At 45.4% G+C, this 72089-nt stretch overlaps 3 protein-coding genes, 1 long non-coding RNA gene and 1 pseudogene across 4 annotated transcripts; 1 reads left to right on the forward strand and 4 right to left on the reverse strand.

Annotated features, from left to right (window-relative positions):
- The first annotated feature begins 18776 nt into the window (after nucleotides 1-18776).
- LOC147982261 (uncharacterized) lies at nucleotides 18777-19484 on the forward strand. The gene is made up of 2 exons (XM_087517303.1): nucleotides 18777-19027; nucleotides 19143-19484. Exons 1-2 carry the CDS (start codon nucleotides 18848-18850, stop codon nucleotides 19482-19484), a joined length of 522 nt encoding a protein of 173 aa, XP_087373429.1. The 5' UTR covers nucleotides 18777-18847.
- Nucleotides 19485-22743: 3259 nt separating this feature from the next.
- Nucleotides 22744-24815, reverse strand: LOC147982262 (uncharacterized; annotated as a pseudogene).
- Nucleotides 24816-25685: 870 nt separating this feature from the next.
- On the reverse strand, nucleotides 25686-26566 carry LOC147982263 (uncharacterized). Its single transcript, XR_015600019.1, has 3 exons — nucleotides 26161-26566; nucleotides 26005-26073; nucleotides 25686-25919 (listed from the first exon to the last, which is right to left on the reverse strand). It is a non-coding gene; the product is annotated as an uncharacterized LOC147982263 (long non-coding RNA).
- Nucleotides 26567-30101: 3535 nt separating this feature from the next.
- Nucleotides 30102-33440, reverse strand: LOC125546227 (uncharacterized). Its single transcript, XM_087514269.1, has 10 exons — nucleotides 32844-33440; nucleotides 32377-32541; nucleotides 31461-31568; nucleotides 31333-31368; nucleotides 31133-31228; nucleotides 30956-31045; nucleotides 30737-30850; nucleotides 30593-30625; nucleotides 30440-30490; nucleotides 30102-30354 (listed from the first exon to the last, which is right to left on the reverse strand). The coding sequence occupies exons 1-10, from the start codon at nucleotides 33423-33425 to the stop codon at nucleotides 30259-30261; spliced, it is 1371 nt and encodes a 456-aa protein (XP_087370395.1). The 5' UTR covers nucleotides 33426-33440; the 3' UTR covers nucleotides 30102-30258.
- Nucleotides 33441-46484: 13044 nt separating this feature from the next.
- LOC125549431 (uncharacterized) lies at nucleotides 46485-49433 on the reverse strand. Its single transcript, XM_048712846.2, has 10 exons — nucleotides 49218-49433; nucleotides 48918-49094; nucleotides 47889-47996; nucleotides 47764-47799; nucleotides 47562-47657; nucleotides 47388-47474; nucleotides 47167-47280; nucleotides 47026-47058; nucleotides 46876-46926; nucleotides 46485-46790 (listed from the first exon to the last, which is right to left on the reverse strand). Exons 4-10 carry the CDS (start codon nucleotides 47767-47769, stop codon nucleotides 46695-46697), a joined length of 483 nt encoding a protein of 160 aa, XP_048568803.2. The 5' UTR covers nucleotides 47770-47799; nucleotides 47889-47996; nucleotides 48918-49094; nucleotides 49218-49433; the 3' UTR covers nucleotides 46485-46694.
- Nucleotides 49434-72089: the final 22656 nt, after the last annotated feature.

Raw genomic sequence — 72089 nt, forward strand, 5'->3', positions numbered from 1 at the left:
TTCCAAAAGTTACCAATTTTATTCTAAGAACGACTAATGTGTGTAATACTCGTTCTGCGGAGACTCGTCGGATGTTTGACCTTGTTCACCATCGAAGAGTAACACGATCTTCAGTTTTATTCTAAGAACGACTAACACGTGTAATACTCGTTTTGTGGACACTCGACTAGTGTGTGCGATGGTGATTCTAAAAAAAATAGTTTGTGTGATGGTTGATGTTGAATGTGTGGAGGCAATGGCTTGCTGTGAAAGTTGTGTCTCAGACTGTGAAAGTCTGTGTCTCAGGCAGGATCTACAGGCATATGGGTGCTGCACTGATCCCTTCAGACTATTCGGGCGTCGCTAGGAGCATCAAGGATGACACACGTGGAGGCAAACGATGCTACGGGAAGAAACTGTAGCTTTCTGCCACGAGCATCGTGATGAGTCAAACATGTTTTTTCAGGTAAAACTTGTATTACTCACATCACAAGAGGATTACAATCGATATAGTTAAGCTCAACGGCTCCTGGAGGACTCGACCCAAGCTAGGCCATGGTTCTACCGTCTAAATGAGCAAGGTTTTCACCCGAAAAAAAAAAGAGCAAAGTTTGCCAAAGAGTTACTAATTTTATTCTAAGAATGACCAGCGTGCGTACTACTCGTTCTATGAAGACTCATCGGGTGTCTAATCTCTTCACCAATGAAGAGTAAAAGCGATCTTTCAGTGTCGCAAGCTTGAATCATCTTCACTGCCACTAGAGAGTCCATCTCGATCACTATCAACGCGTCCTTACACATTAAGGGTAAAGATAGACCTTCCATGCATGCTCCAAGTTCAGCTTACAGAGCTTCCCCACAAGAAAAGGTTGTCTGCACGCGGAGAAGAAAATTGATCCATGTTCATCATGCGGGACCACACCCAAACCACCTTTACCATCCAGAGAACCATCACAGTTCATTTTCACCCAGCACAGCGTGTACTAGATAGTAAGTGCGGCTTGCCGCACCCCACCCGCTCCAGCCATATCCAACCTGGTATGAAAAAATTTGTATTTCGTACGATTTTACGATGAAAGCAATAGTGCACAAGTTCAGTATGTTACAGAAAAAGTGAAAGACATAGTTTCTATACAAACCACATGCATAGTGTATAAGAACATATGTTACACAGAATTTTTATTGCCCAACACTTTTGCAGTTGCACAGGCCACATGTTACAGATAGATAAGGTGCCCACTGATAAAACAAAAAATTACGAATAGGAACACAAGCCTTTGTTTTCTCCCTAACAGATTGACTTGGAGCATGTAAATGCTCAACTTGCGATGATAGCATGCAGGTCTTCATGTGTTTGCTGATGGTGTAACTTGCACAAGTAACTCCATTATTAGTCTGACAAAATGATGACAGGTTCCATGTCTCCATGGAGCTGCCAGATCAGAGAAACAAAAAAAATGAGAACAGGAGTAAACCGGAGATGTCATGAATATAAATTTGTCAAAGGTGCAGAGATCAATGCACGGTATTTATCAAACCGAAACATGCTAATTGCTTTGGGGTATAACATTCACTTGATTTTATGTGGAAAAAAAGGGGGTGTCTACTTGATTGATGGTGGATGTAAGTGTGAAGGAGGCAATGTAACTACAATCACCCATGACGATGCCTTCACAACAATAAAACTGTTAGGAATAAGCAACTTATCTTTCCATGAGGCCATAGGCCGATATATATATATACATGTACAGGTGTGGAACATATGCAGGAAACCCCTTATACAACGGGATAAATACAAAGGGGTACATGACTTATATTATAACTCTAACACCCCCCCTCAAACTCATGGTGGATGAACAACACTGAGTTTGGAGAGATAAAAGCCATGTTGTGCTCTAGTCTGAGCCTTCGTCAGGAAATCCGCCAACTGTAACTCGGAAGGCACATACTGAAGAGCAATAACCTGATCCTGCACACCAGCGCGCACATAGAAAGCATCAACACCAATATGCTTGGTGAGCTCATGCTTCACAGGATCGCGTGCAATGCTGATAGCACCTGTACTGTCAGATAAAAGCAGAGTCGGTGTAGTGACAGAAACACCAAAATCCTGAAGTAACCACCGTAACCAAGTCACCTCTGCCGTCAAAAGAGCCATTGCTCGCAACTCAGCCTCGGCACTCGAACGGGAAACTGCAAGCTGTTTCTTCGTCTTCCAGGCAATGAGAGAACCACCAAGAAAAACACAGTAAGCAGAAAGTGAACGGCGATCGGAAGGATCACTAGCCCACGTAGCATCCGAATAGGCCTGGAGCTGTAAAGAACTGGAGCGAGAAAAGAATAGACGGTGAGAGATCGTGCCTCGAAGATATCGAAGAACACGAAGGAGATGACTATAGTGAACCGAGGTGGGGGCAGAGACAAACTGACTCAGAATATGAACCGGATAAGAGATGTCCGGACGAGTGACAGCTAGATAGACAAGACTGCCAACAAGATGACGATAACGCGTCGGGTCAGGGAGAGGATCACCATCAGTAGCACGGAGGTGAACATTGAGCTCCATAGGAGTCTCAACAACGCGCTCGTCAGTAAGAGCAGCACGAGCAAGAAGATCCTGGATATACTTTTCCTGGGATATAAAAAGGCCATCAGAGGTAGAAGAGACTTCAATCCCAAGAAAGTAGCGAAGAGGTCCAAGATCAGACATAAGAAACTGCTCACTAAGACGGGCCTTTACAAAGGCAATATACTCGGGGTCATCCCCCGTGATGATCATGTCATCAACATAAAGAAGAAGAAGAGTCCGACCACGAGGAGAAAGGTGAATAAACAATGCTGGATCATGAGCACTTGCTAAAAAACCAGCAGCAGTGATCACAGAGGCAAAGCGCTCAAACCAGGCGCGGGGGGCTTGCTTAAGGCCATAGAGAGAGCGACGAAGACGACATACCATGCCATCAGGAACAGAATGTTGGAGAACGTAGCAGAAATTCAAAATTTTCCTACGTGTCACCAAGATCTATCTATGGAGAAACCAGCAACGAGGGGAAGGAGAGTGCATCTACATACCCTTGTAGATCGCTAAGCGGAAGCGTTCAAGTGAACGGGGTTGATGGAGTCGTACTCGTCGTGATCCAAATCACCGATAATCAAGTGCCGAACGCACGGCACCTCCGCGTTCAACACACGTACAGCCCGGTGACGTCTCCCACGCCTTGATCCAGCAAGGAGAGAGGGAGAGGTTAAGGAAGACTCCATCCAGCAGCAGCACAACGGCGTGGTGGTGATGGATGAGCGTGGCAATCCTGCAGGGCTTCGCCAAGCACCACGGGAGAGGAGAAGAACTTGGGAGAGAGGGAGGAGCTGCACCAAAGGCAAAGGTGTGTCTCAAGAGGCCCTCCTACCCCCACTATATATAGGGAGCCCAAGGGGGGGGGTGCGCCAGCCCTAGGAGATCCAATCTCCTAGGGGGCGGCGGCCAGGGGAGGAGTCCTTCCCCCCCAAGGCACCTAAGAGGTGCCTTCCCCTTCTGGGACTCTTCCTTTAGGGTTTCCCCAGGTGCATGGGCCTCTTGGGGCTGGTGCCCTTGGCCCATGTAGGCCAAGGCGCACCCCCTACAGCCCATGTGGCCCCCGGGGCAGGTGGCCCCACCCGGTGAGCCCCCGGGACCCTTCCGGTGGTCCCGGTACAGTACCGATGACCCCGAAACTTGTTCCGATGGCCGAAACAAGACTTCCTATATATAAATCTTTACCTCCGGACCATTCCGGAACTCCTCGTGACGTCCGGGATCTCATCCGGGACTCCTAACAACATTCGGTAACCACATACAAACTTCCTTTACAACCCTAGCGTCATCGAACCTTAAGTGTGTAGACCCTATGGGTTCGGGAGACATGCAGACATGACCGAGACGTTCTCCGGTCAATAACCAACAGCGGGATCTGGATACCCATGTTGGCTCCCACATGTTCCATGATGATCTCATCGGATGAACCACGATGTCAAGGACTTAATCAATCCCGTATACAATTCCCTTTGTCTAGCGGTACGATACTTGCCCGAGATTCGATCGTCGGTATCCCGATACCTTGTTCAATCTCGTTACCGGCAAGTCTCTTTACTCGTTCCGTAACACATCATCCCGTGATCAACTCCTTGATCACATTGTGCACATTATGATGATGTCCTACCGAGTGGGCCCAGAGATACCTCTCCGTTTACACGGAGTGACAAATCCCAGTCTCGATTCGTGCCAACCCAACAGACACTTTCGGAGATACCCGTAGTGCACCTTTATAGTCACCCAGTTACGTTGTGACGTTTGGTACACCCAAAGCATTCCTACGGTATCCGGGAGTTGCACAATCTCATGGTCTAAGGAAATGATACTTGACATTAGAAAAGCTTTAGCATACGAACTACACGATCTTTGTGCTAGGCTTAGGATTGGGTCTTGTCCATCACATCATTCTCCTAATGATGTGATCCCGTTATCAACGACATCCAATGTCCATGGTCAGGAAACGGTAACCATCTATTGATCAACGAGCTAGTCAACTAGAGGCTTACTAGGGACATGGTGTTGTCTATGTATCCACACATGTATCTGAGTTTCCTATCAATACAATTATAGCATGGATAATAAACGATTATCATGAACAAGGAAATATAATAATAACTAATTTATTATTGCCTCTAGGGCATATTTCCAACACAGAATACCCAGGTGGTGGCTGCATGTACACCTCCTCACGCAGCTCACCATTAAGAAAGGTATTCTTAACATCAAGCTGAGATATAGACCAGTGGCGTGCAGAGGCAACGGCAAGAAGTGTACGAACAGTGGTCATATGAGCCACAGGAGCAAAAGTCTCGTCATAATCACGACCATGCTCCTGCTGAAAACCACGAGCCACAAGACGAGCTTTGTGACGCTCAAGAGAACCATCGGAGCGAGTCTTAACCTTGTAGACCCACTTACAAGTGATCGGACGGACTCCGGGAGGAAGAGAAACAAGATCCCAGGTACCAGTGCGTTCAAGAGCAGCAATCTCCTCTGCCATCGCAAACTGCCATTCAGGATGAACAACAGCCTGACGGTAAGAAGTCGGCTCAAGAACAGCAGCACCAGCGGTGGGAAATCCAAAGCGATCAACAGGCGGACGAGGACGAGAGCGCAAGCCATAAGTAGGCTGAGAGGAAGATGACGACCCATCCATAGAGGCATCGACTGGTCGTGGACGACGAGTGTAATGCTGAGGAAAAGATGGAATAATAGAAGGAGGAATCGGCAAGGTAGAATCAGGGGGTGGCGACGAAGAAGTCACCGGAGATGAAGGTGTAGAATTCGGTGACAGGCTGGGAGAGGAGACCGGGGAGGAAGTCACCGGAGATGAAGGTGGAGAACCCGGTGACATGCTAGGCGAGGAGACCGGGGAGGATGGTGGCTGCAAATCAACTAGATGTGGAGAGGGAGAGGAAGTGGAACGGAGAGGTACAGTCTCGGCGGGGGTGATAGGTGAGTCAGGAAAAGTGAGGAAAGAGATATCCTGCACTGAAAAAGTCGAGGAAGATGGGCGTGGGTAGAAGGGACGAGACTCTTCAAAAGTCACAACTCGAGAGATACGCATCCGACGACCAATAGGATCCCAACAACGATAGCCCTTATGCTCATCACTGTAGCCTAAGAAGACACACTCAACAGACTGAGCGGTCAGTTTGGTGCATGCGCGAAGGGCAAGAAGAACATAGCAAACACAACCAAACGAGCGAAGCATCGAATAATCGGGAGAACGATCAAAAGGTCGCTCGAAAGGAACACCACCCTGTAGAGCAACGGAAGGCTGTATATTGATAAGATAGGTGAATGTGGAGACGGCCTCAGCCCAAAAATGAGGCGGGAGAGAGGCAGCAATCATCAATGCACGAGCCGTCTCAAGAAGATGTCGATGCTTTCGCTCAGCCACACCATTCTGAGCATGAGCACCAGGACAAGAGAATTGAGAGAGAGTCCCATGCTCAGCAAGAACACCACGCAACATCTTAGAGATATACTCGCCAGCGGAGTCAGCACGAAAAACACGAATGGGTGAAGAGAACTGAGTATGAACCATGGCAGCAAAACGCTTATAAATAGACAACACCTCAGAACGAGAAGTCATGAAATAAAGCCATGTGTAACGAGAGAAATCATCTATGAAAATAATATAGTATTTATGACCACCTTTCGAAGCGAAAGGGGCCGGACCCCATACATCAGAATGGACTAAATCGAAAGGACGCTTAGACACTGACTCACTATGTGAATATGGTAACTGAATCTGCTTGCCAAGACGACAACCCTGACACTCTAAAGAGACATCTCCTGAGACAGACCCCAGAAGACCTCGACGAACTAAAGAAGACAACCGAGAACCACACAGATGACTAAGTCGATGATGCCACTGCTGGAAGGAACCAGTGACGGAGGCAACAGAAGCGGAAGAACTGGCGATGGTGGTGGCAGCAGAAGGAACATGAAGCCAGTCCAACTCCCAAAGACCCTGAGAATCACGGTGGCGAGGGCCAGCCCCAACCAGAGTGTGCATGTGACGGTCCTGGACAGAACAAGAGTCAACGTCAAGGATGACGCGACAACCAGAATCCATAAGTTGACCAGCAGAAAACAAATTCATGATAAGTCGAGGAACATGAGCAACATCAGGAACAGAATAAGGAGTAGTAAGATTGCCTCTACTAGCAACAGAAAGTGGAGTACCATCAGCAGTGAAGACATGAATAGGAGAATCCAGTGATCGAAGAGAGGACAAAGTGGAAGAATGAGAAGACATATGAAAAGAAGCTCCAGAGTCCAGAACCCATGGGGATGTACCTGACTGTGTAGAGGGTGATTGCTCAGTGCGAGAAGCATCAGTCACAGAACCGGCAGTACCCATCGAGGAAGAACCTGAAGCCGCGAGCAGACGCTTAAGTCTCAGAATATCCTGCTCAGTCAAAGCAATGGCTGAAGCTGTCGAGGTAGATGAAGAAGTCCCTGAAGATGATGATCGAGCCTTGCGCAGGTGTTTCTTCTTCGTGTAGCACTGAGACTCAAGATGACCATCATTGTTGCAATAGGCGCAATGTGGATGGGGGCGACCTGAGCCTCCAGAAGGAGTGGGCAAGAGCGGCGGAGCACTCGAGCGAGAAGGGGTCGGTGTTGGAAATATGCCCTAGAGGCAATAATAAATTGGTTATTATTATATTTCCTTGTTCATGATAATCGTTTATTATCCATGCTATAATTGTATTGATAGGAAACTCAGATACATGTGTGGATACATAGACAACATCATGTCCCTAGTAAGCCTCTAGTTGACTAGCTCGTTGATCAATAGATGGTTACGGTTTCCTAACCATGGACATTGAAAGTCGTTGATAACGGGATCACATCATTAGGAGAATGATGTGATGGACAAGACCTAATCCTAAGCATAGCACTAGATCGTGTAGTTCATATGCTATAGCTTTTCTAATGTCAAGTATCATTTCCTTAGACCATGAGATTGTGCAACTCCCGGATACCGTAGGAATGCTTTGGGTGTATCAAACTTCACAACGTAACTGGGTGACTATAAAGGTGCATTACAGGTATCTCCGAAAGTGTCGGTTGGGTTGGCACGAATCGAGACTGGGATTTGTCACTCCGTGTAAGCGGAGAGGTATCTCTGGGCCCACTCGGTAGGACATCATCATATGCGCAATGTGACCAAAGAGTTGATCACGGGATGATGTGTTACGGAACGAGTAAAGAGACTTGCCGGTAACGAGATTGAACTAGGTATTGGATACCGACGATCGAATCTCGGGCAAGTAACATACCGATAGACAAAGGGAATTGTATACGGGATTGATTAAGTCCTTGACATCGTGGTTCATCCGATGAGATCATCGTGGAACATGTGGGAGCCATCATGGGTATCCAGATCCCGCTGTTGGTTATTGACCGGAGAACGTCTCGGTCATGTCTGCATGTCTCCCGAACCCGTAGGGTCTACACACTTAAGGTTCGGTGACGCTAGGGTTGTAGAGATATTAGTATGCGGTAACCCGAATGTTGTTCGGAGTCCCGGATGAGATCCCGGACGTCACGAGGAGTTCCGGAATGGTCCGGAGGTAAAGAATTATATATAGGAAGTCCTGTTTCGGCCATCGGGACAAGTTTTGGGGTCATCGGTATTGTACCGGGACCACCGGAAGGGTCCCGGGGGTCCACCGGGTGGGGCCACCTGCCCCGGGGGGCCACATGGGCTGTAGGGGGTGTGCCTTGGCCTATATGGGCCAAGGGCACCAGCCCCAAGAGGCCCATGCGCCAAGAGAGAGGAAAAAGGGGAGAGTCCTAAAGGGGGAAGGCACCTCCGAGGTGCCTTAGGGAGGATGGACTCCTCCCCACCCTTGGCCGCACCCTTCCTTGGAGGAAGGGGCAAGGGCTGCGCCTTCCCCTCTCCCTTGGCCCTATATATAGTGGGGAAAAAGGAGGAGCAAACTAATCTAAGGCTTGGCGCCTCCCTCTCCCTCCCGTGACACATCTCCCTCCTCCCGCAGCGCTTAGCGAAGCCCTGTTGGAATCCCGCTACTTCCACCATGCCGTCGTGCTGCTGGATCTCCATCAACCTCTCCCTCCTCCTTGCTGGATCAAGGCATGGGAGACGTCTCCGTTCCGTACGTGTGTTGAACGCGGAGGTGCCGTCCGTTCGGCACTAGGATCATCGGTGATTTGAATCACGACGAGTACGACTCCATCAACCCCGTTCACTTGAACGCTTCCGCTTAGCGATCTACAAGGGTATGTAGATGCACTCTCCTTCCCCTCGTTGCTGGTCTCTCCATAGATGGATCTTGGTGACACGTAGGAAAATTTTGAATTTCTGCTACGTTACCCAACAGTGGCATCATGAGCTAGGTCTATTGCGTAGATTCTATGCACGAGTAGAACACAAAGAAGTTGTGGGCGTTGATTTTGTTCAATATGCTTGCCGTTACTAGTCTTATCTTGATTCGGTGGCATCGTGGGATGAAGCGGCCCGGACCAACCTTACACGTACTCTTACGTGAGACAGGTTCCACCGACTGACATGCACTAGTTGCATAAGGTGGCTAGCGGGTGTCTGTCTCTCCTACTTTAGTCGGATCGGATTCGATGAAAAGGGTCCTTATGAAGGGTAAATAGCAATTGGCATATCACGTTGTGGTCTTTGCGTAGGTAAGAACCGTTCTTGCTAGAAACCCATAGCAGCCACGTAAAACATGCAAACAACAATTAGAGGACGTCTAACTTGTTTTTGCAGGGTATGCTATGTGATGTGATATGGCCAAAAGGATGTGATAAATGATATATGTAATGTATGAGATTGATCATGTTCTTGTAATAGATGATCATGGAGCCCCAAGATGGAGATCAAAGGAGCTATATGATATTGGCCATATCATGTCACTATTATTTGATTGCATATGATGTTTATCATGTTTATACATCTTATTTGCTTAGAACGACGGTAGTAAATAAGATGATCCCTTACAACAATTTCAAGAAGTGTTCTCCCCTAACTATGCACCGTTGCTACAGTTCGTCGCTTCGAAGCATCACGTGTTAATCGGGTGTGATAGATCCTTTCGTTCACATACAACGGGTGTAAGCAAGATTTACACATGCAAAAACACTTAGGGTTAACTTGACGAGCCTAGCATGTGAAGACATGGCCTCGGAACACAGAGACCGAAAGGTCGAACACGAGTCGTATGGAAGATACGATCAACATGGAGATGTTCACCGACGATGACTAGTCCGTCTCACGTGTTAATCGGACACGGCTTAGTCGACTTGGATCATGTAATCACTTAGATGACTAGAGGGATGTCTATCTAAGTGGGAGTTCATAAGATGAACTTAATTATCCTGAACATAGTCAAAAGGTCTTCGCAAATTATGTCGTAGCTCACGCTATAGTTCTACTGTTTAGATATGTTCCTAGAGAAAAAATAGTTGAAAGTTGATAGTAGCAATTATGCGGACTAGGTCCGTGAACTGAGGATTGTCCTCATTGCTTCATAGAAGGCTTATGTCCTTAATGCACCGCTCGGTGTGTTGAACCTCGAACGTCGTCTGTGGATGTTGCGAACATCTGACATACACGTTTTGATAACTACATGATAGTTCAGTTAAACGGTTTAGAGTTGAGGCACCAAAGACGTTTTTGAAACGTCACGAAACATATGAGATGTTTTGAGGGCTGAAATTGGAATTTCAGGCTCGTGCCCACGTCAAAAGGTATAAGACCTCCGACGATTTCTTAGCCTACATACTAAGGGAGAAAAGCTCAATTGTTGAGCTTGTGCTCAGATTGTCTGAGTACAACAATCGCTTGAATCAAGTGGGAGTTGATCTTCCAGATGAGATAGTAATGTTTCTCCGAAGTCATTACCACCAAGCTGCTAGAGCTTCGTGATGAACTATAATATATCAGGGACATATATGATGATCCGTGAGATATTCGCGATGTTAGACACCACAAAGGTAGAAATCAAGAAGGAGCATCAATTGTTGATGGTTTGTGAAACCTCTAGTTTCAAGAAGGGCAAGGGCAAGAAGGGATACTTCGTGAAACGGCAATTCAGCTGCTGCTCTAGTGAAGAAACCCAAGGTTGAACCCAAACCCGAGACTAAGTGCTTCTGTAATAAGGGGAACAACCACTGGAGCAGAATTACCCTAGATACTTGGTAGATTAGAAGGCTGGCAAGGTCGATAGAAGTATATTGGATATACATTGTGTTGATGTGTACTTTACTAGTACTCCTAGTAGCACCAGGGTATTAGATACCGGTTCGGTTGCTAAGTGTTAGTAACTCGAAATAAAAGCTACGGAATGAACGGAGACTAGCTAAAGGTGAGCTGATGATATGTGTTGGAAGTGTTTCCAATGTTGATATAATCAAATATCGTACGCTCCTTCTACCATCGAGATTGGTGTTTGCGTTGAGCATAGACATGATTGGATTATGTCTATCGCAATACGGTTATTCATTTAAGGAGAATAATGGTTACTCTGTTTATTTGAATAATACCTTCAATGGTCTTACACCTAAAATGAATGGTTTATTGAATCTCGATCGTAGTGATACACATGTTCATGCCAAAAGATAGTAATGATAGTACCACCTACTTGTGGCACAGCCACGTAAGTCATATCGGTATAAAATGCATGAAGAAGCTCCATGTTGATGGATCTTTGGACTCACTCATTTTTGAAAAGTTTGAGACATGTGAACCATGTCTATTGGTGTGTATGCATGAAGAAACTCCATGCAAATGGACCGTTTTGTACTCGCTTGATTTTGAATCACTTGAGACATGCAAATCATACCACATGGGCAAGATGACTGAAAGCCTCGTTTTCAGTAAAATGGAACTAGCAAGCAACTTGTTGGAAGTAATACATTTTGATGTGTGCAGTCCAATGAGTGCTGAGGCGTGTAGTGGATATCGTTATTTTCTTACTTCACAGATGATTTGAGTAGATGTTGAGTATATTTACTTGATAAATCACGAGTCTGAATTATTGAAAGGTTCAAGTAATTTCAGGGTGAAGTTGAAAGATCGTCGTGACAAGAGGATAAAAGATCTATGATATGATCATAGAGATGAATATCTGAATTACGAGTTTGGCACATAATTAAGACATTGTGGAAATTGTTTCACAATTAATACAGCCTAGAACACCATAGTGTGATGGTGTGTCCGAACATCATAACTGCACCCTATTGGATATGATGCATACCATGATGTCTCTTATCGAATTACCACGGTAGTTTATGGGTTAGGAATTAAAGACAACCACATTCACTTTAAATAGGGCACCACGTAATTCCGATGATATGACAAACTATGGTTTAGAGAAACCTAAGCTGTCTTTTCTTAAAACTTTGGGGCTACGACGCTTATGTGAAAAAGTTTCAGGCTGATAAGCTCGAACCCAAAGCGGATAAATGCATCTTCATAGGACACCCAAAATAGTTGGGTATACCTCCTGTCTCAGATCCGAAAGCAATTGTTTCTGGAATCGGGTCCTTTCTCGAGGAAAAGTTTCTCTCGAAAGAATTGAGTGGGAGGATGGTGGAGACTTGATGAGGTTATTGAACCGTCTCTTCAACTAGTGTGTGGCAGGGCACAGGAAGTTGTTCCTGTGGCACCTACACCAATTGAAGTGGAAGCTTATGATATTGATCATGAGACTTCAGATCAAGTCAATACCAAACATCGTAGGATGACAAGGATGCGTACTACTTCAGAGTGGTACGTAATCCTGTCTTGGAAGTCATGTTGCTAGGCAACAATGAACCTACGAGCTATGGAGAAGCGATAGTGGGCCCAGATTCCGATAAATGGCTCGAGGCCATATAATCCGAGAGAGCATCCATATATGAAAACAAAGTGTAGACTTTGGAAGAACTACTTGATGGTTGTAAGGCTGTTGAGTGTAGATGGATTTTAAAAGGAAGACGGACAATGATGGTAAATGTCACCGTTAAGAAAGCTCGACTTGTCGTTAAGATGTTTTCCGACAAGTTCAAGGAGTTGACTACGGTGAGACTTTCTCACTCGTAGCGATGCTAAGAGTCTGTTGGAATTATATTAGCGATTACTGCATTATTTATGAAATCTTGCAGATAGGATGTCAAAAACATTGTTTCCTCGACGATTTTCTTGAGGAAAGGTTGTATGTGATACAACCGGAAGGTTTTGTCAATCCTGAAAGATGCTAATAAGTATGCAAAGCTCCAGCAATCCTTCTGAGGACTGGAGTAAGCATCTCGGAGCTGGAATGTATGCTTTGATGAGATGATCAAAGATTTTGGGTGTATACAAAGTTTATGAGAAACTGGTATTTCCAAAGAAGTGAGTGGGAGCACTATAGAATTTCTGATGAATATGTGTTGTTGACATGTTGTTAATCAGGAATGACGTAGAATTTCTGGAAAGCATATAGGGTTATATGGAAAGGGTTTTTCAATGGAAAGCCTGGATTAAGCTACTTGAACATTGAGCATCAAGATCTATAAGGATAGATCAAAACGCTTAATGGTACTTTCAAATGAGCACATGCCTTGACGTGATCTTGAAGGTGTTCAAGATGGATCAGTCAAAGAAGGAGTTCTTGCCTGAGTTGTAAGGTATGAAGTTAAGACTTAAAGCTCGACCACGGCAGAATAGAGAGAAAAGACGAAGGTCGTCTCCTATGCTTAAGATGTAGGCTCTACAGTATGCTATGCTGTGTACCGCACCTGAAGTGTGCCTTGCCATGAGTCAGTCAAGGGGTACAAGAGTGATCCATGAATGGATCACAGGACGGCGGTCAAAGTTATCCTTAGTAACTAGTGGACTAAGGAAGTTTCTCGGTTATGGAGGTGGTAAAAAGAGTTCGTCGTAAAGGGTTACGTCGATGCAAGCTTAACACCTATCCGGATAGCTCTGAGTAGAGATACCGGATGCATATAATGGAGCAACAATTTAGAATAGCTCCAAGTAGAACAGTTATTTGGAATAGCTCCAAATAGAGCGTGGTAGCTACATCTAGGAGATGACATAGAGATTTGTAAAGCACACACGGATCTGAAAGGTTCGGACCCGTTGACTAAAACCTCTCTCACAAGCAACATGATCAAACCTAAAACTCATTGAGTGTTAATCACATAGTGATGTGAACTAGACTACTGACTCTAGTAAACTCTTGGGTGTTAGTCACATGGCGATGTGACCTGTGAGTGTTAATCACATGGCGATGTGAACTAGATTATTGACTCTAGTGCAAGTGGGAGACTGTTGGAAATATGCCCTAGAGGCAATAATAAATTGGTTATTATTATATTTCCTTGTTCATGATAATCGTTTATTATCCATGCTATAATTGTATTGATAGGAAACTCAGATACATGTGTGGATACATAGACAACATCATGTCCCTAGTAAGACTCTAGTTGACTAGCTCGTTGATCAATAGATGGTTACGGTTTCCTAACCATGGACATTGAAAGTCGTTGATAACGGGATCACATCATTAGGAGAATGATGTGATGGACAAGACCTAATCCTAAGCATAGCACTAGATCGTGTAGTTCATATGCTATAGCTTTTCTAATGTCAAGTATCATTTCCTTAGACCATGAGATTGTGCAACTCCCGGATACCGTAGGAATGCTTTGGGTGTATCAAACGTCACAACGTAACTGGGTGACTATAAAGGTGCATTACAGGTATCTCCGAAAGTGTCTGTTGGGTTGGCACGAATCGAGACTGGGATTTGTCACTCCGTGTAAGCGGAGAGGTATCTCTGGGCCCACTCGGTAGGACATCATCATATGCGCAATGTGACCAAAGAGTTGATCACGGGATGATGTGTTACGGAACGAGTAAAGAGACTTGCCGGTAACGAGATTGAACTAGGTATTGGATACCGACGATCAAATCTCGGGCAAGTAACATACCGATAGACAAAGGGAATTGTATACGGGATTGATTAAGTCCTTGACATCGTGGTTCATCCGATGAGATCATCGTGGAACATGTGGGAGCCATCATGGGTATCCAGATCCCGCTGTTGGTTATTGACCGGAGAACGTCTCGGTCATGTCTGCATGTCTCCCGAACCCGTAGGGTCTACACACTTAAGGTTCGGTGACGCTAGGGTTGTAGAGATATTAGTATGCGGTAACTCGAATGTTGTTCGGAGTCCCGGATGAGATCCCGGACGTCACGAGGAGTTCCGGAATGGTCCGGAGGTAAAGAATTATATATAGGAAGTCCTGTTTCGGCCATCGGGACAAGTTTTGGGGTCATCGGTATTGTACCGGGACCACCGGAAGGGTCCCGGGGGTCCACCGGGTGGGGCCACCTGCCCCGGGGGGCCACATGGGCTGTAGGGGGTGTGCCTTGGCCTATATGGGCCAAGGGAACCAGCCCCAAGAGGCCCATGCGCCAAGAGAGAGGAAAAAGGGGAGAGTCCTAAAGGGGGAAGGCACCTCCAAGGTGCCTTAGGGAGGATGGACTCCTCCCCACCCTTGGCCGCACCCTTCCTTGGAGGAAGGGGCAAGGGCTGCGCCTTCCCCTCTCCCTTGGCCCTATATATAGTGGGGAAAAAGGAGGAGCAAACTAATCTAAGGCTTGGCGCCTCCCTCTCCCTCCCGTGACACATCTCCCTCCTCCCGCAGCGCTTAGCGAAGCCCTGTTGGAATCCCGCTACTTCCACCATGCCGTCGTGCTGCTGGATCTCCATCAACCTCTCCCTCCTCCTTGCTGGATCAAGGCATGGGAGACGTCTCCGTTCCGTACGTGTGTTGAACGCGGAGGTGCCGTCCGTTCGGCACTAGGATCATCGGTGATTTGAATCACGACGAGTACGACTCCATCAACCCCGTTCACTTGAACGCTTCCGCTTAGCGATCTACAAGGGTATGTAGATGCACTCTCCTTCCCCTCGTTGCTGGTCTCTCCATAGATGGATCTTGGTGACACGTAGGAAAATTTTGAATTTCTGCTACGTTCCCCAACAGTCGGTGGAGCAGGTGGCGTAGGAGCACGAGTAGCGAGCACAGAGGGAACCTCCAGCAAACCAGCACCACATAAGCGAGTCTCCTCAGCACGAATCTCAGAAAGCGCCTCCATGAGAGAAATACGGCCACGAGCAAACAACTGAGCACGCCGGGACTCAAACTCCTTACGGAGCCGAGACAGGAACTCATAGACGCGATGAAACTCCAAATTGGCCTGGACAGCCTGGCAACAGGGGCAGGTACGACACCCAGCACTACAGAGAGAATCAAGCTGGCGCCAGATAGCAGAACTCTGTGCATAGAAGTCATCAACAGTAGAGTCACCCTGCTGAAGAGCATGCTCCTGACGGATCACAGAGAGGTATAAGGCATCACCAGAGGGCTGATAGCGCTCACGAAGACGGGTCCACATCTCAAAGACAGTAGAAAGACCCAGAAATTCAGAAGCAAACTGAGGCAGAACACTAGCAGTGAGAACAGCTGCAGCACGAGCATCATCATCAAGCCACTGGGTGTAAACAGACAGAGCACCATGATACGTCTGAAGAGCCTCCTCATAAGCCAAAACCCTCTCATCATAAGCACGATCAGCAGCCTCATCAGCAACCTTAGCCGCATCCTTGGCGGCCTGATTAGCATCCGTAGGAAGAACCGATGGAGTTGGCGGAGTAGGGGCCACCGGAGGAACTGGACGTGGCGGACCTCGCCAGAAAGAACACCCCAAAGACGGATGCCACGCATGTGAATGCGCATGAAGCCAGTAAACTCGGTGTAGTTAGTACCATCAAAGATCACCGGACGGCGAGGGACAGCAACATAGCCCGATGCAGCAGACATTTTTTTTTGAGAACCGACGAGAGCACCAGCGACAGCAGAGTCGGGAACAGCAGAATCAGGCGCGAGATACTGGTGGATCGGGCGACCTGATCGGGCGGGCCGGCGCTGGCGACTGGAGACTGGATCGGGCGTCCGCTGGAGAGGACGCTGGCGACGGGATCCGAGCGGGAGAACGGGGCAGCTTCGAGCGGGAGATCGGGCGTCCGCTGGGGAGGGCGCTGGCGACGGATCCGATCGGGAGATCGGGGGATTCCGGGAGATCGAGGCCGGCGCCGTCGATCGGGGAAGAGAGACGGATCAATAGCACGAGTTGCAGCATGCAAAAAATTGACCTAGCTCTAATACCATGTTAGGAATAAGCAACTTATCTTCCCATGAGGCCATAGGCCGATATATATATACATGTACAGGTGTGGAACATATGCAGGAAACCCCTTATACAACGGGATAAATACAAAGGGGTACATGACTTATATTATAACTCTAACAAAAACAACCCAGCAAGGCCGAAAGACTCGCATAAGGGCATAGTCTCCATAAATACTTGATTTAAGCACCAAAACTCAGATCAAAGCATAATATAGCAATAGTGGTTCAGCATAAAGCAACATTTTAGAGGCAAGCATAATATACATATGATTCAATACAAAGTATAACATATACAGTAATAGCGGTTCTTTACAAAGGACAAGCATGTGTATTTTTTTGGTTTGATTTGCACTGTGGTAATGAAAATAATATCACAAGCTTCTTTAGTTAATACAGATGAATATGAACCCCCAGGAAGATAAAAAGTGAAGTAGCATACTACTGTTTCTGAAGCATTTGACTACATACATGAAGTGCTTTTGAATATAATATGAATTTCCACCATCCTAAAGGGAAAGTAAATACAGAAACACATGGTTTATGTTCTAGGCATTGTTATATATCAAAGAAAGAGGCGAAAACAGGCAAAGCACAAACAATTTTATAGTGGAGAACTCGACATACAACTGGCTGGCTTCCTGAGGCTGAAAATGTTCACATGTTGTATATTACCCACTTTACCGCTAGTATATATACAACTCAAGACATGATAGAAGTTCGGTACGCAAGAATTAACCTGAGTTTGTTTGTTCAAAGGGCTTCTTCCCCATGAAAGGCTCACATTCTGACCACCAAAAAAGGTCCCATGCAGCAGTTGCAGAGCTTGCTCAGCAGAAGGCCTGAATATGCAGTGACAGGAGTAATTTAGCCACATCTCTTCCCAACAGGGATCTTGACATGGACGACTTCCCCATATGGAGCGAACACTTGACATTGGAGTCATGGCCTCCAACAAATATCTGAGAACAAAGAAACAAATATGTTCAACACACTGAAAATCAATTGGTGTAATACAGAAAAGTAGAACTAAGAACACGCGGTGGTATTGTTACGATCATTGTCAGACTAAGCTCCTTGAGTATTTGTATTGGTATTGGTACTGTAAATGAAAGCAAAAAAGAGTGAAGGAAATACGTTGTAAGACTTGTTAAATAACAAGTAAAGCCTACAGGCTGAAACTATTGCAGATTCAAAAAGCACATCCCATATTTAATTTCAAAATGAGCATAGATATGAACCTGAACTGTTTTATCTAAACATAATAAATCTATGGTTAGGATAAGCCTAAAAGAGCTAGATTTACATGCCTGAGACACTGTAGATTTTCTATTCAAGCATATAGTCAGGATTCTTGCCTACGCTGCTTCTTCTCAAAGCTGTCAACCACGGTGGCATGCCTTGCCATGAGCTTCTCCTGCATCTCACTCTCCTTCGCAACCAAGCCCTCTAGCTGTAGCAACAATGCACAAAAAGTATGATTTATTTTTGGTAATCAGAATAAATGCGGAAAGGCGGTCAAGATTTAGATTGCACGACATAGCAAAGGAAAAGATGTTTCTCAATTTCATTTTTTTATATACAACATAAATGCAGTCGCAGAAGTTTGTTGAGCAAACCTTTGGCCATATCTGATGAGACTGAGGGGATGACTATACGGGCGAATAGCTCCCATGCGACGTCGTTGATGTGAACTGTCTCTCATGCGACGTTGTTGGCTATAATAGCTCTCATGCGACATCTGCGTTGGAAAAAATAGCTCCCATGCGACACTGCTGCCTAATCCAAAGACACATGTTTAAAACTCGAATCAGGTGAGCGGGACCCACAGCGCAGGACCCACAGCGTGGGACCCACTAACTTATCCAACTCAGCATTGGTCAGGTGAGCGGGACCCACTGCGTGGGACCCACTAACTTATCCAGGTCAGCATTGGTACAAGAGGACACCGAGCCGTGGCCCGAGCCGTGTAGCACCCGAGCCCATCCTCGCCCCCCACCCCCCCTCCCCGACCGTTGTTGTTCTTCTTCTCCGGCGACGACGCGCAGCAACGCCGTTCCGGGCCGCGACCTAGCAATGTCGAGCTCCGCTTCAGCCTCCCGCCGCTCATGGCCGCGCTATGGCGCAGTGCCCATGACAAGGTGCCCTGCATGCCCACGTATCGCACCCCTGAAGCGGCTAGTCACAACGACCGACAAGAATGGCAACCTTGGGCGGGAATTCGTGAAATGCGAGAGCAAACCAGAGCAGGGAAAGGTGAGATTTTACTTCTCAATATGCCAATTTTGGTTTTTGTATCCCAATTTCATATCACAATTTTTCCCCATTTTTCATCGGATTTGGGATTTAGGGTTCATCTTTCCAATTTCAGAAATTGAAGCAATGCACCCATTTTGAGTGGTTAGATGAGTACATAGAGCGGATTCAACTGGAGGGTGCATCAGGGGAGCTCGATTTATCGTTGGAGGCGGAGAAGTTGGGCAAGTTTGGATCGGGCGCTTCTGGATCTGGGGCCCCTGGATCTGCCCATTCCATTGGGGCTACTGTGGGGGATGCAATAGTGACGGCAGAGCTGAAGAAGCTAAACAAGCAGATGAAGAAACTCATCGAATTGCAGAAGCAGGGCAATTTGATGGGGCTGATGGCCGGACTTTTTTATGTTTGTGTAATTGCTCTCGCATTTGTTTATGTGATGATAATTAGTCGTAAGTGAATAGATTGGGCATCATTTGTAATCCTAATGATATGTATATTTGCATAAAAGTGTTGCGTTGTACAAATTCAGCATGTCCTCTCCACTCTGTTTCGGCCCCGTTTTTTAGTTCTTCAGTTCGTCATCAGTTTCAGTTTCAGTGGTAGAGGGAGAAAAGGAAAAAAAGGTTCGTCCACAGTTGCCCGAAAAGGCCAGGCCCATATAGAAGTTAGGCAGGGCCGAATAGAACATATCCAGGCCCATTGATAAAAGGAGTGCAAAAAAAGTGCACACGGTCATTGACATCGATATATCTTTTCGGCTTTAGATCATTTCACAAATTTTAAGTTTCCTGCAGTCACCTTTTTTGAGATAACTCGTCTGATAATCATTTGAGATATTTTTATGCATAAGCTATTTGAGATAATTATTTGAGCAGTCTTTGTGAACCAAAAAAGTTGCAATTGTTTGGTTCTAGTTTATTTCAACCAAGCACCATTTCTTAATATATTTTTTTACTTGTGCTATGGTGTTTTCAAAGTTTTTACTCGTGTGTTTCAACCGAAAAAGGTTGTGCCCCTCTCAAAAAAAGAAGACATCTAGTGTGCCCCTAGTAGCATCTCCTTACAACATAGAGGGCCATCCCCTTACAACCAGGGGCGGATCCATACTTGGTCATGGGTGTACACCCAAATCTTTTGGCTAGACATTTTATATATGGTGTATACTTTAACACTTACGCATGTCATCAGCACCAGATAATTAGCATTTTTCTTGCCCATTGTCTTCAAATGCATTGTATACCAACTGTATGATTATGTAGTACAGTACATAATCTTTATTGTCAATTTCTTGGTAACGTACATTTTAGATACCAGATCAATTGTTTTTTAGTACACATGGCCACATAAATAAAATGCAATGGAGAAACTTTAGGACCGAAAAAACATATAGATAGATAGAGGGGCATCGGGTACCCTAGTAGCATAGATAGATAAAACATATAGAGGGGCATCCCCCCACTACATATAGTTCATAAAACATGAAAGTAAAATAATTAAAACTAGATATATAAAAGACACGGGCACACACGCCCGAACCAACACAAACACAAACTAGAGCCCCAAACTAGATAGATAGAAGACTCGCCCCTTGAACAACTCCTTGGCCCCTCCTCCTTGCCACTCCTTGGCCCCTCCTCCTTGGGCCCCTCACTCGTCGTCCTCCGGCATCTGGTAGGGGAGGGTGTGCATGCCGTTGGGGTGAGGGAAGATGTGGTGGAAGTTGGTGAAGATGTTGTAGGTCGTGAACGCGATAAACTCGCATCCACACCAGAACACCTCCCCGAGGAGGTGGTGAGCGTCGTAGGGGTTGGTGAAGGTGACGTAGAGGCCGATGACGAAGCCGTTGGGGCCGGCGTTGCCATCGTACTGCTCGTGGAGGTGGAACATGGGCGGAGTGCCCGGAGGGAGGTGGCGGTAGCCGGCTTCGAGGAAGAAGCGAGCCAACTCTCTAGGGCCCCTCCACCTAGAGATGGCCCACACGCTCAGGCTGTTCTCGATGACGACTCCGGCCGGGTACTGCCTCTCCGGCACGGTGCGAGGGCGATGGTAGGTAGGGCCGTTGAACTGCATGGTGGCTCGAGTGGTGGATTTGGCTCGAAAAGAAGAAGGGGAGGAGGCTTGAGAGATGAGTGTGAGAGCATGAGGAAATGGTGCCCTTTTATAGCCGCGTTGCAACCGTGGTCAATGTGTACACGGTGCCCCTTCTCGATCTTTTTCTCTTCTCCGTTCGCACTGGCATAAGTAATTGCGGGCATTAATTCAAAAAACGGTGGCCAGAGCATCCAAAGAGGCACGGGCACTTGCATCGGCGGTGACGCCACGTGGGAAACAGGCCCGTTCATCCGCGCGTGACACTGAAAAAGGAGCTGCACCACCGACGCGTCCGTCTCGTTCAAACATGCATTTGTTAAAATAGCTTAGATGCGACGTACCTATACGCTGCAACTGCCGTACTCTGCGTCGATGCGTGCATGCAAGCCCGCATGCAAATGGCTAGGCGTTCATGAGCAAAGAATAGCTAGGCTGCGACGTTGCATGGCATGCATGGGGCAAGGATGGCCCACATGTCATTGACCCTCTCGCATGCAGCCCATCCCCCCTCTCGATGGCCGTGCGCACGCACGCCAGGCTTTGCCGGGCCCGATCCGCTCGGCCCAACGGTCACTTAGATGCTCCCCCGCTCAACGTTATCTGTTCGTCAGAGAGAAAAAACGATGGGCAATCAGATTGGAGCCCACGGATCGCCCCCGCGGAATCCTTCTAGAAGTCCTATCCGACGGCCGTAGTTTGGCGTTAGGGTTAGATCGACGGTGGACGTTTGGCGCTAGGGTTACATGGGGTTTTGAGGCAGTCAACGGGGTTTTGAAAGGTTTGACCGAACATTCAAATGTGTATAACTAATTCAAAAAAAATCTAAAAAATGAAAAACCTGCGCATATAGCCTTTTTATGTTACATAGTTATGATATAAAATGATAAACTTGATCTAATGATCTTTGCATGAAAAAACCTTCACAAATTGGACTATCTCGACTGAGGTTGCATAGAGTTCAAAGGAGTGAGAAGAGGGTTTGAGGTTTTGAAAATGCAAAAAAATCAAAAAACATCACCTTAGCTTCATTTTAGAGTGACTAAGGAGGATCTGAAGTTATTTTTGCATTTAAAATTTTTAAACTTGTTTTATTGCTGACTTTGTATTAAAGGGTGTTTTTTCAAAAATAAAATAAATAATATGAATACTTATTCAAAAAAAGGTGAGACTCGTATTGATCCTATATAGGTATAATATAAGCTAAGAAAATCTTTTTTGGGTGATTTTGAGAAGATCGAAAAAAACTTGCTTAGAAATGGGGCCGTTTTCCCTTACTTTGGAGCCTGTTTGTACAACATTTTCAGTGACTATGAGTTGGACTTCACAAAAAGGGTTGGATTTATGAACTAAAGTGCATAGTAGTACATAAAACGATGCAACATCATAGAACAAACAAATGAACTCAAAAAATATTGGAGATAGGTTCAAATTTGAATGTCGGTTCAAATTTGAATGTCGGTTCAAATTTGAATTTTATTTCAAGTCAAATCAACATCATAGCACATAAGTTTTCACATGAAAGAACATAAGTTTTCACATCAAATGACAACAAACTTAAGTTTTCACATCAAATTTGAATGATTTCGACTCTATTTCTTTTGCTTCTTTCTACCACTCGATTTCTTCTACTTTTTTCCACCGTTTGGTTCCACGGCGCATAGTTTGTTGATGCTGATGCTCTTGCTTTTTGGCCCCTTGCAAACTCCACTAGGCCCCCTCAACTTTTTCACCTGACCATGTCCCACTTCTTTAGTTTGTACTTCTGCAGATTGAGTAGCTGGCACAAATTGTTCAACTACTTCAGTTTGCAACTCAACACTTGGCAGCACAACCTCCAAACATGGCAACATAGTTGTCAAAGCAGATTCGCATGGCAGCACAACAGTTGCTTCATCTGCAACAGTTTCAGATTGCCCTAGCGTCTGCAAAACAGATTCAGTATGCATCACATCGTCCAAAACAGAAACACTTAGCTCATGTTCAGCAGTAACAGTTTCAGTTAGCTCCATATCTTTGTCACCAAACATTATCTGCTTAGTGCTCTTCCTTCTATAGCCATTGAGTCTTGCTTTTTTCACTGGCCAGCATTGTTCAACAACAAGAGGTGGGGCTTTTTCTGCACGCTTCCTCCTAAAAAATAAAGCATTTGACTTGGTTAGATACTAGAACAAGTAGCAAAATCAAAAACTTGCAAAAACAGTAACATGAACATACTTTGGCCTCTGAGGAGTGTAGATGCACTTGGATGAACCAATTCTGTGCCCAACTACCTCACACAACTTGCACCTATTTTTGTTACCTTTTTGAGCCTTTTTGGGCTTATCATTCTTTTCCTTTTCCTTTTTCCCCTTCTTACTACAACCACATTTCTCAAACCAAGCTTTGAATCTGCTCTGTTTAGGCCTCCCAGCCTTTCTTCTAGTGACAGGGGGACACAAGGTAAATTCTATTTCCACCTCAGGCTACTGAGATTGGTCAGTCAGTGCAGGAATTGGACTTGCATATGCAGCTTTGAATTTTTGTACCGAATAATACTCATGCAAATATGGGTGCATATTTAACCTGGGTTTAGATGCCAAAAAAAGTATGGCATGCTCACATGGTTTTCCAGTGTGTTGCCACTCTTGGCAAGTGCACTCATGCAACTCAGTATTTACCACATGCCTCTTGCCACTCTTTGTATCTCTAACTTCAGCACCCCACAAGGAAGATTTCTCAACAGATAGATGTGAAAGATTTCTACTCCTGTTGACCACCTGTTGTACCACTGCTGGAAGCTTGTCCCCTTCCAAAATATTAGCAATTTTTCCTCTCAACTCCCACAAACGCATCATCATGATCCTTATTTGGTCCACCATGTCATGCACAGGCAAGTCTTTCAAATCCTTCACTTTGTTGTTAAAACTTTCTGCCAAGTTGTTATTGATATGATCACATTTTATGGCAGTATTAAAACCTGATCTATACCACAACAGAGAATGGTGGGTGTTCAACCATGAAGCAAATTCATTATCACTACATGATGCCAATATCTTACCAAGGTGATAGGAATGTGTCTGTCTGGTGTAGGATCTTGCTGCTGGCCACATGCGCCCAAATTCATCTCCTCTGAATTTTTTTATCAGATTCATCCACATATGTCCAAAGCACTCCCTCTGCTCAGCATGGGGGAAAACATTTTTTACTGCATTTTCCAACCCTTTACATGCATCTGTGTGGATGGCCAAAGGAGAAACTGGCCCTATGCATCTTTTCAGTTGCATCATGAACCATATCCATGATGCCTCTGTCTCTGATTGAAACATTCCTATTGCAATTGGGAACATCCAGTTGTGTCCATCTAGAGCATTGCATGCAGCCAACTGACCATTCCACTTTCCAGTCAAAAAAGATGAGTCTATGCTCAAATATGGACGGCAACCTGCTTTGAATCCATCTATGCAAGGCTTCAAACACATAAAAAACTTGCTGAATAAAACCTTGCCATCCTCTGTTACCTCTGTATCTATCTCCACCACACTCCCAGGTGACCTCTTCTCCACCTCTGCTTTAAAACTATACAACATCCTAAATGTATTTGCCCAGTCACCATACAATGATTTCATGGCCCTTTGTTTTGCTTTCCACACTGTGGTATATTGCAGCTGGATGGGGTACAGCTTCTCCAAGTCAACTTTAAGCCTCTTTGCAGTAGTGTTTGGAGTCTTGGCTAAAATAGGAGTAATCTTCTCTGTAACCCAAAGCCGTGATGTCATCTTTGAAACTCTCTGTGAAGTGGTCATACATGTATGCTGGTGTGGTATTTGATTTACCCTTACTGTACTTCCATCAGGTTGTAGTCTGGCAGACAAGTACCATTTGCAAGGATTACCGAGCATAAAATTTCTTTCGATCAGTCCACATAGTCTTGGCATCAAACTCTTTTTTCACTGCATAGGTCCTGAAAGACATCCTAAACTCCTTCATGCTTGGCCACAACTTTCCCACCTCAATAACTGGGTTCTCTTTGTCATACAAACAAACCAGCTCATTATCATCTGCATCATCCACATCATCTGCAGCCTCTCTCATCAGTTGTTCTTCATCCTCATTTGCATTTCTAGGGCCTGTGTTACCTTCAGCAGGCAAAGAACTGTCATCCTTCTCCTTATCTTTGTCATCAACTTGAATGCCAAACATTTCGGCCATATCAATGTCGGATATTGGTGTAATGACCAAATCTGTTTTTTCATTCAACTCTACTACATTCCAGTCAACAACAATCTTCCTAGCACCATGGGTTCCCTCCTCTCCATCTGCATCAATCCCTGTATCTTCAGCTACTACAGTCGGTTCAGTCAACAATGCCAACATCTTCTTTTGTGAAACCCACTCATCATCTTCCATCTGTGCAGCCCTCTTTGATTGCACATAACCAACTCTGGAATGAGTTTGCAGATCAATTAGCTCTGCATAAAATGTTACTTGTTTGCTTGCCCACCCTTCTTGCTGATCAATTTCAGCAACCATGGATTCTCCATCTTCAATTCTCACATATTCACCATTATAGTTATCGAAACATTGCAGACATACCTCTTGTTCTGGACCCCAAACAATACTCTCCCCAATTCTCTCCACCAAATTGCCCACGGACTTCTCCTTCATGCTCTCCAATTCCTGGGGATCAACATCTGCAAATTCGACATCCAACCTCACGGTGGTATCTCTATCAATGTCTTGGACACTGCCATCACTGAGCTTGGCTTTACAGGGAAAAAATTCCACTATAATTGCGAATGTGGTGGCAGAACTTGAACCTCCCCTGTTTTGTCAATGGCAGGCAGCGGCGGCAGTCACTACCAAATCGAGTTCGATTCTAAATCGCCGAGAAAAGAGGATGGCATTACCGATTTGAAGCACTGTCTCCTCGCTCCATCTCATCCAGCCCTCGCTCCATCTCCTATCCAATCGAGATTCTAAAACGCCAAGAAACAGGGGCAGCATGAGGCCACAGATTTATCCAAAATTCAGTGGAATGGGAGTAGTGTTTGGAAAATACTCACTCGCAATAGCCGATGCAGAGATAGGCGCTCCACCACCGGGCCGCGGAGAAGAAACAACCCCCGGATCCAATGGAGCCCGATTCTAAATCGCCAAGAAACAGAGGGCAGCATGAGGCCACAGATCCCCCAAAATTCTAGGGAGTGGGACTAGGGTTTCGGGCTCACCTCGCAATAGCTCTGCCGCTGCCGAGAAATGCGCTCCACCACCGCGGAGAAGAAACCGCTGCCGGAGAAGATGCTTACGGCGGCGCCGCTCGCTCAGTCCAGCACGGGCGAGTCGAGCACGGTCACACAGTCCCAGGTCGAGTCATGGACGGTTGACTCTTGTCTACGTGGCCATAGGTGGACCCCACCAGTCAGAGCACATAACCCCCAGTGTCCTAACCAAACCTCAGCCTAACTAACAGCCAACTAGCCGCGTAAATGGTGTGTCGCATGGGAGCTATTTTTTCCAATGCAGATGTCGCATGAGAGCTATTACAGCCAACAAACGTCGCATGAGAGACAATACACACCAACGACGTCGCATGGGAGCTATTCGCCCTGACTATACAGATAACAACAGCCGCTTCAGCTCTTTCGCTAATTCCTTAAACTGTGCATCAGCAGCTTTACGAGCTGCTTTGCAAGATTTAGCGTCTCCAGTCCTAGACAAATCGTGCAATGATGTCTCTAGCTTATCATGAACAGCTAAGCACTGGTCAAAGATACCCTGGATTTGCTGAACAGTGGCTTGCACCTGCACCAGGAGAACAAAAGAGCCATCAGAAATCAGAACTGCAGAATACTAAAGTTACATAATCAAAACGGTACAGAAAAAACTGCACAAAGATGACCACAAACTCTTTATTTACAAGGGGGAAAATATCATTCATTATTCCAACCCATAAACTTAAGGTCAATCCAGTTTAGGAAGTGGTCATGTCTCCTACCTATTAATTATTAGGTTTAAATTTGATCTGAAATAAGTAGCACATACAGGCCTAAGTACTGCAGATTCAAAATCACATGTTGTATTTTATCTCTTACTAAGCTTATGACCTGAACTATTTTATTTAAACATGTGGTCAGATCCATTGCAAGATAAGGTTTCATTGAGGTCTAGCGCAGCCAGAGGGAGAGAACTGCCAAATTAATCAATGCAAGATAAACATCAGCTTTCCTACTAAATCAACAACGAAACTGCAGTAAGTAGCACAACAGAAGAACCAATGCCAGCAACCAGGCCAAGAGCTCAATGGGAAGTGCAAACCTAAAGTATCATCCGACAATGGCGACTAATTGAGCACCAAAATAATTAATTAACCTGCACACAAGAGGCAGCCATGAGATGAAAGCAACACGAAACCCACCTTACTCATTCCAATTGTACGCGTACCCATGCCAAATTAATCACATCTGAAGAAGAGGGGGGAATAACTGGAGAACATTTGAGAAAGTTAGGAGCCTCAGGTTTAGACGCCAATGAGGATGAACCGAGCATGTCAACCACTATATTCACATAATCAGATGAAGTGGACGTGGCACCAAGCGCTCCTGCTGCATCAACAACATGATTTACTAATACACGAGCAGATCCACGTACCACCAAGCAAAATAACCGAGGAGGGTGGCACTGGATCAATCTACATCGACAACCCGAGTCTGAACCACCAGCAATGAGCGGAGGGGAGGTTTGCTTCTGCTGCTTGTACATCTAATGAATATATAAACAAAATGTTATCAGATCCCACATAAAGCAAGGAACAAAATAATCAGAATCATATGCAGATGAGGAGGAAGATGTACCTAGCAGTGGTGAAGCAGGGAGACTCTCACCAATTCTGCGGCTTCTTTCCCGCCGCCGCCTTGGGCGCCGACTTCTTCTTCCCGGACGCGGTGCTCTTGCGGGAGCACTTGGAGACCGTGGCCTCCTGGTCGGCTTCCGATGCGGCCTTGGCGGAAGCCGTGCGCTTGCGCGACGAGCCCCGCGACGACGCGATGGCCGAGGGCGGCGAGCTGGGCGACGCCATGGGTTGCGTGCGGCTGGCTAGGGTTCCGGGAGAGGAGGCGGTCGCGGTGGATGGGTGAGGAGCGGTGACGCGGAGCAGCAGTGGCTGCGGTGCTTCTCCGACGGCGGAGGCGCGAGGGGAAGGGGAGGGGGCGGCGGAACGAGGGGAAGGGGAGGGGGCGGCGGCTTCAACACGAGAGAGATGCGAGGGAGAGACCCGGCCCTAGCTGTCTCGCTGATTGGGGAGGGAGCAACCAATGATGAGAAGCCACTTGGCATTGGATTAGGTGAAATGTCACAAATGCCCTCGGCGGGGCACGGGAATTTCGACGGTGGCATGAGAGCTTTTTACCGGTGGAGCACGCCGACGGGCTACACGGGACGTGCCTCAGCCACACCAACGGGCCGCATGGGACGTGCCTCAGCCACACCAAATGACATGCGGGGCCCACCAGCGGGTTACCCCACACGTCAGCGAGATCAGGCCGAATCTGCGTAGTGAGAGAGACCGGGAGGGGGCGGTAACTATTCATTGCTACAGCGCCGTTTTTTGATCCGGCGGCCTACATCGTCCAGAGGCTTGATCCGACGGCTAGAATCGCATCAGGAAAACGGATCGGACGGCCAGAATCCACTGAGCTCTGAGGAGGCACGGGAGTGACTCGATCCCTTATTTCTCGATGCCCTGGTGGAAGGATGAACATAAGCTACAACAGATTTGCTTTTACATGGATCAGCAAACGACTCATGCTTGATGCCTAGGACCAAATCCAAAAGACCGCATAAGAATCTTTTCGACACAACAACCAGCAGTGGTGTTTTATCATGGGCAATCTCGTTCCAAACATGCCAACTCCTCCACATCGTCATCAAGAGCATGCAGCGATCAGTTTCGGGCATAGCATCAAGAATGTGTTGGGAGCCTGGGACCACTCTTTGCCTCAAGGCTTAATATTTTCAAGCACAGGAAATGCCACACATCACACATGGCTCTCAACTATTCGAAAGCTCTTGGACAAATATAGAAATGATGAAAATATAGCTAGAAATTCTTTAGGGCTTAGTCCAGGCCGCCATGTTTGGCTTTTGGAGCCCCGGGGTTATGTAAATTCTGTTATTCCAGTATAATAAAGCTCAGGTGCTTTCCCTAGAAAACTGTGTCTGCTTCCAATGAGCAATTGTACACTCTGCGGAGCAGGAGACTCATATGGCGTCATTTTTTGGTCAGTTGTACAATGTTGAGGTGTGCGGTTACTTTCTCCAGGTTTTCTCACCTAAGTTCAACACATGAACTTCTAGAGGTTGAAAAGTTCTGAAAGTTCACTCTACAGTTGGGAAAATTCTGAAAGTTCAATTTTTATTTTACTTCAAACTTACCAAAACTTAAAATTTCTGAATGTTTGCATTTCCAAAGTTCAAACACAGTTATTTCAAAGTTTTGAATACCAAAAGTTGGGTTGTGATTTTTCTGAAAGTTTTAGACATAATTTTCTAAAGGTGCCAAAAAGGCAGAGCAGTCAAATGTTTCGACTTCTTGTGAACGGGAAGTTCACACCTGCTGGTAATTGCCCTCGCGGGACTAACCCTCCTCTCTTAATAATGCATAAGTCTGGTCAGATTATCGGTGACTGGAATAGTGTTTTGCTACTGTGTTGAGCTACTTGACATATCTGTCCTTTTTAGACTGCAAATAATCACATTTCTTCACAAAATTAACTTGTATGTACTAGCATCGAAAAATAAGAAATTTTCAAAAGTAAACCTGTCTTCTCTTCAGAATAGCCTTTATAAATGTTCTAGCTACTGAAAGACGGCAGTATCTTAATTAGCAACAAAAGCCAGTAACATATTTCTAACAAACCGCATGCGACAATTCCTTACAAGCAAAATCAAATTTAATTATCGAGCCAGATGTAGGGACATGGTTTAAGTTGGGTAAAAATTAATATGATCAATTTGCTCCAAGGATGCATAATTAAGTCACATGCACATACATTCAGATGCGTATGCAATTAACCATACATGGAGTAGCTAACCTTGCGATATTACAGTTTTGTTTCTGGAAGTGATCCCAAAAGACCACACTACGCACGCCAGCAACACACACACTAGGCTTGTATCTCGGCCTTGGGAATCAACCCTATGACTTCTGCAATCTTGAGCTTCTTCCTAGCGTACTGCGCATACGTCTTTGGCAAAGCACACTGAAATTGGAAAGAATAAGCTATTACGTACACAACCCGCAAGGGGAAACAATATTGCCTACCGATATCTATACAACATATATACCTTGAATCTAACTTCCTGCGAAATTAACTCACGCGCTATCCACTCTGGAACCTACACACAGACACACACACAGGCAAGAGAGACATAAGATGTGAGGATACGGTCTACATAATGGATTACAATGTATGCGAGACCACACCACACGGTACTTACTTCCTTACTGATGCCCTCCGTGCACCGTCGAAACTACAAGGAAATTAAGGTGAACAAAGCAATTTGCATCGAAAGAGTTAAACTAATTAACCAATGAAACAGCAAATAGAAAGTCTGTGAACGGGAAAGAACAAAAAACATTACTTTTTCCTCCAATCCCAACGAGCCAGGGTGACTCAGCACATGTTCCAACTCACGTTTGCGGAATGGAAACTGCTTCTCCTCATAAACATGCTTCAGAGCATCTCTGAAACACATCTATACATTGTCCAAGAGCAACATCACCAAGCATAAACAGGGTTACAAAGCATTGACAGATCCGATAAAAAAAAACTATTCTTAGTTCTGGTTTGCAATGCTGACCTGAGCATTGACTAGCTTCCATATCTCAAGAAACACATAGTCGAGATCTTTCACGAACTTGAGATAAAAGCGTGTGCTCTGTTTATACTCCTTAATTTAATCAAAAGACTGCAATTGTCAAACACAACCATAACCAGAGCTGGCAATCTAAATAAGCAAGGGACAGATGAACCATACCAGGAAACCATAATATGCTAGCCTCGGATGGATGTTTGTGAACCTAGCAGCAATCCTAACTGCTTGGCATGAAGCTTTTTCATGCAATTCATGCCACTAAATAGTAAAACAGACAAGTTATTGTAATGCTACCACGCCCATATATAGAGAATTAGAGACTAGTTGTCATTACATTGTTTTGAGAGGTCATATAGGCATACCTCAGAAAATCTTTTAAGCACATGTTCTCCAATCCACTGTCAAGGCCAAATGGTTGTTAGTCCCCCCAAAAAATAAATACTGAGCAGAGTTTTAAACTTGAAGCAGCTGATCGTTGCACAATGCATACCTTAAGATCCTTCACAATCGTTTCCCAGTACAGCAGATAATCTCTATCAGTTTCAGGGGTGCTATAAAACTCTCGGTATTCACTCCAACTTTCATACTCATCGCCCCCCTGCACCAAAAAAAGAAGGGAAGCAACATATTACTGCTGCCCTGAGAATAACATGCAGCGGGCATAAGGGTGTGGAATAATGCTATTATTGATTCGAGTACTTGCACACTTGAAGAAATTTTGAGTACTTACACAGTTGAAGAAATTCCAAAAAAGATACACACATGGTACTGGAACATGCATGTAAAACATATGGTTACTCGGGAAATCAGACAAAAACATGATTACAAATACAAAGGAAGGGATGGTACACGGATTTTGGGAGCATGGACCTCTTGGTTTCTTTTTAAAGAAACAAAAAGATTTCTCCTTGCAAAGAATGCATCAGTATATGAAACTATTTATTTTTAATAGATGAAAAGCCATGCACCAACAACTCTCAGGGAAGAAGGTATAATTTTTGTATTATTCTTCTACGGTGCACACATTATGAGATTTTCCACAATTTTATTGGAAGCACACATATTTTAATCTGTGCTTAATTAATATCGGCAGGAAGTGACACCCATATATAGTTTTATTTTTGCATTTCGCCAAGAACCTCAGACCCCTAGAACTCGGGGGTTATATACTCGCATAAAGCCATGCTAAAAAGAACCTCAGGCTGCTAAAGTGTTCATACTTCCAAAGGACAGATAAAACAAGTAATTGATGCCTCCCATTCAAAGGAAAGGAGAAAAAGAAACTGGTTAATTACCAGCTGCATGAGCACACAGATGAAATCTAGATGCATTACTGAGCTGGAAGTAATGGATATATGTACGCCCTCTGTAAACAAATATAAGACGTCTTAGGCCTTCATACTTACTTCATTACAAGGGACTAGTCGCTGATAGTCGCTCAAGGACACGGGCAAACAGAGGTTCAAGTCGAAACACCAGCCGAAGGCTCCATCACTCAGGTAATCCAAGGCAAGCTCTGGAGTGTACTTGCATTCCAGTGCAGCATCGTCAATAGGCATTCCTTTCAGCAACTACGTACACAGACACAAGGATAGATGAGTAAGGTACTCCCTTCGTCCCATAATATAAAAGCGTTTTTGACACTATATTATGAGACTGAGGGAGTACCCTCTGTTCAAGTCCTTTTAAAGATTTCACTACAAATCACATACGGATATATATATATACATATATTTTAAAGTGTAGATTCACTCATTTTATTTTGTATGTAGTCCATAGTGTGGAATCTCTAAAAAGACTTATATATGACTCGTAGATAGATTAGATTGACAGAGGCAGGAGGGAGCGTTGGATTGAAATGAGAGAGACAAACCAGGCAAGCTTTGAGGCGATATCGTGCATACTTGTGGCTGAGCCTGTCCGCCTCCTCTTCTTCCAATTCAGCCTCAGTGTGATCAATTTCATGTCTGCGAGAGCTGAGCACTTCAAGGTCTCTGGAGAACTCCTCCTCGGTGATATCATCCATCAGTGAGGAGGGCGAATCAACTTCTCCTGAATCTCCATCTCGTCCATGGACATCATCTGGTCGGCTCAAGAGCTTGTGGGCTTGGTACTCTACCAGAGCAGCCCGCAGCTCGTCATCGTAGAAGGAGGAACGAACGAGGGCTTCGACGGTTTCGTCGGAGGGGAGATTTGGGCCTTCCTCGTCGGCGCAGGCTGGTAGAGGCAGTTGGGCGAGGCGCGAGGCGAGGATCTCATGGTACCTCGACTCGTACTCGCGGGCCGGCGGCTCGTCGAGGAGTTCGGGCGCCGGTGCGCCGGAAGTCACGCTGCTGCTATCCGATTCGACAACGGGGGCAGATAAAGATGCGCCTTCTTCATCACGGCGCCGGCGGGATGATCGTCCTTCGCGAGGAGACCTCCTGCGGCGGCGGCGGAGCCTCTTCTGCGGCATCGAACTCTGATCGCGATCACAGGGGTGGAATCGAAGTGACGGCGCGCGAGGGCCCCAACGAAAGCAGGCCAGTTTTCGTTCCAAAAAAAGCAGGCCAGTTCGGATCCGAGATTTCTTTTGGTTTCTTATAGTAACATAAACCAAAAAAAGGTACAGACAATTCCTTTTGAATATGTTTTTTCTTCTCTCGCCAACTCCTTTTGGTTATGTTTTTTCTTCTCTCGCCAACTCTTTTGACTCCAATCTTTTTTTTTTGAGAGAGAGAATATCAAGGAGTCACTCATGGATGCAATCGCGAGTTACATTAGGGCATCTTCAAAGTGGACCCCAAACTGCAAACACATTTTACCGTCCAACATGGTACCCTATCGGTCCAGGAACTGGTCCGGACGTCCGTTTTCCTGCAGACCAGAGAAAACTGGCTGAAGGGTAGGGGCGGGGGGACTTTGTGGTAGCTTCATTGGGTAAACTAAGTGAAAGAAATCAAAGACTAACTGCTTAGTGTTGACTAACTCTCCTTTCTGCGCAAATGGAACCCATAAGCTTCACTTCATGCCAAATCATGGACCGTCTCGGACAAGTTGAAACCCTTATCAAACATCAAAAAATATTAAGAATTCATCACAACACATTGCTAACCCTTCAAGTGGAGTATATAGCAAAAAACTACCACATTACATGCTAGTGCTACAAAAAACTACAACTTTTTTTTTCAAAAATCTACTACAAAATTGGTTCGCTGTTTCAAAAAAGCCTAGTTGCTGAAGTGTTAAGTTTTAATCGCATTTATGACAGAGAGGGTCCACTCATTAGGACACCGTTATATTGGACCGTTAGTTGACTGTTATGACATGTGGAGTCCACATGCCGATCCCTACAAAATAAGTAAAATGGTCATGTAAGTTTTGTAAAAAAGCAATCGGGACCCGGTCCGCCATGGCCGGTGTTGGAAATATGCCCTAGAGGCAATAATAAATTAGTTATTATTATATTTCCTTGTTCATGATAATCATTTATTATCCATGCTAGAATTGTATTGATAGGAAACTCAGATACATGTGTGGATACATAGACAACACCATGTCCCTAGTAAGCGTCTAGTTGACTAGCTCGTTGATCAATAGATGGTTACGGTTTCCTGACCATGGACATTGGATGTCATTGATAACGGGATCACATCATTAGGAGAATGATGTGATGGACAAAGACCCAATCCTAAGCCTAGCACAAGATCATGTAGTTCGTATGCTAAAGTTTTTCTAATGTCAAGTATCATTTCCTTAGACCATGAGATTGTGCAACTCCCGGATACCATAGGAGTGCTTTGGGTGTGCCAAACGTCACAACGTAACTGGGTGGCTATAAAGGTACACTACAGGTATCTCCGAAAGTGTCTGTTGGGTTGGCACAAATCGAGATTGGAATTTGTCACTCCGTGTAAACGGAGAGGTATCTCTGGGCCCACTCGGTAGGACATCATCATAATGTGCACAATGTGATCAAGGAGTTGATCACGGGATGATGTGTTACGAAACGAGTAAAGAGACTTGCCGGTAACGAGATTGAACAAGGTATCGGGATACCGACGATCGAATCTCGGGCAAGTATCGTACCGCTAGACAAAGGGAATTGTATACGGAATTGATTAAGTCCTTGACATCGTGGTTCATCCGATGAGATCATCGTGGAACATGTGGGAGCCAACATGGGTATCCAGATCCCGCTGTTTGTTATTGACCGGAGAACGTCTCGGTCATGTCTGCATGGTTTCCGAACCCGTAGGGTCTACACACTTAAGGTTCGGTGACGCTAGGGTTATAGAGATATTAGTATGCGGTAACCCGAAAGTTGTTCGGAGTCCTGGATGAGATCCCGGACATCACGAGGAGTTCCGGAATGGCCCGGAGGTAAAGATTTATATATGGGGAGTCTTGTTTTGGTCGCCGGAAAAGTTTCGCGCATTATCGGTATTGTACCGGGAGTGCCGAAAGGGGTCCGGGGGTCCACCAAGGGGGTCCACCTGCCCCGGGGGGGCCACATGGGCTGTAGGGGTGTGCGCCTTGGCCTATATGGGCCAAGGGCACCAGCCCCAAGAGGCCCATGCGCCAAGAGATAAGGGAAAGAAAGAGTCCTAAAGGGGGAAGGCACCTCCTAGGTGCCTTGGGGAGGATGGACTCCTCCCTGGCCGCACCCTTCCTTGGAGGAAGGGCCAAGGCTGCGCCCCCCTCTCCCTTGGCCCTATATATAGTGGGGGGAAGGGAGGGCAGCAACACCTAAGCCCTGGCGCCTCCCTCTCCCTCCCATGACACATCTTCCTCCTCCCGCAGCGCTTGGCGAAGCCCTGTTGGAATCCCGCTACTTCCACCACCACGCCGTCGTGCTGCTGGATTTCCATCAACCTCTCCTCCCCCCTTGCTGGATCAAGAAGGAGGAGACGTCGCTGCTCCGTACGTGTGTTGAACGCGGAGGTGCCGTCCGTTCGGCGCTAGGATCATCGGTGATTTGGATCAAGACGAGTACGACTCCATCAACCCCGTTCTCTTGAACGCTTCCGCGCGCGATGTACAAGGGTATGTAGATCCACTCCTCCCTCGTTGCTAGATGACTCCATAGATAGATCTTGGTGACACGTAGGAAAATTTTGAATTTATGCTACGTTACCCAACAGTGGTATCAGAGCCAGGTTTATGCGTAGTTACTATGCACGAGTAGAACACAAAGTAGTTGTGGGCGTTGATTTTGTTCAATATGCTTACGTTACTAGTCCAATCTTGATTCGGCGGCATTGTGGGATGAAGCGTCCCGGACCGACCTTACACGTACTCTTACGTGAGACTGGTTCCACCGACTGACATGCACTAGTTGCATAAGGTGGCTAGCGGGTGTCTGTCTCTCCCACTTTAGTCGGATCGGATTCGATGAAAAGGGTCCTTATGAAGGGTAAATAGCAATTGGCATATCACGTTGTGGTTTTTGCGTAGGTAAGAAACGTTCTTGCTAGAAACCCATAGCAGCCACGTAAAACATGCAAACAACAATTAGAGGACGTCTAACTTGTTTTTGCAGGGTATGCTATGTGATGTGATATGGCCAAGAAGAATGTGATGAATGATATGTGATGTATGAGATTGATCATGTTCTTGTAATAGGAATCACGACTTGCATGTCGATGAGTATGACAACCGGCAGGAGCCATAGGAGTTGTCTTTATTTATTTATGACCTGCGTGTCAACATAAATGTCATGTAATTACTTTACTTTACTGCTCACCGGTAGCCATAAAAGTAGAAGTAATAGTTGGTGAGACAACTTCATGAAGACACGATGATGGAGATCATGATGATGGAGATCATGGTGTCATGCCGGTGACGATGATGATCATGGAGCCCCGAAGATGGAGATCAAAAGGAGCAATATGATATTGGCCATATCATGTCACTATTTGATTGCATATGATGTTTATCATGTTTATACATCTTATTTGCTTAGAACGACGGTAGTAAATAAGATGATCCCTCATTAAAATTTCAAGAAAGTGTTTCCCCTAACTATGCACCGTTGCGAAAGTTCATCGTTTCGAAGCACCACGTGATGATCGGGTGTGATAGATTCTAACGTTCACATACAACGGGTGTAAGACAGATTTACACACGCGAAACACTTAGGTTGACTTGACGAGCCTAGCATGTACAGACATGGCCACGGAACACAAGAGACCGAAAGGTCGAGCATGAGTCGTATGGTAGATACGATCAACATGAAGATGTTCACCGATGTTGACTAGTCCGTCTCACGTGATGATCGGACACGGCCTAGTTGACTCGGATCATGTAATCACTTAGATGACTAGAGGGATGTCTATCTGAGTGGGAGTTCATAAGATGAACTTAATTATCCTAAACATAGTCAAAAGGTCTTCGCAAATTATGTCGTAGCTCGCGCTTCAGTTCTACTGTTTAGATATGTTCCTAGAGAAAATTTAGTTGAAAGTTGATAGTAGCAATTATGCGGACTAGGTCCGTAGACTGAGGATTGTCCTCATTGCTTCATAGAAGGCTTATGTCCTTAATGCACCGCTCAGTGTGCTGAACCTCGAACGTCATCTGTGGATGTTGCGAACATCTGACATACACATTTTGATAACTACATGATAGTTCAGTGCGTAATGCTAAATGGTTTAGAATTGAGGCACCAAAGACGTTTTTGAAACATCGCGAAACATATGAGATGTTTCGAGGGCTGAAATTGGGATTTCAGGCTCGTGCCCACGTCAAGAGGTATAAGACCTCCGACGATCTTTCTTAGCCTGCAAACTAAGGGAAAAAAAGCTCAATTGTTGAGCTTGTGCTCAGATTGTCTGAGTACAACAATCATTTGAATCAAGTGGGAGTTGATCTTCCAAATGAGATAGTGATGTTTCTCCGAAGTCATTACCACCAAGCTGCTAGAGCTTCGTGATGAACTATAATGTATCGGGGACATATATGATGATCCTTGAGATATTCGCGATGTTTGACACCACAAAAGTAGAAATCAAGAAGGAGCATCAATTGTTGATGGTTTGTGAAACCACTAGTTTCAAGGAGGGCAAGGGCAAAAAGGGATGCTTCATGAAACGGCAAATCAGCTGCTGCTCTAGTGAAGAAACCCAAGGTTGAACCCAAACCCGAGACTAAGTGCTTCTGTAATAAGGGGAATAGCCACTGGAGCAGAATTACCCTAGATACTTGGTAGATGAGAAGGCTGTCGATAGAAGTATATTGGATATACATTATGTTAATGTGTACTTTACTAGTACTCCTAGTAGCACCAGGGTATTAGATACCGGTTCGGTTGCTAAGTGTTAGTAACTCGAAATAAAAGCTACGGAATAAACGGAGACTAGCCAAAAGGTGAGATGACGATATGTGTTGGAAGTATTTCCATGGTTGATCAAATATCGTACGCTCCCTCTACCATCAAGATTGGTGTTTGCGTTGAGCATAGACATGATTGGATTATGTCTATCGCAATACGTTATTCATTTAAGGAGAGAGTAATGGTTACTCTGTTTATTTGAATAATACCTTCAATGGTCTTACACCTAAAATGAATGGTTTATTGAATCTCGATCATAGTGATACACATGTTCATGCCAAAAGATGGTAGTGATAGTACCACCTACTTGTGGCACTGCCACGTAAGTCATATCAGTATAAAACGCATGAAGAAGCTCCATGTTGATGGATCTTTGGGCTCACTCATTTTTGAAAAAAGTTTGAGGCATGCGAACCATGTCTATTGGTGTATATGCATGAAGAAACTCCATGCAAATGGACCGTTTGGACTCACTTGATTTTGAATCACTTGAGACATGCAAATCATACCACATGGGCAAGATGACTGAAAGCCTCGTTTTCAGTCAAATGGAACTAGAAAGCAACTTGTTGGAAGTAATACATTTTGATGTGTGCAGTCCAATGAGTGCTGAGGCATGTAGTGGATATCGTTATGTTCTTACTTCACAGATGATTTCAGTAGATGTTGAGTATATTTACTTGATGAATCACGAGTCTGAATTATTGAAAGGTTCAAGTAATTTCAGGGTGAAGTTGAAAGATCGTTGTGACAAGAGGATAAAAGATATATGATATGATCATAGAGATGAACATCTGAATTACGAGTTTGGCACAAAATTAAGACATTGTGGAAATTGTTTCACAACTAATACAGCCTAGAACACCATAGTGTGATGGTGTGTCCGAACATCATAACTGCACCCTATTGGATATGATGCATACCATGATGTCTCTTATCCAATTACCACGATAGTTTATGGGTTAGGCATTAGAGACAACTGCATTCACTTTAAATAGGGCACCACGTAATTCCGATGAGATGACACCGTATGAACTATGGTTTAGAGAAACCTAAGCTGTCATTTCTTAGAAGTTTGGGGCTGCGACGCTTATGTGAAAAAGTTTCAGGCTGATAAGCTTGAACCCAAAGCGGATAAATGCATCTTCATAGGACACCCAAAACAGTTGGGTATACCTCCTGTCTCAGATCCGAAAGCAATAAGGGATTGTTTCTAGAATCGGGTCCTTTCTCGAGGAAAAGTTTCTCTCGAAAGAATTGAGTGGGAGGATGGTGGAGACTTGATGAGGTTATTGAACCGTCTCTTCAACTAGTGTGTGGCAGGGCACAGGAGTTGTTCCTGTGGCACCTACACCAATTGAAGTGGAAGCTTATGATAGTGATCATGAAACTTCAGATCAAGTCACTACCAAACCTCGTGGGATGACAAGGATGCGTACTATTTCAGAGTGGTACGTAATCCTGTCTTGGAAGTCATGTTGCTAGACAACAATGAACCTACGAGCTATGGAGAAGCGATGGTGGGCCTGGATTCCAAAATGGCTCGAGGCCATATAATCCGAGAGAGGATCCATATATGAAAACAAAGTGTAGACTTTGGGAGAACTACTTGATGGTCGTAAGGCTGTTAGGTACATATGGATTTTAAAAGGAAGACGGACAATGATGGTAGGTATCACCATTAAGAAAGCTCGACTTGTCGTTAAGATGTTTTCTGACAAGTTCAAGGAGTTGACTGCGATGAGACTTTCTCACTCGTAGCGATGCTAAGAGTCTGTTGGAATTATATTAGCAATTACTGCATTATTTGTGAAATCTTGCAGATAGGATGCCAAAAACCATTGTTTCCTCGACGATTTTTGAGGAAAGGTTGTATGTGATACAACCGGAAGGTTTTGTTAATCCTGAAAGATGCTAATAAGTATGCAAAGCTCCAGCAATCCTTCTAAGGACTAGAGTAAGCATCTCGGAGTTGGAATGTATGCTTCGATAAGATGATCAAAGTTTTGGGTGTATACAAAGTTTATGAGAAACTTGTATTTCCAAAGAAGTGAGTGGGAGCACTATAGAATTTCTAATAAATATATGTTGACATATTGTTGATCAGAAATGACGTAGAATTTCTGGAAAGCATATAGGGTTATTTGGAAAGTATTTTTCAATGGAAAGCCTGGATTAAGCTACTTGAACATTGAGAATCAACATCTATAAGGATAGATCAAAATTCTTAATGGTACTTTCAAATGAGCACATACCTTGACATGATCTTGAAGGTGTTCAAGATGGACCAGTCAAAGAAGGAGTTCTCGTCTGAGTTGTAAGGTATGAAGTTAAGACTTAAAGCTCGACCACGGCAGAACAAAGAGGAAGGACGAAGGTCGTCCCCTATGCTTTTGTCATAGGCTCTATACGGTATGCCATACTGAGTACCGCACCTGATGTGTGCCTTGCCACATATCTGGCAAGAGGGTACAAAGGTAATCTAGGAGTAGATCACCAGATAGCGGTCTAAATTATCCTTAGAGGAATGAGGATATGTTTCTCGGTTATGGAGGTGATAAAGAGTTCGACGTAAAGAGTTACGTCGATGCAAGCTTAACACCTATCCGGATAGCTCTGAGTAGAGATACCGGATACGTATAATGGAACAACAATTTAGAATAGCTCCAAGTAGAACAGTTATTTGAAATGGCTCCAAATATAGCGTAGTAGCTGCATCTACAAGATGACATAGAGATTTGCGAAGTACATACGGATCTGAAAGATTCAGACCCGTTGACTATAACATCTCTCACAAGCATAACATGTTCAAACCCAGAACTCATCGAGTGTTAATCACATGGTAATGTGAACTAGATTATTGACTCTAGTAAACTCTTTGGGTGTTAGTCACATGGGGATGTGACCTTGAGTGTTAATCACATATCGATGTGAACTGGATTATTGACTCTAGTGCAAGTGGGAGACTATTGGAAATATGCCCTAGAGGCAATAATAAATTAGTTATTATTATATTTCCTTGTTCATGATAATCGTTATTATCCATGCTAGAATTGTATTGATAGGAAACTCAGATACATGTGTGGATACATAGACAACACCATGTCCCTAGTAAGCCTCTAGTTGACTAGCTCGTTGATCAATAGATGGTTACGGTTTCCTGACCATGGACATTGGATGTCATTGATAACGGGATCACATCATTAGGAGAATGATGTGATGGACAAAGACCCAATCCTAAGCCTAGCACAAGATCATGTAGTTCGTATGCTAAAGCTTTTCTAATGTCAAGTATCATTTCCTTAGACCATGAGATTGTGCAACTCCCGGATACCGTAGGAGTGCTTTGGGTGTGCCAAACGTCACAACGTAACTGGGTGGCTATAAAGGTACACTACAGGTATCTCCGAAAGTGTCTGTTGGGTTGGCACGAATCGAGACTGGAATTTGTCACTCCGTGTAAACGGAGAGGTATCTCTGGGCCCACTCGGTAGGACATCATCATAATGTGCACAATGTGATCAAGGAGTTGATCACGGGATGATGTGTTACGAAACGAGTAAAGAGACTTGCCGGTAACGAGATTGAACAAGGTATCGGGATACCGACGATCGAATCTCGGGCAAGTATCGTACCGCTAGACAAAGGGAATTGTATACGGGATTGATTAAGTCCTTGACATCATGGTTCATCCGATGAGATCATCGTGGAACATGTGGGAGCCAACATGGGTATCCAGATCCCGCTGTTTGTTATTGACCGGAGAACGTCTCGGTCATGTCTGCATGGTTCCCGAACCCGTAGGGTCTACACACTTAAGGTTCGGTGACGCTAGGGTTATAGAGATATTAGTATGCGGTAACCCGAAAGTTATTCGGAGTCCTGGATGAGATCCCGGACATCACGAGGAGTTCCGGAATGGTCCGGAGGTAAAGAGTTATATATGGGAAGTCTTGTTTTGGTCGCCGGAAAAGTTTCGCGCATTATCGGTATTGTACCGGGAGTGCTGAAAGGGGTCCGGGGGTCCACCAAGGGGGTCCACCTGCCCCGGGGGGGCCACATGGGCTGTAGGGGTGTGCGCCTTGGCCTATATGGGCCAAGGGCACCAGCCCCAAGAGGCCCATGCGCCAAGAGATAAGGGAAAGAAAGAGTCCTAAAGGGGGAAGGCACCTCCTAGGTGCCTTGGGGAGGATGGACTCCTCCCTGGCCGCACCCTTCCTTGGAGGAAGGGCCAAGGCTGCGCCCCTCCTCTCCCTTGGCCCTATATATAGTGGGGGGAAGGGAGGGCAGCAACACCTAAGCCCTGGCGCCTCCCTCTCCCTTCCATGACACATCTCCTTCCTCTCGCAGCGCTTGGCGAAGCCCTGTTGGAATCCCGCTACTTCCACCACCACGCCGTCGTGCTGCTGGATCTCCACCAACCTCTCCTCCCCCTTGCTGGATCCAGAAGGAGGAGACGTCGCTGCTCCGTACGTGTGTTGAACGCGGAGGTGCCGTCCGTTCGGCGCTAGGATCATCGGTGATTTGGATCACGACGAGTACGACTCCATCAACCCCGTTCTCTTGAACGCTTCCGCGCGCGATGTACAAGGGTATGTAGATCCACTCCTCCCTCGTTGCTAGATGACTCCATAGATAGATCTTGGTGACACGTAGGAAAATTTTGAATTTATGCTACGTTACCCAACAGCCGGAAGCTGCATGCTGATGCTGGTTACCAGCGCTGCTCCTCGCCGCCGCCGCCTGACGTCATTGCTGCTCCCGCTGCCGCTGGTGCATGCTGCTCGCGGCCCCGCTGCTCGTCGGCGCCGCTGCGTGCTGCTCGCGGCCGCTGCTGCTTGTCGGCGCCACTCCTCGCTGCCGCTGCCCACCGGCACCGCTGTTCTCCGCCGCTGCGGCTCTGCTACTACTCGCCGGCGCGGCTGCCGCCACTGCAGCTCTGCTGCCCTGCCCGACGTCGCCGCTGCTCCCCGCCGCAGTGGCTCTGCCACCCTGCCCGCCGCTGTCCATCGCCGCTGCGGCTCTACCACTGCTGCCCGCCGTTGTCTCTGCTCCCCGCCACTACGGCTCTGTTGTTGCCCCCCCCCCCGCTACGGCAGCCACGGCCTTGTGGCCGGCCCTTGTGCTCTCGGAGAGAAGATAGAGGAAGAAGGAAGAAAGAACTGACATGTGGGTCCCATATGTAAGTTAACAGTTAAATAAAAAGTCAATAGGCGGTTTAGTTAGGAGCGGGCCCAATCTGTCGTAATCTGGATCAATTCTAAACAATGTGGTCCTTTGGGTTTTTTTTGGAAGAGCGAACCAATTTTATGGTAGATTTTTTAAAGTGGTAGTCTTTTGTAGCACTAGCCTATAATGTGGTAGTTTTTTGCAATATACTCCTTCGGGTGTCATTGAACATACATGTGAACTCATACATAAGCATAAGAGGATATCACCATATCATAACACACAATTCATATCAAGCATAACATGTCACGAGTGCCATATGACGAAACAAAACTTATCGTGCATAACGACAACACAATAGATCATTGGATAATAACTCTTTATATCAAACACCATGTTTAATTATGGGATTACAGAGGTTTTGTGGATGAGTGAACCACTGTATAGAGGAGGGATTTGGTATTGGAGATAGTGGTGAAGTCGACGGACATAATGATGATGGTTCCCCTCCCGCTGGCACTCCGGCACCACCTAAAGAGAGGGGGGAGGGCCCTACGTCTTCTCTTTTTTCTTCCTTGGCCTCCCTCCTATGTGGGAGGAAATTCCCCTCTCTGTTCCTTGACGTTCATGGCCTCTGAAGGTCGAGATCCACCTCCAATATTGGATCTAACCCACTCCGGCATAGTGCATATCACAACTTCCTCTTCTCCACATCTGAATTTCCTGAGGTGGCGATGTAAACATTCTCTAAAAAATAGGACTCGGGTTTTCATGTATATATAGATCCAGGAGCATTGAGAGGCAGCGAAAAAGAGTCAAATGGGCCCCACGCGGGTGGCTCATGCAGGCTTGGTCCTAGGCCGCATCGCGTGGAAGACCCTGAAAACTTATCTTAGTTGCATAGTGCAAGTCTTTTTTTTCCTCAAATCATTATGTGGCATATCCTTCTACAGAGTGCAGATCTGATGAAAGCAGGCCCGAGATTTCTTTTGGTTTTTCAATAAAATGCAGCAAGGACAAAAAACAATAAATTTCCCTCTCGCCATTTGACTACGATTCTTTCTGAGAGAATATCACGCTTTATTGATCACGGAATATCATGGATTGCCTCATTATTGCAACACAGAGTTACATTACAAAACATGGAACAAACTTTTCTTGCCCTGCCATGTTCCGCCACCGTCAATGCTTGGTAGTTGCCTTTCACTTGGTTCACATCATACTCCTCTTGTACTTGCTTGCAGTAGATTCTTCATCTACTGTTTACGATGGCTTCTCCTACAACTGCTCACCTTCGGCATCCAATCGAATCTACACTGACCACAACCTGGACACTCCATGAGGACATGTACATAACTCACAGAACACCTGCACAAGGCTTCAACACAACGAATCCCTACAAAGACAAGCATTTGGACACAACCACAACGATGAATGCACGTACAAATTCATAAGATTCCTTGACTCGTATAGTTCCTCAGCCGATGGTCTTGAAGCGGTCTTCCAGCATCGCACCTCCCTCACGAATGATCTCCATCTACTGCCGTGCCGACGACAACCTACCCTCTCCCTCCTGGTCATTCCGTTGAATGACTATTGGCCGCCCCGAAGCACTAGTAGGGTAGCCACCCCAAGCAAGCTCGGCTTCAAATTTTTGACCTTATTTTGGAACCAATAGTTGGGATTTGCCCACGGATCAATCACATAAAAAACGATGAACACACACACACACACAATTTTTTAGCCACGGGCTCGTGTCATGCCCTCTTTTTCCTCTTTATTTCTTTAAATTAAGCAACATAATATTCACTGGAACATTATACTACCAACAGAAACAACTTAAATTTCAGCAACATGACAATGTTTGGACTATGATCATAGCAACGACATGGATAAGACTGATGGCGCGAAAGTCAGCGATGTCCTTGACACCGTCGTTCTTCGGAATGAGGGTGACAATCGTGGAGTTCAACAAGTGAAAATGAGAGGCATGGAGGCTCGCAAAATGGTTGATAGCCATCATGATGTCACCTTTGACAGTGTTCCAACAAGCTTGAAAGAAAGCACCAGTGAACCCATCCGACCATGGGGTTTTGTCGCCCGGCATATCAAACATGGCAACCCTCACATCATCCTCTGAGAAAGGCTCATTGTCGGTACCAAATCCGGCATATCTCGAGGTAGGGTTCCAAAGCTAGGCGTCTTGGAATGATGGTAACATAGACACATGATTTTACCTAGGTTCGGGCTCTCTCGAAGAGATAATACCATTCGTCCTGCATTTGATTGTATTCATATGAGGAATAGTTAAAAGTACATGTATCTACCGTGAGATTATGGTGTATTATTCTAATGATCTAGAATATATAATCTATCAACTAGCCTGGCCTCGGCTTATATAATGTACCGGGGGCCTAGGATTTACAGGGGTCCTTGTCTTGTGCGCCAAGTCCCCCTTGTATGCGTCATGGGCTGTCCGAAAGTGGCCCATTAGTGAACAGCCATAGGGGACCTTGGCTTGACCCACCTGGTCGGGAGACAACGTGGTGAGTACGCCCTAGTACAAGACACCAATAGTAACCCTTGAACTAGTCTTTAAGTTGGGGACGCTCCAAAAGTTGGGTCTTGACTTTAAACTTTTAGACATAATTTTCCGTGCCAAAAATGGAAAGCAGTAAAATGTTTTGACTTTCTGTGAATGGGAAGTTCACACCTGCTGGTAATTGCCCGCGTGGGACTAACCCCCCTCTCTTAATAATGCATATGTCTGGTCAGATTATCAGTGACCGGGAAAGTGTTTTCCTACCGTGTTGAGCTACTTCGCATATCTGTCCTTTTTGGACTGGAAATAAGCACATTCCTTCAGAAAATCAACTTGTATGTGCTAGCATCTATACGCACTTGTGAGAGAAATAAGGAATTTTCAACAAAAAGCTGTCTTTTCTTTAGAATAGAGCCAGTACACCTAAACAAACCGCATGCCACAATTCTTTACAAACCAAATCAAATGTATTTATGGGGCTCAATGTAGGGACACAATTTAAGTTGGGTAAAAATATGATCAATTTGCCACAAGGATACATACTTAAATCACATGTACATACATTCAGATACGAAGGCGTTTAACCATACATGGAGTAGCTAACCTTGCGATATCACAGTTTAGTCTCTGAAACTGAGTGCAATGACCACTACGGCCGCCAGCAACACACACAAGTACGCTGGTGTCTCAAAAAAAAAAGACTATGCTGTTATCTTGGATTTGGGAATCAATCCTATGATTTCTGCAATCTTGAGCTTCTTCCTGGCGTAGTGCACATACCTCCTTGGTAGATCACACTGAAATTGGAAAGAATGAGCTATTACGTACAGAACCTGCAAGGGGAAACAATATTGCCTCCCAATATCTATACAACATATATACCTTGAAACTAAATTCCTGTGAAATTAACACACGCGCTATCCACTCTGGAACCTATATATAAACATACACACAAAGGAGAGACATCAGATGTGAGGATATGGTCTACATAATGGATTACAATTATGCGAGACCACACCATAGTGTACTTACTTCCTTACTGATGCCCTCCGTGCACCATCGAAACTACAAGGAGAGGTACCAAAGCAATTTGCATCGTAAGAGATAAACTAATTAACCAATAATGAAACAGCAAATAGAAAGTCTGTGAACGGAAAAGAAAAAAATACTTACTTTTTCCTCCAATCCCAATGAGACAGGGTGACTCAGCTCGTGCTCCAAATCACGTTTGCTTAATGGAAACGGGCTCTCCTCATACACATGCTCCATAGCATCTCTGAAAGACATCTATACGTTGTCCAACGAAGAAGAAAACAACATCAAGGTTAAAAGGCACTAACAGATCCGACCTATAAAATGACATTGTTCTTAGTTATGATGTACAAAATGCTGACCTGCTGCCGATTGACCAGCTTCCAAATCTCAAAAAACACAGAGTCAAGATCTTTCACGAACGCGAGATATTTGCTCGTTGTATACTCCTTAGTTTAATCAAAAGACCACAATTGTCAAACACAACCATAACCAGAGCTTGCAATCTAAATAAGCAAGGGACAGATGAACCATACCCGGAAACCATAATATGCTAGGCTCAGAGGAATGTTTTCGAACCTAGTAGCAATCCTAACTGCTTGGCGCCAAGCTTTTGCACGCAATTCATGCCACTAAATAGTAGAACAGACAAGTTATTGTAATGCTACCACGCCCATATATAGAGAATTAGAGACTAGTTGTCATTACATTGTTTTGAGAGGTCGTATAGGTGTGTACCTCCATATAGCCTTTAAGCACATGTTCTTCAATCCACTGTCAAGACCAAATGGTTGTTAGTCCCAATATTTTTTTACTGAGCAGAGTTTTAAACTTGGAGCAGTTGATGGTTGCACCATGCATACCTTAAGATCCTTCACAATCGTTTCCCACTACAGCAGATAATCTCTATCAGTTTCAGGGGTGCTATAAAACTCTCGGTATTTACTCCAACTTTCAAACTCAACGCCCCCCTGCACCAAAAAAAGAAGGGAAGCAACATATTACTGCTGCCGTGAGAATAACATGCAGCGGACATAAGGGCGTGGAATGATGCTCTTAGGATTATGTGTGTGCGGCTATTACTGATTCAAGTAGTTGCACACTTCAAGAAATTTCGAGTACTTGCGCACTCGAAGAAATTCCAAAAAAAAAGAAACACACATGGTACTGGAACATGTCAAAAAATATGGGCACTCGGAAATCAGGCAAAAAGCCTGATTATACAAATACAAAAGAAGGGATGGCACGTGTATTTTGGGAGCATGGATCTCTTGGTTTATTTTTAAAGAAAAGAAAAGCTTGCTCCTTGCAAAAAATGCATCAGTATATGAAACTCTGTTTGTTTCTAATTGATGAAAAGCCATGCGCCAACAACTCTTGGGGAAGAAGATATTATTCTTGTACGGGGCACACATTCTGAGATTTTACACGATTTATTGGAATCACATATATTTTAAACTGTGCTTAATCTCAGCACGAAGTGACATCCATAGCTTTATTTTTGCATTTCGCCAAGAACCTCAGGCCCCTAAAGAGTGATATCCTAAAGAGTGATCAGACTAGCTAAGATGCATCCAGTGGTAGGCAGTTTCAAGAAAAATGGGTGGTCCTGATGATTTGGGGGCGAAACAACAACCAGACACTTTGACTATTGGCGCCCCGGAAAAACAAGATAGAGAGAATATCGGGGGTTGCTAGCTCGCATAAAGCCATGCTAAAAAGAATTAAGGAAATGCATTGATATTGCCTCAAGTGTTCATATATACTTCCAAAGGACAGATTAAGCAAGTAATTGCTGCCACCCATTCAAAGGTAAAGAGAAGAAGAAATCTAGATGCGTTTCTGAGCTGAAAGTCTTATATTTGTTTACAGAGGAGTACAAACATACTTACTTCATTACAAGGGACTAGCCGCTGATAGTCGCTCAAGGTCGCGGGTGAAGAGGTGCCCAAGTCAAACCACCAGCTCAAGGCTTCATCTTCATGGTAAAGACGGTGGTTGTCCAAGGGAAGGTCTGGAGGGTACTGGGAGTCGAATGCAGCATCGTCAATAGGCACTCCTTTGAGCAACTACGTACACAGACACAAGGACAGATGAGCAAGGTATATATATGACTGCAGTCTGCAGGTAGATACATTAGATTGACAGGCATGCAGGAGGAGCATTGGATTGAAAATGGGGGAGACACTAACCATGCAAGCTTTGAGGCGGTATCGTGCGTACTTGTGACTGAGCCTGTTCGCCTCCTCTTCATCCAATCTATCCTCGGTGTCAACTTCATGTACTATGTGAGACCTGAGCCGTGCATCGTCTGCCTCGAATTCCTCCTCGGGGATATCATCCATCAGTGAGGAGGACGAATCAACTTCTCCTGAATCTCCATCTCGTCCATGGACATCCTCTGGTCGGCTCAAGAACTTGTGGACTTGGTACTCTACCAGAGCAGCCCGCAGCTCGTCATCATAGAAATAAGGACGAACGAGGGCTTCGAAAGTTTCAGCAGAAGGGAGATCTGGGCCTTCGTCGTCGGCGTAGGCTGGTAGAGGCAGTACGGCGAGGCGCGAGGCGAGCATCTCATGGTACCTCGACTCGTACTTGCGAGACGACCGGGTGTCCGACTCCGACGGCTCGTCGAGGGATTCCGGCGACGGTGCGCCGGACGTGCTGCTGCTGCTGCTGCTGCCATCCGATTCGACAAGGGATCCAGACAACCATGCGCCATCTTCACCACGGCGCCGGCGGGAGGATCCTTCGCGAGGAGACCCCCTACGGCGGGGGCGCTTCTTTTGCGGCATCGGCAGCAGATCGGCGGTCACACGGGATGGGATCGTGGTGACGGCGAGGGCCCCATTGAAAGCAGGCGTTTGATTCCGAGATTTCTTTTGGTTTTTTTATTAAGAAGGCAATCCCTTTTGGTTATGGTTTTGGTTTTGGTTTTGGTTATCTAGATGTTTTTTAAGGATGTCATATATAAGCTTCTACAAATATATAATATAATGCAGCAACAAGAAACAAAAAAAAAACAAGGACAAAAAAAAATAGACCACAAACAGAGTGGACATTAGGTTAGATGTGACACAGATGTGTCCTAGACAGACCCGCTCTTATCACAGCGTGCTAAGCCTACTCCTTCTGACTCGTATCATAATCGATGGAGATGATTGCGGTGAAGATGGTTCCCCCGGCGACACTATGACACCATCTGAAGAGAGGGGGAAGGACCCACTCCTTCTTCTTCCTTCGCCTCCCTCCTGCATGGGAGGAAGTTTTCCCGTCTGGTCATTAGTATTAATGAACCACAAAGGTCGAGAGACACCTTCGGGATTGAATCTAACCCCCTCCGACAGAGTGCTAGATCAGGGTTTTTTCTGCTCCACCTTGGGATGTCCCGAGGCGGCGGCATAAACATTTCATAAAATATAGGACTATGGTTTTCATGTATATATAGATCCATGGGCGTCGAGAGGCGGTGCAAAAGGAGTCATATGGGCTCACACGGGTGGCTCACGAGGCCCGGGTTCAGGTCACATGGGGTCCATGGGCCTCCCCTTGTTTGGGAACGTAGCAGAAAATAAAATTTTTCTACGCTTCACCAAGATCAATCTATGAAGTCATCTAGCAACGAGAGAGAGGAGTGCATTTACATACCCTTATAGATCACGAGCGGAAGCGTTCAAGAGAACGAGGATGAGGGAGTCGTACTCGTCGTGATCCAAATCACCGATGACCAAGTGCCGAGCGGACACACCTCCGCGTACAACACACGTACGGTTGAGAAGACGTCTCCTCCTTCTTGATCCAGCAAGGGGGAGCGAGAGGTTGATGGAGATCCAGCAGCACGATGGCGTGGTGGTGGAAGTAGCGGGATCCCGACAGGGCTTCGCCAAGCGCAAGCGGGGAGGAGAGGTGTTACAGAGGGAGAGGGAGGCGCCAGGAGCAAGGGTGCAGCTGCCCTCCCTCCCCCCTCTTTATATAGGGGCCTTGGGGGGGGGGGGGCGCCAGCCCTAGGAGATGCAATCTCCAAGGGGGGCAGAGGCCAAGGGGTGGCTTCCCCCCCAAGCCAAGTGGGGCGCCCCCCACCCCTAGGGTTTCCAACCCTAGGTGCAGGGGAGGCCCAAGGGGGGGCGCACCAGCCCACCAGGGGCTGGTTCCCCTTCCCACTTCAGCCCATGGGGCCCTCCGGGATAGGTGGCCCCACCCGGTGGACCCCCGGGACCCTTCCGGTGGTCCCGGTACAATACGGCCGATTACCCCCGAAACTGGACTTCCTATATATAAATATTTACCTTCGGACCATTCCGGAACTCCTCGTGACGTCCGAGATCTCATCCGGGACTCCGAACAACTTTCGGGTTACCACATACTAATATCTCTACAACCCTAGCGTCACCGAACCTTAAGTGTGTAGACCCTACGGGTTCGGGAGACACGCAGACATGACCGAGACGACTCTCCGGTCAATAACCAACAGCAGGATCTGGATACCCATGTTGGCTCCCACATGCTCCTCGATGATCGCATCGGATGAACCACGATGTCGAGGATTCAATCAATCCCGTATACAATTCCTTTTGTCAATCGGTACGTTACTTGCCCGAGATTCGATCGTCGGTATCCCAATACCTCGTTCAATCTCATTACCGGCAAGTCACTTTACTCGTACCGTAATGCATGATCCCGTGACCAAACACTTGGTCACATTGAGCTCAATATGATGATGCATTACCGAGTGGGCCCAGAGATACCTCTCCGTCATACGGAGTGACAAATCCCAGTCTTGATCCGTGTCAACCCAACAGATACTTTCGGGGATACCTATAGTATACCTTTATAGTCACCCAGTTACGTTGTGACGTTTGGCACACCCAAAGCACTCCTATGGCATCCGGGAGTTACACGATCTCATGGTCTAAGGAAATGATACTTGACATTGGAAAAGCTCTAGCAAACGAACTACACGATCTTGTGCTATGCTTAGGATTGGGTCTTGTCCGTCACATCATTCTTCTAATGATGTGATCCCGTTTATCAATGACATCTAATGTCCATAGTCAGGAAACCATGACTATCTGTTGATCAACGAGCTAGTCAACTAGAGGCTCACTAGGGACATGTTGTGGTCTATGTATTCACACATGTATTACGATTTCCGGATAACACAATTATAGCATGAACAATAGACAATTATCATGAACAAGAAAATATAATAATAACCATTTTATTATTGCCTCTAGGGCATATTTCCAACAGTCTCCCACTTGCACTAGAGTCAATAATCTAGTTACATTGTGATGAATCGAACACCCATAGAGTTCTGGTGTTGATCATGTTTTGCTTGCGGAAGAGGTTTAGTCAACGTATTTGCGACATTCAGATCCGTATGTACTTTACAAATATCTATGTCTCCATCTTGAACATTTTCACGAATGGAGTTGAAGCGACGCTTGATGTGCCTGGTCTTCTTGTGAAACCTGGGCTCCTTGGCAAGGGCAATGGCTCCAGTGTTGTCACAGAAGAGAGTCATCGGCCCCGACGCATTGGGTATGACTCCTAGGTCGGTGATGAACTCCTTCATCCAGATTGCTTCATGCGCTGCCTCCGAGGCTGCCATGTACTCCGCTTCACATGTAGATCCCGCCACGACGCTTTGCTTGCAACTGCACCAGCTTATTGCCCCACCATTCAAAATAAACACGTATCCGGTTTGTGACTTGGAGTCATCCAGATCTGTGTCGAAGCTAGCGTCGACGTAACCCTTTACGACGAGCTCTTCGTCACCTCCATATACGAGAAACATGTCGTTAGTCCTTTTTAGGTACTTCAGGATATTCTTGACCGCTGTCCAGTGTTCCATGCCGGGATTACTTTGGTACCTTCCTACCAAACTTACGGCAAGGTTTACATCAGGTCTGGTACACAGCATGGCATACATGATAGACCCTATGGCTGAGGCATAGGGGACGACATTCATCTTTTCTCTATCTTCTGCCGTGGTCGGACATTAAGCCGAGCTCAATTTCATACCTTGCAACACAGGCAAGAACCCCTTCTTGGACTGATCCATATTGAACTTCTTCAATATCTTATCAAGGTATGTGCTTTGTGAAAGACCTATGAGGCGTCTTGATCTATCTCTATAGATCTTGATGCCTAATATGTAAGCAGCTTCTCCAAGGTCCTTCATTGAAAAACACTTATTCAAATAGGCCTTAATGCTGTCCAAAAGTTCTATATCATTTCCCATCAAAAGTATGTCATCCACATATAATATGAGAAATGCTACAGAGCTCCCACTCACTTTCTTGTAAACGCAGGCTTCTCCATAAGTCTGCATAAACCCAAACGCTTTGATCATTTCATTAAAGCGAATGTTCCAACTCCGAGATGCTTGCACCAGCCCATATATGGAGCGCTGGAGTTTGCATACCTTGTTAGCATTCCTAGGATCGACAAAACCTTCCGGCTGCATCATATACAATTCTTCCTTAAGAAAGCCGTTGAGGAATGCCGTTTTGATGTCCATTTGCCATATCTCATAATCATAGTATGCGGCAATTGCTAACATGATTTGGACGGACTTCAGCTTCGCTACGGGTGAGAAGGTATCATCGTAGGCAACCCCTTGAACTTGTCGATAACCCTTAGCGACAAGTCAAGCTTTATAGATGGTGACATTACCATCCGCGTCCATCTTCTTCTTAAAGATCCATTTGTTCTCTATCGCTCGCCGATCATCGGGCAAGTCTGTCAAAGTCCATACTTTGTTTTCATACATGGATCCTATCTCGGATTGCATGGCTTCAAGCCATTTGTTGGAATCTGGGCCCGCCATTGCTTCTTCATAGTTCGAAGTTTCACCGTTGTCTAACAACATGATTTCCAGGACAGGGTTGCCGTACCACTCTGGTGCGGAACATGTCCTTGTGGACCTATGAAGTTCAGTAGCAACCTGATCTGAAGTTTCATGATTATCATCATTAACCTCCTCTCTAGTCGGTGGAGGCACCACAGAAACATTTTCTTGAGCTGCGCTACTCTCCGGTTCAAGAGGCAATACTTCATCAAGTTCCACTTTCCTCCCACTTACTTCTTTCGAGAGAAACTCTTTCTCCAGAAAGGACCCGTTCTTGGCAACAAAGATCTTGCCTTCGGATCTGAGGTAGAAGGTATACCCAATGGTTTCCTAAGGGTATCCTATTAAGACACATTTTTCCGACTTGGGTTCGAGCTTTTCAGGTTGAAGTTTCTTGACATAAGCATCGCATCCCCAAACTTTTAGAAACGACAGCTTAGGTTTCTTCCCAAACCATAATTCATACGGTGTCGTCTCAACGGATTTAGATGGTGCCCTATTTAAAGTGAATGTAGCTGTCTCTAGAGTGTATCCCCAAAATGATAGCGGTAAATTGGTGAGTGACATCATAGATTGTACCATATCCAATAGAGTGCGATTACGACGTTCGGACACACCGTTACGCTGAGGTGTTCCAGGCGGCGTGAGTTGTGAAACGATTCCACATTTCCTTAAGTGCGTACCAAATTTGTGACTTAAATATTCTCCCCCACGATCTGATCGTAAGAATTTTATCTTTCGGTCACGTTGATTCTCTACCTCATTCTGAAATTCCTTGAACTTTTCAAAGGTCTCAGACTTGTGTTTCATCAAATAGACATACCCATATCTACTTAAGTCATCAGTGAGAGTGAGAACATAACGATAGCCACTGCGAGCCTCAACGCTCATTGGACCGCACACATCAGTATGTATAATTTCCAATAAGTTGGTTGCTCGCTCCATTATTCCGGAGAATGGAGTCTTGGTCATTTTACCCATGAGGCATGGTTCTCACGTGTCAAATGATTCGAAATCAAGAGACTCCAAAAGTCCATCTATATGGAGCTTCTTCATGCGTTTGACACCTATGTGACCAAGGCGGCAGTGCCACAAGTATGTGGGATTATCATTATCAACCTTACATCTTTTGGTATTCACACTATGAATATGTTAAGAATAAACCATTCACCAGCGGGGCATGACCATAAAATATATCTCTCATATAAATAGAACAACCATTATTCTCGGATTTAAATGAGTAGCCATCTCGCATTAAACGAGATCTAGATACAATGTTCATGCTCAAAGCTGGCACTAAATAACAATTATTGAGGTTTAAAACCAATCCCGTAGGTAAATGTAGAGGTAGCGTGCCGACGGCGATCACATCGACCTTGGAACCATTCCCGACGCGCATCGTCACCTCGTCCTTCGCCAGTCTTCGTTTATTCCGCAGCTCCTATTTTGAGTTACAAATGTGAGCAACCGCACCGGTATCAAATACACAGGAGCTACTACGAGTACTGATAATGTACACATCAATTACATGTATATCACATATACCTTTAGTGTTGCCGGCCTTATTGTTCGCTAAATATTTGGGGCAGTTCCGCTTCCAGTGTCCCTTTCCCTTGCAATAAAAGCACTCAGTCTCAGGCTTGGGTCCATTCTTTGGCTTATTCCCGGCAACTGGCTTACCGGGCACGGCAACTCCCTTGCCGTCCTTCTTCTTACCCTTGCCTTTCTTGAACTTACTGGTTTTATTCACCATCAACACTTGATATTCCTTTTTGACCTCCACCTTCGCTGATTTCAGCATTGAATATACCTCAGGAATGGTCTTTTCCATCCTCTGCATATTGAAGTTCATCACAAAGCTCTTGTAGCTCGGTGGGAGCGACTGAAGGATTCTGTCAACGACCGCGTCATCCGGGAGATTAACTCCCAGCTGAGTCAAGCGGTTGTGCAACCCAGACATTTTGAGTATGTGCTCACTGACATAACTATTTTCCTCCATCTTACAACTATAGAACTTGTCGGAGACTTCATATCTCTCGACCCGGGCATGAGCTTGGAAAACCATTTTCAGCTCTTCGAACATCTCATATGCTCCGTGTTGCTCAAAACGCTTTTGGAGCCCCGGTTCTAAGTTGTAAAGCATGCCGCACTGAACGAGGGAGTAATCATCAGCACGCTGCTGCCAAGCGTTCATAACGTCTTGGTTCTCTGGGATGGGTGCTTCACCTAGCGGTGCTTCTAGGACATATTGTTTCCTGGCAGCTATGAGGATGATCCTCAGGTTCCGGACCCAGTCCGTATAGTTGCTTCCATCATCTTTCAGCTTGGTTTTCTCTAGGAACGCGTTGAAGTTGAGGTTGACATTAGCGTGGGCCATTTGATCTACAAGACATATTGCAAAGTTTTAGACTATGTTCATGATAATTAGTTCATCTAATCAAATTATTTAATGAACTCTCACTCAGATTAGACATCCCTCTAGTCATCTAAGTGATACATGATCCGACTCAACTAGACCGTGTCCGATCATCACGTGAGACGGACTAGTCATCATCGGTGAACATCTCCATGTTGATCGTATCTTCCATACGACTCATGTTCGACCTTTCGGTCTCTTGTGTTCCGAGGCCATGTCTGTACATGCTAGGCTCGTTAAGTCAACCTAAGTGTTTTGCATGTGTAAATCTGGCTTACACCCGTTGTATGTGAACGTTAGAATCTATCACACCCGATCATCATGTGGTGCTTCGAGACAACGAACTTTCGCCACGGCGCACAGTTAGGGGGAACACTTTCTTGAAATTATTGTGAGGGATCATCTTATTTACTACCGTCGTTCTAAGCAAACAAGAAGCAAAAACATGATAAACATCACATGCAATCAAATAGTGACATGATATGGGCAATATCATATTGCTCCTTTGATCTCCATCTTTAGGGCGCCATGATCATCTACGTCACCAGCATGACACCATGATCTCCATCATCATGATATCCATCATCGTGTCTTCATGAAGTTGTCACGTCATCTATTACTTCTACTACTATGGCTAACGGTTTAGCAATAAAGTAAAGTAATTACATGACGTTTATGTTGACACGTAGGTCATAAATAAATTAAGACAACTCCTATGGCTCCTGCCGGTTGTCATACTCATCGACATGCAAGTCGTGATTCCTATTACAAGAACATGATCAATCTCATACATCACATATATCATTCATCACATCTTTTGGCCATATCACATCACACGGCACATGCTGCAAAAACAAGTTAGACGTCCTCTAATTGTTGTTGCATGTTTCCATGTGGCTGCATTAGGGTTCTAGCAAGAACGTTTTTTACCTACGTCAAAACCACAACGTGATATGCCAATTTCTATTTACCCTTCATAAGGACCCTTTTCATCGAATCCGATCCGACTAAAGTGGGAGAGACAGACACCCGCTAGCCACCTTATGCAACTAGTGCATGTCAGTCGGTGGAACCTGTCTCACGTAAGCGTACGTGTAAGGTCGGTCCGGGCCGCTTCATCCCACAATGCCGCCGAATCAAGATAAGACTAGTAACGGCAAGTAAATTGAGAAAATCGACGCCCACAACATCTTGTGTTCTACTCGTGCATAGAAACTACGCATAAACCTGGCTCATGATGCCACTGTTTGGGAACGTAGCAGAAAATAAAATTTTTCTACGCTTCACCAAGATCAATCTATGGAGTCATCTAGCAACGAGAGAGAGGAGTGCATCTACATACCCTTGTAGATCGCGAGCAGAAGCGTTCGAGAGAACGAGGATGAGGGAGTCGTACTCGTCGTGATCCAAATCACCGATGACCAAGTGCCAAAGGATGACACCTCCGCGTTCAACACACGTACGGTTGGGAAGACGTATCCTCCTTCTTGATCCAGCAACGGGGAGGAAGAGGTTGATGGAGATCCAACAGCACGACGGCGTGGTGGTGGAAGTAGCGGGATCCCGGCAGGGCTTCGCCAAGCGCAAGCGGGGAGGAGAGGTGTTACGGAGGGAGAGGGAGGCGCCAGGAGCAAGGGAGCGGCTGCCCTCCCTCCCCCCTCTTTATATAGGGGCCTTGGGGGGGCGCCGGCCCTAGGAGATGCAATCTCCAAGGGGGGGCGGCGGCCAAGGGGTGGCTTCCCCCCCAAGCCAAGTGGGGCGCCCCCACCCCTAGGGTTTCCAACCCTAGGCGCAGGCGAGGCCCAAGGGGGGCGCACTAGCCCACCAGGGGCTGGTTCCCCTTCCCACTTCAGCCCATGGGGCCCTCCGGGATAGGTGGCCCCACCCGGTGGACCCCCGGGACCCTTCCAGTGGTCCCGGTATTACCGATTACCCTCGAAACTTTCCCGATGGCCGAAACTGGACTTCCTATATATAAATCTTTACCTCCGGACCATTCCGGAACTCCTCATGACGTCCAGGATCTCATCCGGGACTCCGAACAACTTTCGGGTTACCGCATACTAATATCTCTACAACCCTAGCGTCACCGAACCTTAAGTGTGTAGACCCTACGGGTTCGGGAGACACGCAGACATGACCGAGACGACTCTCCGGTCAATAACCAACAGCGGGATCTGGATACCCATGTTGGCTCCCACATGCTCCTCGATGATCTCATCGGATGAACCATGATGTCGAGGATTCAATCAATCCCGTATACAATTCCTTTTGTCAATCGGTACGTTACTTGCCTGAGATTCGATCGTCGGTATCCCAATACCTCGTTCAATCTCGTTACCGGCAAGTCACTTTACTCGTACCGTAATGCATGATCCCGTGACCAAACACTTGGTCACTTTGAGCTCATTATGATGATGCATTACCGAGTGGGCCCAGAGATACCTCTCCGTCATACGGAGTGACAAATTCCAGTCTTGATCCGTGTCAACCCAACAGATACTTTCGGGGATACCTGTAGTATACCTTTATAGTCACCTAGTTACATTGTGATGTTTGGCACACCCAAAGCACTCCTACGACATCCGGGAGTTACACGATCTCATGGTCTAAGGAAATGATACTTGACATTGGAAAAGCTCTAGCAAACGAACTACACGATCTTGTGCTATGCTTAGGATTGGGTCTTGTCCATCACATCATTCTCCTAATGATGTGATCCCGTTTATCAATGACATCTAATGTCCATAGTCAGGAAACCATGACTATCTGTTGATCAACGAGCTAGTCAACTAGAGGCTCACTAGGGACATGTTGTGGTCTATGTATTCACACATGTATTACGATTTCCGGATAACACAATTATAGCATGAACAATAGACAATTATCATGAACAAGGAAATATAATAATAACCATTTTATTATTGCCTCTAGGGCATATTTCCAACACCCCTCTGGTAGGTCTTTGCCCCTAGTGCCTCCTGGTAATGTCCAACAACGACGTATTTTATTTTTATTTTTTGGTCCCTAGAAATATCATTTTTTACTAAATCCAAAAACACTAAAAAACTATCACTTCCCACTAGATTAATATTTTAGTCCAATAAATTTAAAAATATGTACCGAAACTATGTAAAAGTGGTATGCATATAACATGAACATAACAAAAAATATCGATACGTCAGAGATGTATCACGGAGCCTTAAAAGAACATGTGCAGAAGTATCGAACAACACACCTGGTAGTGTCAAACACATTCCGAATTTAAATGGGTAAGTGGGAAAAACACTTCCCCCAAATTAAGATGCCTCAATGCAGGAGTACTTCAGAAACACGTCACTCGGAGCTACGTTTCATATTCTTTCTTGTAAGGCATTTGAAGACTCGGTGGACGCGGCGGATGTGACACGTAATACACAACCGCATACTCATGACCATTGGTATTACATCTGGGGGACCGAGATATATAAACCCTGCCAATTCTATGCCTTCTATTTCAGAGAGATTCAAGTGCATCAGGCTTACTATTTGCTTGGAAATCAAAAAACTATGTAGGTCAAGGTCTCTAGATGATTAATGCTTCATGACAAACTTAATACTAGAAATATGCTCAACTGAAGACACTACAAAGTTGAGAGGGGAACAAATTGTATTCTCTGTGGGCTTGGATACTGAAGAAACCATAGAACATATGATCTTTTTCTTGCACCTTCAGTACTCACTGCTGGAACTATCTTGGGATTTGTTGGCCGAATCAGCGCACAAGATTTGATTGGGCGCCACATCTCAAGAACTCATGGGCACACCCCTTATTCAGGGAAGTCTTTCTTCTTGCCTCATGGAGCATCTGGAAGGAAAGAAACAACAAAAAGAATTCAAGGCATCCCCTGCCCCCAACCACCACCACCTCCAAGATCTAAATCATGGCTTAGTAGATTTATCCTTGACTTCTCTCTCCTTCCCTATAGGCTTAAGGATAAACACAACCCTTTTATTTCTAGCTTTGTTTCTTCCTTCCAATAATTTTGGTCTTATCCCAAAAGTGGCTAGATACTTGTAAATCTTGATGTACATTTTTTATTTAATTGAAATGACATAGCTAGTGAGACACTCTATCACTGTTTTCAGTAAAAAAAACACTTCCCTGAAAGTGTCCTTTGGCACCTGGTGGTACCGGCCTATCCAAAAACACCTATGGGATCCAAATACCTTACGGGTTCGTACATGATTGCTTGGAGGTCCCAGATATCAAAACACACGTGATTGCCACAAAATAATCAAGCAACTACACAGTATGAAACCAAGGATAGTGATATCTTGGCAGCATTCTGAGTAAGTCCTCGGTCCGGGGTTCCGCTCGAAGAAGCATCATACCTAATAGAGCACCCTAATTGGAAATGTCTCAGCAGTGCACGGCTAAGTCTCAGCTCAGATATTCTCGAAATTTCTCACAATAGCGGACCTATAGTATAACTGGTTAGTGGAGCTAAACCGTACTAGTAGCTTGGAAGTTCTGAACATGAAAACACTTAGAGACACTGGGCCTAACAGAGCACCTCTGAATGTCAACTGATCGGTAGTTTGGAGAAACATCTCGATAACTACAGATCAACGCCTAGGGTTCCAAATAGTTCGCTCAACATTTCTCTCAACTCAACCGGTTCAGTAGTACCAGCCGGCCGGTCCAATATCACTAGTTATATACTTAATTGACGGAAATGAGAGAAGATGAGTGACAATGTTGAGGGGTAGCTTCCTTAGTTTTTTCCCAAGTGCCCATCCATATATCTAATTGTCGTGCCTATCTAGTATGTGACGGCGAGATCCCTCGGGGGCAGGCCCATAATAAGGATTAGGCGCAGCAGGCCTGAACGACCTGGATCCACTTTTGGAAGCTACTTGTGTGGGTTGGCATTGTTGGAATTTTGCTAGTAGGCCTTTGGCCCAAAGCCTAACTAAAATTCTGAAATTCTCTTGGCCCATTCATGCATACATGTGAGTGGAGTGAGTGAGGCTAAAGTTTAGTCTCACCTCATAAGTTGAGAGAGAGTTGCACCTCTTTATAAGGTGAGCTCTTCTACCACTTGTATGAGCATGAAAAGAGGAGACCTACATGCGCGCTCCTCCTCCTCGCTCGTCGCGCCGCGCCACGCCGCGGGATTGAGCCGAGCCAAGGACAGAGCTATGCACGTTGTCTATATTTTTGCTGCACGGGAAAATTAATGAGTCATTAACATTAATTAATAATTAACGGACGCGTTAATTACTGAACCGTTTCCAATTCTTTTGGATCGTGACGACTCGGACGTGGGGTTTACTCCCACGACCTACCCGGCCCGCACTATATAGTCAGGCAGACGTCTACCCTAGCTGCGGCCGCTTCGTATGGTTTCTTGCCACCGTTCCAGATCCCTCCTTCCGGCGTGCACCACAAGGAGGGACACCAGGCCTTCGAAACCCCGCCTCTCGTGATCATGTACGGGAGAGGGGCGATCAGGTTTTTGGGGAGCGCACTCGCACGACTGGTGGCAGCGACGACTTTGCGAACGACGACTTCTTCCCCGACCTCGGCAACCTCATCCTCGACGACATGGGTGACAACGTCAACACCGGCGGTGCTGCACCCGCTGCACCATATGTGATTCTATCCTTCTTGTTTGAGATCGTGGTAGAATTCATGTTTCTAGTATGTTCCCTAGATGTGATCAGTTCATCTACTACGCTAGTTCGCATGATTAGTTTAATCTCTGCTATTGCTGTCATGATCTATTTCCTATTTATTTGGATTAAATCTCGTAGTAATTTGCTTATATTTCCAACAATCCAAAAACCTGATTATAGGCAATTTACTCCGAGTGGTTTTGCTGCGCATCTGAAGCCGTCTGCCTTTAAGGGGGCGCAATATAAGAGGTGGCGCACGAGAGCAGTCTACTGGTTTCAGACCATGGGCTGCTATGACGCCACCAAGGGCAAGGCTGAGGGCGATCTTAATCCAGCATAGCTGGAAGCTTTTGAGAAGATCGATATTCTCTTTAAAGGCGCTCTTCTGAGTGTTCTTGGTGACTCCATTGTGGATTCGTATATGTCGTTTGACAACGGCAAGGACATGTGGGCTGCGCTTGAGGCCAAGTTTGGTGCCTCGGACGCCGGCAGCGAGTTGTACGTCATGGAGCAATTCTATGACTACAAGATGACTGATGAGCGCCCTGTTGTACAACAGGCTCATGAGATACAGTCGCTCGCAAAAGAACTGGAGTACTTCAAGTGTGTGTTGCCGGACAAATTTGTTGCCGGAGGCATCATTGCCAAGCTTCCACCTTCGTGGAACAATTTTGCGACTTCCCTGAAACACAAGAGACAGGAGTTTTCCGTTGCGGATCTCATTGGTACTCTTGATGTTGAAGAGAAGGCGAGAGCAAAGGACACACGTGCTCGAGTTGCTGAGGGAGGTTCTAGTGCCCACATGGCACAGAAGAAGAACTTCCAGCCCAACAAGTTCAAAAATAACAAGAACAAAACTCAGGGCAAAGGCAAGTTTGATACAAAGAACAAGCCATCACATTCTACCAACTTCAAGAAGAATTCTCATAAGAAGGGGAAGGGACTTTGCCATGTCTGCGGTGATCCTAATCACTGGGCTCCGAAGTGTCCTAATCGCTTTGAGGAGCGTGAACATGAGAAGAGCGGCAAGTCCGCTAATGTTGTCATCGGTGATACTGATATGAAGGAATCAGGGTACGGTATTTTTCCTACCATCCTTTCAGTATTCCAATCTCCTGATTGGTTAATTGATACCGGTGCCAATGTACATGTTTGTGCTGATGCCTCCATGTTTTCTTCTTACCAGGCTACAGGAACTTCACCCGTGCTGATGGGGAACGTGTCACATGCCATCGTTCGAGGTGCTGGTACGGTCGATCTGAAGTTTACTTCGGGGAAGACCGTGCGTCTGAAGAACGTTCATCATGTGCCGTCCATCAATAAAAATCTCGTTAGCGGTTCCCGTTTATGTCGAGATGGTTTTAAGTTGGTTTTTGAATCCAATAAAGTTGTAATTTCTAAGTGTGGACAATTTGTTGGAAAAGGCTATGAGTGCGGAGGCTTGTTCCACCTATCTTTGTCAGATATTTGCACTAAAGTTATTAATAATGTTTGCCACAATAATGAGTCTGATATTTGGCATTCACGACTTTGTCATATTAACTTTGGTTGCATGACGCGGCTAGCCAATATGAATTTAATTCCGAAAATCTCTACTGTCAAAGGCTCCAAGTGCCAAGTATGTGTGCAAGCTAAGCAACCTCGCAAGTCCCATAAGACTGCAGAGGCAAGAGACTTGCCGCCACTAGAGCTTATACATTCAGATCTTTGTGAGATGAATGGCATGTTGAAAAAAGGTGGAAAGAGATACTTCATGACATTGATTGATGACTCCACTAGATATTGTTATGTGTATCTTCTGAAATCAAAAGATGAGGCTTTGACTTTCTTCAAAAACTATAAAGCTGAGGCAGAGAACCAACTTGATCGAAAAATTAAACGGCTTAGGTCCGACCGTGGTGGAGAGTATTTTTCCAATGAATTTGATCTGTTTTGTGCGAAACATGGTATAATCCATGAGAGGACGCCTCCCTACTCACCCCAGTCAAATGGGGTAGCCTAAAGAAAGAACCGAACTCTAACTGATATGGTTAACACCATGTTAGACACTTCGGGTCTATCCAAGGAATGGTGGGGGAAGGCGCTAATGACTGCGTGTCATGTCCTAAACCGAGTTCCCACAAAGCATAAGACCATGACTCCATTTGAGGAATGGGAAAGGAAAAGGTTGAAACTCTCTTACCTACGTACTTGGGGTTGTTTGGCGAAAGTCAATATACCAATTCCCAAGAAGCGCAAGCTTGGACCAAAAACCGTGGATTGTGTTCTTCTGGGCTATGCTTTTCATAGCATCGGCTATAGATTTTTGATAATAAAATCTGAGGTATCCGACATGCATGTTGGTACGATTATGGAGTCGAATGACGCAACTTTCTTTGAGAACATATTTCCTATGAAGGATATGTCGAGTTCATCAAATCAGGAGATACCTACTCCATCTAGTGAGGAATTCGTTGTAATTCCTGAACCCACCATTGCGATGGAACATGTTGAGAATCCCATTGAGGGTGACAATGGAATTCCTGTGAGGAGTAAGAGACAGAGGACTGCAAAGTCCTTTGGTGATGATTTCATTGTGTACCTTGTGGATGACACACCCAGGACTATTTCAGAAGCCTATGCATCTCCTGATGCTGACTACTGGAAGGAAGCTGCTCATAGCGAGATGGATTCCATCTTAGCTAACGAAACCTGGGAGATCACTGACCGTCCTTATGGGTGCAAACCTGTAGGATGTAAGTGGGTGTTCAAGAAGAAGCTTAGACCTGATGGTACGATTGAAAAGTACAAGGCACGGCTTGTGGCCAAGGGTTATACCCAGAAAGAAGGTGAAGACTTCTTTGATACTTACTCACCCGTGGCTAGATTGACCACAATTTGGGTGCTACTATCACTGGCTGCCTCACATGGTCTTCTCGTTCATCAAATGGACGTTAAGACGGGTTTCCTCAATGGAGAGTTGAAGGAGGAAATTTACATGGATCAGCCAGATGGTTTTGTAGTACCTGGTTAGGAAGGAAAGGTGTGCAAGTTATTAAAGTCTTTATATGGCCTTAAACAAGCTCCTAAGGAGTGGCATGAGAAGTTCGAAAGAACATTAACTGCTGCCGGCTTTGTAGTAAACGATGGTGACAAGTGTGTGTACTATCGCTATGGTGGGGGCGAAGGAATTATTCTTTTTCTATATGTCGACGACATATTGATCTTTGGAACCAAACTTGATTTAATCAAGGAGGTTAAGGATTTCTTATCTCGCTGTTTTGAGATGAAGGATCTAGGAGTAGCTGATGTTATCTTAAACATCAAGCTGTTGAGAGATGAGAATGGTGGGATCACACTGCTTCAGTCTCACTATGTGGAAAAGGTCTTGAGTCGTTTTGGGTATAGCGACTGCACGCCTTCTCCAACTCCATATGATGCTAGTGTGTTGCTTCGAAAGAATCGACGGATTCCTAGAGATCAACTGAGGTATTCTCAGATTATTGGCTCGCTTATGTATTTGGGGCGAGTGCCACAAGGCCTGACATCTCTTTTGCTGTGAGCAAGCTGAGTCGGTTTGTGTCAAAACCGGGAGATGATCATTGGCATGCGCTTGAGAGAGTTATGCGCTATTTGAAAGGCACCGCGAGCTATGGGATTCACTACAGCGGGTATCCAAGGGTACTGGAGGGTTATAGTGACTCAAACTGGATATCTGATGCTGATGAGATTAAGACCACAAGTGGTTATGTTTTTACACTTGGTGGTGGCGCTGTTTCCTGGAAGTCTTGCAAGTAGACCATCTTAACGAGGTCAACTATGGAAGCAGAACTCACAGCATTAGACACTGCCACTGTTGAAGCAGAGTGGCTTCGTGAGCTCTTGATGGACTTACCTATGGTTGAAAAACCAATACCCCCTATCCTGATGAACTGTGATAATCAAACTGTGATCGTCAAGATAAACAGTTCTAAGGACAATATGATGTCCTCAAGGCATGTGAAGAGGAGACTGAAATCTGTCAGAAAATTGAGAAACTCCGGAGTTATTATGTTGGATTATATCCAAACATCGAAAAACTTGGCAGATCCCTTCACAAAGGGTCTATCACGTAATGTGATAGATAATGCATCGATGGAGATGGGTTTGAGACCCACCGCATGAGTTGTCCATAGTGGTAACCCACTCTATGTGATCGGAGATCCCGTGAAGTAGAAGTGGGAGACAAGCTGTTGGTCAGCTGGGAGGAGAGTATCCCTATATTAACTATCCCACTCCGTGAAGATGCAATACTCTTCTGATCTGGATGGTAGGTTGATACTTATCTTAATGTCTTCCAAGTGGCTTATTCGGGTAAGCAGAGGTGTTGTCCTGCAGAACATCTTCTGAAGAACACACCTATATGAATTTGACTGTTAACGTGGCAGTCTGTGAGAATTGGGTGTTCTCTAATAAATTCATGAAAGGCCCTGGAGTATGAAGTATACGCTCCACCCGCGGGGAAGCCTTGCGGCGGCCCAGTATCGGTCAAGAATTTGTGTGAAACTAGTTTCACAGAAAACTTGTAGTTCAAGGCATAGTCCACTATTCAAGTTGTGATCTAGTGTAGCATAAATTTCTAAGTGGTAGTTCAACTTCACAGTCTCCACTAAGCACCGGTATATAAACAATGTTTTGGAACTAAATGATGAGATGTGCCAATGAGCCTTTGTGGGGGATTGTTGGAATTTTGCTAGTAGGCCTTTGGCCCAAAGCCCAACTAAAATTCTGAAATTCTCTTGGCCCATTCATGCACACATGTGAGTGGAGTGAGTGAGGCTAAAGTTTAGTCCCACCTCATAAGTTGAGAGAGAGTTGCACCTCTTTATAAGGTGAACTCTTCTACCACTTGTATGAGCATGAGAAGAGAAGACCTACACGCTCGCCTCACCACGCCACGCCTCGCCTCGCCTCGTCACGACGCGCCACGGGTTGCGGGATTGAGCCGAGCCGAGGACAGAGCTATGCACGTCGTCTATATTTTTGCTGCACGGGAAAATTAATGAGTCATTAATTAATAATTAACGGATACGTTAATTACTGAACCGTTTCCGATTCTTTTGGATCGTGACGACTCAGACGTGGAGTTTACTCCCATGACCTATCCGACCCACACTATATAGTCAGGCAGACGTCTACCCTAGCTGCGGCCTCTTCGTATGGTTTCTCGCCACCGTTCCAGATCATTGCATCGCCAAGCAAGTCTTCTCCATCCCTCCTTCCGGCGTGCACCGCAAGGAGGGACAGCAGGCCTCTGGAACCCCGCCTCTCGTGATCCTGTACGGAAGAGGGGCGATCAGGTTTTTGGGGAACGCACTCGCGCGACTGCTGGCAGCGACGACTTCGCGAACGACGACTTCTTCCCCGACCTCGGCAACCTCATCCTCGACGACATGGGCGACAACGTCAACACCGGCGGTGCTGCACCCGCTGCACCGTATGCGATTCTATCCTTCTTGTTCGAGATCGTGGTAGAATTCATGTTTCTAGTATGTTCCCTAGATGTGATCTGTTCATCTACTATGCTAGTTCGCATGATTAGTTTAATCTCTGCTATTGCTGTCATGATCTATTTCCTATTTATTCAGATTAAATCTCGTAGTAATTTGCTCATATTTCCAACAGGCATCATGCAGCTCATCCGGCTAACCTACATGACGTCCATGCGACTGGACCTGTAGTGGGTTATCAAGACAGACGTTACAAACGAAATCATCAAGTTAACTTCATTGAAGTGCAGTAAAGCGAATAGTAATAACCATCATCATGGGACATTATTCGTGCGTGGCTTATACGATCGTTGTACTCCCCTCCTTATACCTCTGGTTAGCTTGAACTGCCCCAACCTTTCTCCATTGAAAAGAACTGAAAATGTGACAAAATTGATCATATTCATAACCATATCAATCCACTACTGTGCAAAGCCCAGCTTACCCATCATGGCCTGAAGATAGGACCACTCAAGTCTGTCACAAGCTTTCATCATATCAAACTTCTTAGCACAAAAAATGTATGTAAGCATTCGTAGACACATATGATGTTGTTAGTTATTAACCTTCCTAGCACAAATGTTGATTGTTCATCGAAAATAATATCAAGCAAAATAATCTTAAGTTTGTTGGCTACCACCTTGGATGCTATCTTGTAAAGAAATTTGCAGAGACTAATAGGTCTGGAATGTGTCAAAAGGCATGGGTTCGTTACCTTCGGGATTAGTACGAGGACCGTGTCATTAATACATTCCCCAAAACACCACCTTTGAAACCTCATCACCACATATGTCCCACTGCCTTTGATAAAAATGCGCTAGGAAGCCAGCATATCCGGGTGCCTTGGTGGGGAACATCTGGAATAAAGCTTTTTTCAACTTCTTCCTTTGTGTATGGTGCACATAGGGTCGTGTTCATCACCTGTGTTACCTTGTGCGGTACATGCAAGAGGACTTGATCAACTCCCTGGACCCCTTCTGACGAATATAGGTTCTTATAGAATTCGGAGACCATTTGTTTCAATACAGTTGGATCATCTACCCAAACTCCGAGGGCATTAGAGAGCGCGTGGATCATATTTTTCTTTCGCATCAAGCTCGCGCTCATATGCAAGAACATTGTATTTCTATCCCCCGCCGAGAGCCAATCTAGCCTAGATCGTTGTCTCCACATAATCTCTTTGTGGTGATAAAGTTCCACTAGCTTCTCATCGATTTTGATCCTTGCGTGAATAGGGGAGGTTCTTGCAGGAACATTGCACAAGTTCGCCAATTCCCCCTTGAGCAGTTTTATATGCTTTCGGATGCTGCCAAAGGTGTCCAAATTCCACTCCGAAAGGATTTTTGAGAGTGCCAAAAGCTTCCCGCGAAGGCCATATGCCCAAATTTAGAGACTTTCTGGAGAAGGAGTTTCTCTCGAAAGATGTGAGTGGGAGGAAAGTAGAACTTGATGAGGTAACTGTACCTGCTCCCTTATTGGAAAGTAGTACATCACAGAAAACTGTTTCTGCAACACCTACACCAATTAGTGAGGAAGCTAATGATAATGATCATGAAACTTCAGGACAAGATACTACTGAACCTCGTAGATCAACCAGAGTAAGAACCGCACCAGAGTGGTACGGTAATCCTGTTCTGGAAATCATGCTGCTAGATCATGATGAACCTACGAACTATGAAGAAGCGATGGTGAGCCCAGATTCCGCAAAATGGCTTGAAGCCATGAAATCTGAGATGGGATCCATGTATGAGAACAAAGTATGGACTTTGGTTGACTTGCCCGATGATCGGCGAGCAATTGAGAATAAATGGATCTTCAAGAAGAAGACTGACGCTAACGGTAATATTACTGTCTACAAAGCTCGACTTGTCGCAAAAGGTTTTCGACAAGTTCAAGGGGTTGACTACGATGAGACCTTCTCACCCGTAGCGATGCTTAAGTCTGTCCGAATCATGTTAGCAATTGCCGCATTTTATGATTATGAGATTTGGCAGATGGATGTCAAAACTGCATTCCTGAATGGATTTCTGGAAGAAGAGTTGTATATGATGCAACCGGAAGGTTTTGTTGATCCAAAGGGAGCTAACAAAGTGTGCAAGCTCCAACGATCCATTTATGGACTGGTGCAAGCCTCTCGGAGTTGGAATAAACGCTTTGATAGTGTGATCAAAGCATTTGGGTTTATACAGACTTTCGGAGAAGCCTGTATTTACAAGAAAGTGAGTGGGAGCTCTGTAGCATTTCTGATATTATATGTGGATGACATATTACTGATTCGAAATGATATAGAATTTTTGGATAGCATAAAGGGATACTTGAATAAGAGTTTTTCAATGAAGGACCTCGGTGAAGCTGCTTACATATTAGGCATAAAGATCTATAAAGATAGATCAAGACGCTTAATTGGACTTTCACAAAGCACATACCTTGACAAGATTTTGAGGAAGTTCAAAATGGATCAAGCAAAGAAAGGGTTCTTGCCTGTGTTACAAGGTGTGAAGTTGAGTCAGACTCAATGCCCGACCACTGCAGAAGATAGAGAGAAAATGAAAGATGTTCCCTATGCTTCAGCAATAGGCTCTATCATGTATGCAATGCTGTGTACCAGACCTGATGTGTGCCTTGCTATAAGTTTAGCAGGGAGGTACCAAAGTAATCCAGGAGTGGATCACTGGACAACGGTCAAGAACATCCTGAAGTACCTGAAAAGGCCTAAGGATATGTTTCTCGTATATGGAGGTGATAAAGAGCTCATTGTAAACGGTTACGTTGATGCAAGCTTTGACACTGATCCGGACGATTCTAAATCGCAAACCGGATACGTGTTTACATTAAACGGTGGAGCTGTCAGTTGGTGCAGTTCTAAACAAAGCGTTGTGGCGGGATCTACATGTGAAGCGGAGTACCTAGCTGCTTCGGAAGCAGCAAACGAAGGAGTCTGGATGAAGGAGTTCATATCCGATCTAGGTGTCATACCTAGTGCATCGGGTCCAATGAAAATCTTTTGTGACAATACTGGTGCAATTGCCTTGGCAAAGGAATCCAGATTTCACAAAAGAACCAAGCACATCAAGAGACGCTTCAATTCCATCCGGGATCTAGTCCAGGTGGGAGACATAGAGATTTGCAAGATACATACGGATCTGAATGTAGCAGACCCATTGACTAAGCCTCTTCCACGAGCAAAACTTGATCAGCACCAAGGCTCCATGGGTGTTAGAATCATTACTGTGTAATCTAGATTATTGACTCTAGTGCAAGTGGGAGACTGAAGGAAATATGCCCTAGAGGCAATAATAAAGTTATTATTTATTTCCTTATATCATGATAAATGTTTATTATTCATGCTAGAATTGTATTAACCGGAAACATAGTACATGTGTGAATACATAGACAAACAAAGTGTCACTAGTATGCCTCTACTTGACTAGCTCGTTAATCAAAGATGGTTGTGTTTCCTAACCATAGACAAAGAGTTGTTATTTGATTAACGGGATCACATCATTAGTTGAATGATCTGATTGACATGACCCATTCCATTAGCTTAGCACCCGATCGTTTAGTATGTTGCTATTGCTTTCTTCATGACTTATACATGTTCCTATGACTATGAGATTATGCAACTCCCGTTTACCGGAGGAACACTTTGTGTGCTACCAAACGTCACAACGTAACTGGGTGATTATAAAGGAGCTCTACAGGTGTCTCCAAAGGTACATGTTGGGTTGGCGTATTTCGAGATTAGGATTTGTCACTCCGTTTGACGGAGAGGTATCTCTGGGCCCTCTCGGTAATACACATCACATAAGCCTTGCAAGCATTGCAACTAATGTGTTAGTTGTGAGATGATGTATTACGGAACGAGTAAAGAGACTTGCCGGTAACAAGATTGAACTAGGTATTGGATACCGACGATCGAATCTCGGGCAAGTAACATACCGATGACAAAGGGAACAACGTATGTAGTTATGCGGTCTGACCGATAAAGATCTTCGTAGAATATGTAGGAGCCAATATGGGCATCCAGGTCCCGCAATTGGTTATTGACCGGAGACATGTCTCGGTCATGTCTACATTGTTCTCGAACCGTAGGGTCCGCACGCTTAAAGTTACGATGACAGTTTCATTATGAGTTTATGTATTTTGATGTACCGAAGGTTGTCCGGAGTCCCGGATGTGATCACGGACATGACGAGGAGTCTCGAAATGGTCGAGACATAAAGATCGATATATTGGACGACTATATTCGGACACCGGAATTGTTCCGGGTGATTTCGGATAAAACCGGAGTGCCGGAGGGGTTACCGGAACCCCCCGGGGAAGTAATGGGCCTTATTGGGTCTGAGGGGAGAGAGAGGGCAGCAGCCCAAGAGGTGGCGCCCCCCCCCTCATGGGGAGTCTGAATAGGACTAGGAGGGGGGGGGGCGGCCCCCCTTTCCCTCTCCCTCTCCCTTTCTTTCCTTCCCCCTCCCTATTCCTAGTTGGACTAGGAAAGGGGAGTCCTACTCCCACTAGGAGAAGGACCCCCCCTCTCCTTGGCGCACCCAAGGGCCGGCCGGCCTCCCCCTTGCTCCTTTATATACGGGGGCAGGGGGCACCCTAGAACACACAAGTTGATCTTCGTGAT

Source organism: Triticum urartu, chromosome 3A (genome assembly GCF_056163025.1).
Source record: "Triticum urartu cultivar PI428250 chromosome 3A, HENAU_Tu73, whole genome shotgun sequence".
NCBI lineage: Eukaryota > Viridiplantae > Streptophyta > Magnoliopsida > Poales > Poaceae > Triticum > Triticum urartu.

What these genes read in the sequence shown, in the direction of transcription:
- LOC125546227 (XM_087514269.1), bottom strand. Translation starts at nt 33,425, where the DNA reads ATGCCGCAGAAGAGGCTCCGCCGCCGCCGCAGGAGGTCTCCTCGCGAA. An exon ending in ATCGCCTCAAAGCTTGCCTG is followed by an intron (nt 32,542 to 32,843) that starts GTTTGTCTCTCT and finishes CTGTGTACGTAG; the next exon opens with TTGCTGAAAGGAATGCCTAT. An exon ending in GACTAGTCCCTTGTAATGAA is followed by an intron (nt 31,569 to 32,376) that starts GTAAGTATGAAG and finishes TTTTTGGTGCAG; the next exon opens with GGGGGCGATGAGTATGAAAG.
- LOC147982261 (XM_087517303.1), top strand. Translation starts at nt 18,848, where the DNA reads ATGTCGAGCTCCGCTTCAGCCTCCCGCCGCTCATGGCCGCGCTATGGC. An exon ending in GCAAACCAGAGCAGGGAAAG is followed by an intron (nt 19,028 to 19,142) that starts GTGAGATTTTAC and finishes TTCCAATTTCAG; the next exon opens with AAATTGAAGCAATGCACCCA.
- LOC125549431 (XM_048712846.2), bottom strand. An exon ending in TAGCATATTATGGTTTCCGG is followed by an intron (nt 47,475 to 47,561) that starts GTATGGTTCATC and finishes GATTAAACTAAG; the next exon opens with GAGTATACAACGAGCAAATA. An exon ending in CATTGGGATTGGAGGAAAAA is followed by an intron (nt 47,059 to 47,166) that starts GTAAGTATTTTT and finishes CTCTCCTTGTAG; the next exon opens with TTTCGATGGTGCACGGAGGG.